Source organism: Spinacia oleracea, chromosome 2 (assembly GCF_020520425.1).
Source record: "Spinacia oleracea cultivar Varoflay chromosome 2, BTI_SOV_V1, whole genome shotgun sequence".
Taxonomy (NCBI): Eukaryota; Viridiplantae; Streptophyta; class Magnoliopsida; order Caryophyllales; family Amaranthaceae; genus Spinacia; species Spinacia oleracea.
The window spans coordinates 24056122-24128210 of NC_079488.1; the positions used below are offsets into that span (position 1 = coordinate 24056122).

The 72089-nt window shown below is 39.6% G+C and overlaps 1 protein-coding gene and 2 long non-coding RNA genes across 9 annotated transcripts in view; 2 read left to right on the plus strand and 1 right to left on the minus strand.

The window, feature by feature from the left end:
- The first annotated feature begins 25019 nt into the window (after positions 1 to 25019).
- On the plus strand, positions 25020 to 25505 carry LOC110789035 (uncharacterized). The gene is made up of 3 exons (XR_008926973.1): positions 25020 to 25214; positions 25300 to 25365; positions 25451 to 25505. It is a non-coding gene; the product is annotated as an uncharacterized lncRNA (long non-coding RNA).
- Positions 25506 to 25594: 89 nt separating this feature from the next.
- LOC110789036 (uncharacterized) lies at positions 25595 to 30943 on the plus strand. The gene is made up of 4 exons (XR_008926974.1): positions 25595 to 25662; positions 26161 to 26269; positions 26419 to 26518; positions 30865 to 30943. It is a non-coding gene; the product is annotated as an uncharacterized lncRNA (long non-coding RNA).
- Positions 30944 to 59583: 28640 nt separating this feature from the next.
- Positions 59584 to 72089, minus strand: part of LOC110789043 (pentatricopeptide repeat-containing protein At4g30700) — a 14188-nt gene continuing 1682 nt past the window's right edge. Inside the window, exons 1-5 of one of the 7 annotated variants that reach the window (XR_008927579.1) lie at positions 66185 to 67481; positions 63698 to 65783; positions 62082 to 63503; positions 59804 to 60178; positions 59584 to 59718 (exon numbers count right to left, since the gene is read on the minus strand). Coding sequence is in view for 6 of the 7 variants with exons in the window: in XM_056836587.1 (XP_056692565.1) it covers positions 71242 to 72089 (848 nt within the window). In the remaining variant the exon portion in view is untranslated. Of the gene's footprint in view, positions 59719 to 59803; positions 60179 to 62081; positions 63504 to 63697; positions 65784 to 66184; positions 67482 to 69169; positions 69278 to 71188 lie in introns of those variants that run through there. The other 6 variants (XM_056836587.1, XM_056836583.1, XM_056836585.1 and 3 more) reach the window with 6 other exon arrangements.

Sequence of the window (72089 nt, forward strand, 5' to 3'; positions counted from 1 at the left end):
GCTTTGCGGGCTTCTTTAGAGCGCATCGTGACTGCTTCGGGACCTGGTTTCGGTGACTGGCAATGGCGCCTTTCCACCTTGCCTTATTCTTATCCAGGATTGGGTGTTTATTCAGCTGGTGATGTTCGGCATTATGCTTTTCTTGCATCCCGTTTGCAGTCTTCTGGTTTGCAGGATTCGCTTCTTCGGCTTTCAGGTGTTGATGGTCCGGGACCGGCCTTTGACGATGCTCTTGGTCTTTTCAATAGGACCGTGGAGACCGACCTTATGCGTAGCCCTAGTGAGATCGCTGCCCCCAGACTCATGAAGAAATTGGCAGACATATATTTCACGAAGGTTACTGCTGATGCGGATTCCGCCTTCTCCTTATCTTCGCGTCTTGTTGCCCTATGGAAATCACAGCAGGGGGATCACTCCTCGGCTTGGTTGCGGGCAGTCCCCATCTCGGGGTTAGGCCAGACTATGAACGGTAAGACTTATCGTTCGGTTCTTTGCTATCGGTTGGGTATTCCGTTGTTCTCTTATTCGACGCCGTGTTCTGCTTGCTCTCGGGTTTTCGACGGGGACATTTATGGGGATCATGCCGTGTCTTGTGCTGGGATTGTGGGTATCAAACATCGGCATAATGTTGTTCGTGATACCCTTTTGGATATTTGCTATCGGTCGGGGATTTCTGCTCGCAAGGAGGTTGATGTTGGGCTGACTAGTGAGAGTGATGGAGCTCTTCGTCCTGCAGATATACTGCTTTACTCATGGGATGGTGGTCTGGATGTGTGTGTTGACTTGACTGGGTCTTCCCCTATGACGCAATCTGGGTTGTCAGGCTTCGTTCCGGGTCGGGTTGTGGCGGTTGCAGCGCAGCGGAAGCAGAATAAGTATGGGGCACGTTGTAGGGCTTTGGGTTACGGTTTCTTCCCTTTTTCCTTCTCTTCTTTTGGGGAATTAGAGAAAGGGGCTGTTTCTTTGCTGAAGCGGGTCCAGGCGTACTCCAGGGCTCAAGACATTGGGGCACGGGCAGCTGCCCACATTTTCAGCAGGATCGGGTTCGCCATAGCTAGAGGAGTGGGGGCCCAGATTGTATCTCGGCTCCCCTCCAACTTCTTGTAGTTCATTTGATCTTTGTAGCTTGTTAAGCTTGTAACGTTTTATTATTATTATTATTATTATTATTATTATTATTATTATTATTATTGTTGTTGTTTTTATTATTATTATTATTATTATTATTATTATTATTATTATTATTATTATTATTATTATTATTATTATTATTATTATTATTATTGTTTTTATTATTGTTATTATTATTATTATTATTATTATTATTATTATTATTATTATTATTATTATTATTATTATTATTATTATTATTATTATTATTATTATTATTATTATTATTATTATTATTATTATTATTATTATTATTATTATTATTATAAAAAACGATTACATAAAGTTGGATGGGAGCCTAACAACCAACTGTGCCCCGACACCCTTATTCAAAGCAAAACCTAACCGTTAAAAAAGAAAAGATCGAATATTAGCATTGACCGCGTTACTCTGAGCAGCCCGTGTGACCCTAGACATAAACTCGAGGGCATCACTCCCCAGATCTCCAAAAGTTGAGAAAGCAAAAGCCATAAAACTATACCCGTTATCTACGCACTTCGCTTCATACTTCTTCTTCTTCCTGGCAACAATATTAGAAACAGCGGCTCCAGGGACAAAAGCCTCGACACCAGGCCCGGTGAAAGGAGAGACACAAGTGACATCCAAGCATACATTTTTCCCTCTGTCCCAAGAATAAACAAGAAGGTCCGCGGGTCGGAGATGTTTTTCCTTCCTCGGAAAGAAATCCTAAAGGCACCTCCTTTTGCACAACAACCCCAACCTGAGTACAAATATCCCCAACACTTCCCGAACTAAGTTGTGGCGGAATTTAAGGCCAATATCTTGCCACAATGCACAGCATGATCTCCGAAGCGGTCCATGATTTTGGAAGAGCAACAAGGACAAGTAAAATCAGCAAGAAACATAGAAATCGCAAGGCGGTAGCATAGAACACACCTGAATTGGCTTGGGTGCATCGTCTGCCCTAACCCCTCAACTGGAAGTGCTCTCAAGAAGTCCATAGAGTGTGTCGCTTGGTTGCTAATGAGTATAGCCTTTTATTTTTTATATCATTGTTATCATTACTATTATTTTATTACTATTATTATTTTAATAAAAAAAAGAATGTTGTTGTCGGTGCAATTCATTTAAGGCATAAAAAATATTAACAAAACATTCAAATTCGTCATGTCCAAATTAAAACCATTAAGTCCAGATCATAAACGATATAATCAGATCATGTTCATATCAAAACTGATATTTACATATTAGAACCTGTATATATCCAGACCAACCGGTATGATCACATAATATCCAGATCATAACTGATCTGTGCAGATCATGTTCAGATCATGTTCGAATATGCAAGGATCTTGTCTAGATCAGAATCGATCTTTACAAATCATGTATGATCCTTACAGAACCAATATGTTCAGATTAGAACCGTATTTATACAGATCATGTCCTTATCAAATTCGATATATCCATATTAGAATTGGTCTAGATATCGACTATGTACATATTATGTTCAGATCAAAATTGATCTGCAGAGATCATGTCCATATCATAATTGTAGACACCTAATTCGTGTCTCCCCTTTGGGATGTTGACGATACCATTATCCTTGTTAGGCGATTGGAGTAACTCCAGGCGGAAATCCCAATTGCTAAGAATACCTCCGAAATCCAAAGTCCAAAATCCAATCCCCGAAGCCGTTCCCCTCCCGGAACTCGGTACAAAATACAACTTCCAAAATCCAATTTCAAAATCCAAGTTCAATCTCAACTAGTGGACCATCCCATTGGTCTTACTAGGCCTTTTCCACTCAAAATCATATAAGGCAAGTCAAATTCGGACACCGACCCACAAAACCGAGCATGCCGGGCCCCGCCCCGTAAAACCGGAAATCAAAAACCCGAGAAAGGTTTTTTTTTAGACGCAAATTCAAGCCTTAACCTCCAATCAAACACTACGTGCCAAACATCGTACTATTCGTACGAAGGTACACCCATACAAGACAAATCAAGGACGACATCTTTCCGTCCTTTTTGGCGGCATTCAGCCCACGTCAGCAGCGCCCAGCGCTGGCCTGGCGCCAGGCGCTGGCGTGTGCTGGCGTTTTGCACCATTTCCCTCCTATAAATACCCCTCATTTCCTTCGAAAAAGAGAGGCACAACACATACAACGTCGTAATTTCGACATTACTCCTCACAATACAAACTTCAAAACTTTTCAAAACACATACAAAAATTCCAAAATTCAAGAGCAATTGGGAGTTCGTGCCTAAGCCTAACTAGGTAAATCTGAATCCCATTTCAATCAATTATGCTATTTTGATTTCAAAAGATTAGCAAGTTGGTGTTTTTTTTGTCATAAAAAACACCACTTGCAACAATCATACATGTTTTTTTCAAAAATACAAACTTTTTCAAAATACAAAATACAAATTTTCAAGATTCAAGGATGTTCAAAGTTGTTTGCATTCATCTCTTTGGACTAGAATCACCTTCAAGTGTGGAGTAATCAAAGATGACACCTTTTAGCATTTAAAGGTTTAATCTTTTGAGATTCAAAACTCCATTTTTCAATGTACAAGTTCAAGTCTTCAAATTTCAATATACAAGTTCAAGTTTTCGAATTTCAATCATTTCAAGTTCAAGATTCAATCTTTTCAAGTTCAAACCTTTCAATATTCAAAATTTTGATTTCAAGTTCAATATGCAAAATATAGGAAATTTGGGTTGAGCAACCTCTCCCAAGTTGAGATTTTTGGCTTTGAATTCGTGTCGGGCGCACGAACAATTCATGTGCTTGGCATTCGAATCTCATGTGCCCAAGTACAAATTTCAATTATGCATCTTTCAATATCGCAATTTCAATATCGCACTTTCAATATCGCACTTTCAATACCGCAATTTCAATACCGCAATTTCAATATCGCAATTTCAATTACGCACTTTCAATTCCGCACCCTTACTTGCCTAGTCCATTTCTAGGCAATGTGGACCTACTCCCTAGTCCTTTTCTAGGGGGTCTTGTATTTACTAATTCCGCACTTTATTTAGTATTGTGATGTTGCTTTATGTGCTTTATTGCTTTCATCACCAACATGCTAAATACAACAAAATACAAAGGGTACATCACGCTTAACGAAGATATTTTTGGACAAACCGGCCTTAGGTTTAAATCAATCTTTAAAGCAAAGTGACCACCGTACAATTAGAAATTCTATTTTGTTCTAATTTGCAAACCCACATAGTCTAATCTTAGGGTTTATTTTCGAAACAATGTTGTGCCAACGTACTTGAATATTTCTAAAGCTCGCCGAATAAGCATTTTCGTTCCCGAGCCCGGATCTCACCCATCCGTTTCAAGGATTCAAGGCCTTATCCAAAAATAGAGTCATTTTGCGGTCTTCCCAAACGAGACCTAAAGTAAGTTGGGTGGCGACTCCTTCGAGGTGCAAAAACAATTCAACGGTTCTCTAAACGAACCGCCGCGTGCCAAACCCCCCATTGTAGGAAACGGGGAAAAACCCCCCTACATTAATTGGCAACTCCACTGGGGAATTTTCTAATTTCAATTTCGAAAATGAGAGCAGATTTTGAGCAACCAGCCACTGATCTGCCGAAGTACTGGATGCCAGCATTGGCTCCAGGCGCAGCCCCTGCGCCCAACGCCACTGCCTGCACCCAGGACAGTGGCTGACAGTGGCTTGTTGCCCACTTTTGCTCAACTTTTCGTGTTGGGAGTTAGTCTATTTTTGCATCTGGAAGGACGCTCCCAAGCCTCGTGAACGAGTGCCGAAAAACGGGCTTTACAAATACAAATTCAAGTACGATTTTAATTTCAATTTCTAGGCATTTCATGCATTTTTCGAAAACCATATTGTGCAAAATGAATTTCTACCCTTGCCCAAACGGATGTGTTCTACATTCGGGCTAGCCCCGGGGGCAACGAAATGGTGACTCTCCATACGGTTCCCGACCAAAGTGTGTGACCATTTCCGCGCCTACCGAAACTTGGCATTTGCTTGACATTCCCGATGGAGGCCGTGTGCCGACACACACTTCCCTTAGGCGGAACGTGAAAGCTTGTCGCCTAATCCGTCTCTTGGCCGAGTACCTTTTTGACACCCAAAGTCGACCACTTGCATCATACAAAACTTAGACCGACCTTAGGTTGAGAACTTTGCATGTCGCATTCATATTCATGATTAGTGTGACAACGTGCTACTTGTGCATTGTGTGGGCGTCTTTGCACGCGTGAATGGCTAACCTCGAGTTCTAGCTTACCAAAACCAATAAGCCTCCAACTAGGAAACCAAACCCCTAGGAGCATCATTCAATCCTCATGAATCTAAATCGCCGATTTTAGGGTCTTTAGGAGTGTCACTCCATTTGATTCAAAACCCTTAAACACGCCTCACGCACAAATGACAAATTCAAGTTCAATCCAACGGCGTCATAATGCCGGATTTTCGAGTCCAAATTCCAAGCTACAAATTCAAAATTAATCCAACGGCGTCATAATGCCGGATTTTCCATTTCAAAATTCCAACTTTCAAATTCAAAATTCGATCCAGCGGCGTCATATTGCCGGATTTTCATGTCCAAGCCACAAATTCAAAATTCAATCCAACGGCGTCGTAATGCCGGATTTTCCATTTCGAATTCTAATTTTCAAGTTCAAAATTTAATCCAACGGCGTCATAATGCCGGATTTTCGAGTCAAAAATCCAAGTTCCAAGTTCAAAATGCAATCCAACGGCGTCGTAATGCCGGACTTTCTATTTTCAAAACCTCAAGTTTCCAAGTCAAAATGCAATCCAACGGCGTCATAATGCCGGATTTTCTAGTCCAAATTCCGAGTTTGAAAGTTCAAACCAAATTTTCTAGTCCAAAACCTCAATTTTCAAAGTCCAAATCCAACGGCGTCATAATGCCGGATTTCCTAGTCTTCAAGCTTCAAGTTCAAATTCAAACTTTCTAGTCCAAAACTTCAAATACAACCCAACGGCGCCATAATGCCGGATTTTCTAGTCCAAATTTCGAGTTTCAAGTTCCAAGTCAAGACTCAATCCAATGGCGCCTAAATGCCGGATTTTCTAGTCCAAACTTCAAACTTAAAACTTCAAAGTCAAAAACCACAAATCCAACGGCGTCATGCTGAATTTCCTATTTCAAACATTCAAGTCTTCAAACATCGAAGTGAAGTTGCCAATTCCAAACCTCAAAGTTCAAATGCCAAATTTCATGACCGGCGTAATGCCAACTTTTCAACCCCAACTTTCAAACCTCAAATTCCATGTCAATATTTCGAATTTTAAATCCTTTGCTCAAATTTTCAGAATTCCAAATACATGCCATCGTAATGCCGATTTTCCATTCCGCATTTCAAACCTCAAGCTCGAAGTTCAAAAATTCCAAACCTTCAAATTTCAAAGCCTACACTCCAAGTCCACGGCGGCATAATGTCGGACTTTCAAGTTCCCAAATTCAATGTCTCAAATCCACGGCGACATAATGCCGGATTTTCCAAATACAAAGCTTCATGTTCTACATACAAAATGCATCCCTTTCCATTTCCAAATTCAAACTTCGAGTCAAACTCCAATTTCAATCGGGTTGAAAATCCCCTGAAATAATACAAGTTCAAATCCACGGGTTGAAAATCCCCTGAAATAATACAAGTTCCAATTCGACGGGTTGAAACTCCCCAGAAATAATACAAGTTCAAGATTCCATCTACACGTTGAAAATCCCCTGAAATAATACAAATTCCAATGGGTTGAAATTCCCTTCAAATACTCCAAGTCCAATGGGTTGAAACTCCCCCAAAATATTGACGGGTTGAGATTCCTTTCAAATAATACAAAATCAATCTCTTTCAATCGGGTTGAAATTCCCTTCAAATATTCCAAGTCCAATGGGTCGAAATTCCATTAAAAATTCAATTTCCTAGAACAAGTCCAATTTCCAAATCCTAGAGCGGGTTGAAATCCCCTTCAAATAAGTCCAATTTCCAATAGGTCGGAATATTCCTTTTCGATTTCCTAAATTCTAGTACAAAGAGTCAACTTTCACAAAAGAATGAAGGCTCCTCTGAAACATTTCCAACGGGTTGCAAATCCCGAACACAAGTACAAAATCCAAATCCCGAATCTTCGGAGTGGCACTTAGAATCAAGTCTAGGTCTCATTCATTGCATGCATATCATATCATGTGTCGGGAAGTCCAAGTTCTAACATTGTCTGGTGTGTCCTAACTAGGAGTCCAAAGATCCTGTAGGTTCGCCGAAGAGGAGAAAGGTTGAAAAGAAATCCATCAGCCCTAGCTTCCCTCATAGCCGGCATCGAACGAGCAATCAACTCACCTTCTACAAATCAAGCTTCAAATCCCTTTCAAGAATCGATTCAAGTGGCAAAATGTTCAAGATTACTGTGGGTGAAGGATCTATGATGAGCGAGTCCGAGTCTGAGGATAAGTCTGGATTTGAGTCTAGCAATGAGTCTAAGTGTCTAGAACTAGAGTCTTGCATCAATCAAGAGCCTCTAAAGGCCGAGCTTCAAGTCAAAACAGTCATGTAATGATTGCAGATTTTAATAACACTTCAATTTCTACTTACTCTTGGAGTCCTAATTCAAAACACAATCCTAATCCAAACAACTTTGCTTTACAAGAAACTGACTTTGAATTTCTAAAAGCTATCGAAAATCATGAAAATAGGACGCCCATAATTGAGGATACAGAAAAAATCAACCTTTCTAACAGCGGTGACTCAAAACTAGTTCAGATTGGTTTAACTCTTTCTCAAGCAGAGCGGGACGATCTTATCAAGCTACTTTCAGAGTATGTGGATGTCTTCGCATGGTCCTATCATGATATGCCAGGGGTTGATCCAAGCATGCATACAATTCCCCTTATTCCAGGTTCAAAACCCATTAAGCAGAAACTCCGTCGCATGAAACCGGATGTTTCCCTCAAAATTCAAGAAGAGGTCTCTAAGCAGCTAGAGGCCGGGTTTAATCGAGAGTCCAAGTTTCCAGATCTTCCAAGGTATTGGGTTCCAAGCAAGTGTCCCAGATCATTCAAGAAAACATTATATGCATATATGGTGTTCCTCACAAGTCCATCAGGGATCAAGGAACCCATTTCCAAGGAGAATGTGAAGACCCATTCGACAAGTACAAGATTCAAAATTCAAGTTCTATAATCCCTGACCGAGCAAGGTTGTGCCAAGCAAGGCATCTACAATTCCAAAGTACAAAATTCAAGTTCTATAATCTCTGACCGAGCAAGGTTGTGCCATGCAAGGCATCTACAATTCCAAAGTACAAAATTCAAGTTATATAATCTCTAACCGAGCAAGGTTGTGCCGAGCAATGCATCTACAATTCAAAAGTACAAAATTCAAGTTACAAACTCCAAAGGTCCAAGTTCTAGAAACATCTACAAGCCTCAACAGTTCAAACTTCAAAAGGGGGGTATCGTACAATCTTCAATACAACAATCCCAACGGACCTATGCTCCGGGAAATTCAACATCATCACTCTTCGCCTTATCGCCAACAAACCAATGGGGCCGTCGAAGCAGCCAACAAGAATGTCAAGACCATCAGCATGAAAATGACTACCAATCACAAGGACTGGCCCCAAAAGCTGTATTTCGCATTGTGGGGATATATATCGAACTTCAATTCGCACTTCAACTGGTGCAACTCCGTTCTCATTGGTCTATGGAATGGAAGTAGTACAACCTATCGAACTGGAGATACCTTCTCTAAGGATAGTCCTAGACAGCAAAATCCCAGAAGCTGCATGGGTACAAGCAAGATATGACGAGCTGGTCATGCTCGATGAGACGTCGCTTCAAGCCGCTCACCATGTACAAGTCTATCAGCGCCGAGTGGCCAGACATTTCAACAAAAGGGTCAGAACCCGAAACATCAAGGAAGGCGAGCTTGTCCTGAAAGCCCTTCGCAAAAGCACCATGGACCCAAGGGGAAAATTCAAACCCAACTGGGCAGGCCCATACATCGTCAAGAAGATCCTCTCCGGGGGAGCAGTTGAACTAACAGACATCGACGGAACAGAATTCAGATCTCTTACCAACCTCGATCAAGTCAAGAAGTTCTATGTCTAAGTTCCATGTTCAAATTCAAGAATCCAAATTCAGGTCTTGTAAGGTAGTCAGAACTACGTCCGGCTTGATTCCCTAATGGGACACGTAGGCAACCTCATTTCGAGGCCCGGCCACTTTAATACAAAAAAAATTCAAAATTTCCTCAATTAAGGGCATCCTAAAAATCAAATCAAATCAAATTTCAAAAATTGTTGTTGTCTTTATTCCAAATGTGCCAATTCAAAGCAAAGCATGTTCAAGCGGAATTTAACACAATAACTTTTTTGGCCCTAAGGCCTTCAAAGCTAATTCAAATACAAAGTCAAGATGAAGTGAAGCAAAGTTCAAAAGCCTTTTCATTTCCTAAACACATTTTCAAACACATGTTCTAAACACATTTTCCAAACACATTCTAAACAAAATTCCTTCAAATACAATTTCAAACACATTTAGCCTACAAAGATCTAGGGTCGGGCGACTATGCTCTTGAGTCTTGGCACCTTGAGTACTATCCCCTGGCTCCCCCCGCAATCAATCATCAATCTTCCCCTTGCCCAAGCAGCGGGAGGAGGAACTTGCAAGCCTTCCAAGACGGGAGGACGAAGAACCTCCATTCCGAACGGTCAAGCACCGGATGGGTCACACTCCCGTCACCTTCCTCATAGTCGGTTGATGCAGGACGTCTAGCTCTAGAACCTCGGACTCTAGCTGGTCCGGAGAGAGAAATGTCCCTCTGGCTTTGGCCTCTCATCCATACAATATACCCCGCAGACAAAGCAACTGGCTCAGGTGGGAACTGGATACTCAAGAATGATTTGGCGATCCAATACCGCCTCCAAACTTCAAGTCGATTTGCATTTAGAGCAACAGGTCTCGGGTTCTCTTCCTTGCAATCCGGGATCTCCTGTTTCAAGCCATATTGGGCTTGGCACCCTCAAAGCAGTAGAACCAGGGGCATGTTTCATAGCAGCAATTCCCCACCAGGGAACTACCCACCTTATACAAGATTCGATCCCAGAGAGTGCGCATCTCCACTCATCCAATGAAAGCCAGCCATACACCATGGGCCGCACGGTGAATCCTTTTCTATTGTAGCTCGCCATGTTCTCCGGTGGTGCCACCAACATGAGCCACTACATAAGCCAATCCTTGGGGAGTATACAAGAAGCACATTTCAAAATTCAACATTCAAAATTCAAATACAAGTACAAGTTCAACAATACAAAGAAGGCTCCAGATCCTTACTTGGAGTAATACCGGACTTCCCGACGGCAATGAAGAGGGGTCCGACTTCAGCATGTCAAGGCCCATCAATGTTCGCCAATCACGAGCGTCATTGGGTCCCGACCATTAGCCAACTGCTCTACAATCTCAATTAGGGAGGCATCGCCATTGCCAAACTCTTGCTTCGAAAAGAGAAAGTGAGCAAATATACAAAAACTCAAGGCTCTCAAGCGGAAAACTTTGGGAACATCAAGCCCAACAAAGTAGGTGACAAAGAGGGACAAATCCACCCCTCTGCCATATACAACAGCACTCAAAAGTGGGGGCTTCAAGCCCAAATACCTTTCAAAATTCGAGAAAAAGTGTTCTTCAACACTAGGCATGCATGGCTCCAGCATCAAGGGCCACCCCAATATGGCACTAAATTCCTTAGGGAGGGGACATACCTCATTATTTCCGAAGCGGAAGACATGATGATTTGGGTCCTAAGCCTCTAGAGCAGCAAGAATCAAGTGCAAATCCAATTTCACGAATCGGAAAGAGACGAGCACCCCAAGATGCATGCCATCAAGCTCCCTTTTCTCCAACTTGCCTAGCGAACCAAGCCACGAGTTCAAGGCACTTTCAAAAGACACATCCATATTTCTTTTCTTTTCGAGAGGAAGCAGTATGCAGTAATAGCAGGGAAGGATTGATGAAAGAAATGATCCAACAAGCTCCCTATTTATACAAGAGTCGGCTTGCACGACAACTCACAGGCGCCAAGCCTGCGCCAGGCGCAGGGGCCTGCATCTAAGGACGAGGCCACCGTCCCCTTTTATGACTCCAAGTACACACTCTTTAGTGTTTCGGACAGCAGAGTACAATCTCCATTATTCAAGATTCCAAAGCCGCAAGCCGCGCAATTTTAAGCAGTCCGGATCAACGCTTCGGGCAGATTTCGGATCAATTTTTTTTTCTTTATTTCAAAATTCAAGCATTCTAGTCCTAGATCGGCGTTCTAAGTCGAGTCTGCATATGCATTAGCAAGAGTTGAATATACTTTGAATTGCGCTTTTCCTAACCAAAAAACCTGAGTCAAAGTGGGGGCTTATAGTGGGTACATACACCCGAAAAAATGGGCAAATTTTTTCAAAATTTTTCGCAAAATTGTCATGCATGCATATAGCTACAAATTTTCAAGGCACACACTACGCATACAATTTCAAGCATTCAAATATGAAAATCCCAGCCTTCAAAAATTTACAAACCAATTCATGTTCAAAACCATACAAATTCAAGTTTCAAGCCATACAAACACAATACAACTAGCCTATACAAAATCAACCCAGGCAAGCTGGAACTCGCTACCATGCAGGGTCAGTCTGAGTCCATCATCAGCAGTGATATCAACCACAGGCCCCTTGTCCCTGTTACGCCTCCTAAAGCGCTCCAGCTCCTGATCCAGCTCCGTCCCCGGGGTACTAGGATCCTGCTCCGAGATACGAAGTGTCCCAGTGGAGGGATAAACTCCCTGCTGAGGGGAGGAATACTGATACGGTGGCGGCATCGACATATACGGATACGACCCATACATCTGAGCCGGGCGCATCCTATCCATCTCCGCGTAGCAAGCCCATGAACCTGCACCCCAAGGCTGAGGACCACTTCCTCCGAAGTAATAGCTGGAAGGAGGAACAAAGGGCCGCGAACCGCTAGCACCTCCGAATGAATGCCTGGTGCGGTCAACATGTACAAAAGGGGAAGCTCCCCACTCAGCATCAGAATGCCTCTGATGAGCACCAGCACCGGACCCCTGTCCCAGCTCCAAGCTCGATCCCTCCAGTCTCGAGGACGTCTCCGCCTAAGGCTCCCTGTCAACAGAGCCTCTACGGTCCCGACGGCGCTCCTATACAAGATACAATTTCAAGATCAATTTTCCAGCTGGAATTTCCAGTATACAACTTTCAAAATCAAGTGAGGCACCTCTCTATTCCGGCCAGAAAGCTTCCGAGTCAGCTTGGCGCACTGCCTCTTCCAAGAATCAAGCAAGAGCATCCAGCGACGCACTCTCTGTTAGGTTATGATACATATGACAGTTCATAAATCATGCGGAAAAACCATAAAGCCAGGAAAGCATATTATTTACACATAATCATTTAGCATAGAATAGACGCATGCATGTTGTAGCGTGCCTTCCCTAGCTGCGCCCGAACCGAACAAGAACAAGTCTTTAGGACTCCAAATGTCGTCCCTCCGTAGATAGTCCATAGTACGTCCGGATCCGCCTCAAGTTAGACCAACTAGAATCGCCCTTATTGTTACTAGGAATTTCGGCTATGTGTTTGCAAGTGTATGGCTGATTTTTCTTTCAAAAACTTACCCTTTGAATACTTCAATCGTACCTGCAAATAATGACCCTAGGCCCTTATTTATAGAGGTATGGAAAAGGAACTGGAATCCTATTAGGATACTAATTAGTTAAACTAGAATCCTAGTAGGACTTTAACTAATTAATTTTATCCTTTTAGGATTAGGAATTTAATCATCAAACAAATCCTATACAATTTAGGTTTCGTATGTGAACACAAACTCTACACGAGCATGACCCACGAGCGTGCAGGCCATGCCCGCGCACAGCCCACACGGCTGCTCGGCCCACGCGAGCCGCAAGCCCACGCGAGCAGCAGGACAGCTCGCAGCCCATTGCTGCGCGACGGTTGGTCAACGTCAAAGCACCCAGTTCTCAAACAAGTAATCTCAAATCACTCAGGTATTGAGGATTTAGTGTCTAATAATTTTAATGAAATTTACTTATGACAGATTTTCATCTCTTACAGTAAAGTTTCATAGGTCTTGTCTGATACTAGTCTTCCCAAAGTAAGTATCTATGTAAATTATTATGACATTGCCATGTCCACATAGTTCAAGAAACAGAACTACTAGTCATCTTGCATTCTAATCGTCTAACGTTTTCTATGCGTCCAATTTTATAGAAAACTCCGACTAGGGACCATTTTCAACCTTTGACATTCAAGTTCACTTGATAGACATTTCTTAGTCACAGGACTGGTCCTGACAGTCTATCTTGAATATATCGTCAAATTGAAGGGACTCATCATTTAATAAACCACAAATTAAATGGAAAAATGAATTCTCTTCATTTATTGTGAATGATTAACCAATAATGTTTTACAAAGATTTAAACTCTAAAACTTTAAAACATTAAACAAGGATATCAAAGCCATTCTCCAATATGCTTCATTCCCATAGCTGCAGTGTGCGAGTTGTGCTTCGCCTGCGGCAGAGGTTTAGTCAATGGATCTGATATGTTGTCATCAGTTCCAATCTTGCTTATCTCGACTTCTTTTCTTTCAACGAACTCTCGTAGAAGGTGAAATCTACGAAGTACATGCTTGACTCTCTGGTGGTGTCTAGGCTCCTTTGCCTGTGCAATAGCTCCGTTATTATCACAATACAGGGCTATTGGTCCTTTAATGGAGGGGACTACACCAAGTTCACCTATGAACTTCCTTAGCCATATAGCTTCCTTTGCTGCTTCATGTGCAGCAATGTACTCCGCTTCAGTTGTGAATCCGCAATGGTGCTTTGCTTAGCACTTTTCCAGCTTACTGCACCTCCATTGAGGCAGAAGACAAACCCAGACTGTGATCTGAAATCATTTTTGTCGGTTTGGAAACTTGCGTCCGTATAGCCTTTAACAATTAATTCATCATCTCCACCATAGACCAGGAAGTCATCTTTGTGCCTTTTCAGGTACTTCAGAATATTCTTGGCAGCAGTCCAATGCGCCTCTCCTGGATCTGACTGGTATCTGCTCGTAGCACTGAGTGCGTACGCAACATCCGGGCGTGTACATATCATAGCATACATTATTGAACCAATCAATGATGCATATGGAATCCCATTCATTCGTCTACGCTCATCAAGTGTTTTTGGGCACTGAGTCTTGCTTAGAGTTATTCCATGAGACATGGGTAGGTAGCCTCGCTTGGAGTCTGCCATCTTGAACCTATCAAGCACCTTATTGATATAAGTGCTTTGAGTAAGTCCAGTCATCTTTTTAGATCTATCTCTGTAAATCTTGATGCCCAATATGTACTGTGCTTCTCCTAGATCCTTCATCGAAAAACATTTCCCAAGCCAAATCTTGACAGAGTTCAACATAGGAATGTCATTTCCGATAATTAATATGTCGTCGACATATAATACTAGGAAAGCAATTTTGCTCCCACTGACCTTCTTGTATACACAAGATTCGTCTGCGTTCTTGATGAAACCAAAATCACTGACTGCTTCATCAAAACGTATATTCCATCTCCTGGATGCCTGCTTCAATCCGTAGATTGATTTCTTTAGCTTGCATACCTTTTTAGCATTCTTTGGATCCTCAAAACCTTCAGGCTGTGTCATAAACAAAGTTTCTGTTAAAACGCCGTTTAAGAAAGCAGTTTTGACATCCATCTGCCATATTTCGTAATCGTAATGTGCAGCGATTGCTAACATTATCCGAATAGACTTTTGCATTGCAACTGGTGAAAAAGTTTCATCGTAATCCACACCGTGGACTTGCCTGTAACCTTTTGCAACCAATCTAGCTTTGAAAACTTCAAGTTTCCCATCCTTGTCCTTTTTCAGTTTGAAAACCCATTTGCTTCCAATGGCTTGGTAGCCATCCGGCAAATCGACCAAATCCCATACTTGGTTTTCAGACATGGAGTCTAATTCAGATTGCATGGCTTCTTGCCATTGCTTGGAGCTAGGGCTCGTCATAGCTTGTTTGTAAGTCGCAGGTTCATCACTTTCAAGTAATAGAACGTCATAGCTCTCGTTCGTCAAAATACCTAAGTACCTTTCCGGTTGAGATCTATATCTTTGCGATCTACGCGGGGTAACATTTCTAGATTGACCATGATTCTCACCAGATTCTTCTAAAGATCTCTGAGTTTCATCCTGAATGTCATCTTGAGCATTCTCTAGAGTTTGTTGTTCGACTCGAATTTCTTCGAGGTCTACTTTTCTCCCACTTGTCATTTTGGAAATGTGATCTTTCTCCAAAAAGACACCATCTCGAGCAACAAACACCTTGTTCTCAGATGTATTGTAGAAGTAATACCCCTTTATTTCCTTTGGATAGCCCACAAGGATACATTTGTCAGATTTTGGATGAAGTTTGTCTGAAATTAATCGTTTGACGTATACTTCACATCCCCAAATCTTAAGAAAAGACACTTTTGGAGGCTTTCCAAACCATAACTCATATGGAGTCTTTTCGACAGCTTTAGACGGAGCTCTATTTATAGTGAGTGCAGCTGTATTTAGTGCATGTCCCCAAAATTCTAATGGAAGTTCGGCCTGACCCATCATTGACCTGACCATGTCTAGCAAGGTTCTGTTCCTCCGTTCCGACACACCGTTCCATTGTGGTGTTCCAGGAGGAGTCAATTCTGATAGAATTCCACATTCTTTCAGATGGTCATCAAATTCATAGCTCAGATATTCACCGCCTCTATCAGACCGCAGTGCCTTGATCTTCTTGCCTAATTGATTCTCTACTTCACTCTGAAATTCCTTGAATTTGTCAAAGGATTCAGACTTATGCTTCATTAAGTAGACATAACCATATCTACTGAAGTCATCAGTGAAAGTGATAAAGTAGCTGAAACCACCTCTAGCATTTGTACTCATTGGTCCACATACATCTGTATGGATTAAACCCAATAGTTCATTTGCTCTTTCTCCAACTTTAGAGAAAGGTTGCTTTGTCATTTTGCCAAGTAAACACGATTCGCATTTACCATAATCCTCTAAGTCAAATGGTTCTAGAATTCCTTCCTTTTGAAGTCTTTCTAAGCGTTTCAAGTTTATATGGCCTAATCGACAATGCCACAGATAGGTGAGATCTGAATCATCCTTTTTGGCCTTTTTGGTATTTATGTTATAAACTTGTTTGTCGTGATCTAATAAATAAAGTCCATTGACTAATCTAGCAGATCCATAAAACATCTCTTTAAAATAAAACGAACAACTATTGTCTTTTATTAAAAAAAGAAAATCCCTTAGCATCTAAGCAAGAAACTGAAATGATGTTTTTAGTAAGACTTGGAACATGGAAACATTCTTCCAGTTCCAAAACTAGCCCAGAGGGCAACGACAAATAATAAGTTCCTACAGCTAATGCAGCAATCCGTGCTCCATTTCCCACTCGTAGGTCGACTTCACCCTTGCTTAACTTTCTACTTCTTCTTAGTCCCTGTGGATTGGAACATAAGTGTGAGCCACAACCTGTATCTAATACCCAAGAAGTTGAATTAGCAAGTATACAGTCTATAACGAAAATACCTGAAGATGGAACGACTGTTCCGTTCTTCTGATCTTCCTTTAGCTTCAAGCAATCTCTCTTCCAATGCCCCTTTTTCTTGCAGTAGAAGCATTCAGATTCAGAAGTGGGTTGACTGACCTTCCTCTTTACAGATTTGGCGCCAGTTTGCTTAGTTGGGATGGCCTTGTTGCCACCTTTCTTAGCATTCCTCTTCTTTCCAGATTTCTTGAACTTGCCCCCACGCACCATAAGCACATCTTGCTTATCACTTTTGAGCGTCTTTTCAGCGGTTTTCAGCATACCGTGAAGCTCAGTGAGCGTTTTGTCCAGACTATTCATATTGTAGTTCAGTTTGAACTGATCATACCCGCTATGAAGAGAATGGAGGATGGTGTCTACAACCATTTCTTGAGAGAATTGCTGATCCAGCCGACTCATATTCTCAATGAGTCCAATCATTTTGAGAACATGTGGACTTACGGGCTCGCCTTTCTTAAGCTTGGTCTCAAGAATTTGCCTATGAGTCTCGAATCTTTCGACTCGAGCCAGATCTTGGAACATGTTCTTCAACTCACTGATGATTGTGAAAGCATCTGAGTTGATGAACGTTTTCTGCAGATCTGCACTCATGGTGGCGAGCATTAGACATTTCACATCCTTGTTGGCATCAATCAATCGATTGAGGGCTGCCTGAGTGACCCCGTCGCCTGCGGCTTCGGGCATCGCCTCTTCCAGGACATACTCCTTTTCTTCCTGCATAAGAACTATTTGCAAGTTCCTTTGCCAGTCAAGGAAGTTTTTCCCGTTCAACTTCTCCTTTTCGAGAATTGATCAAATGTTGAATGAATTGTTGTTTTCCATAGTTAAAACTACAATTGAAAAGAATAAACAAATAAATAACCATTCACAGTTTCTCTTAACAAACTTTAAATTCTAGCACACATGCATAATTCACTGTTCATTAAGCATTTTATTCAAGTTATGTGTTCCGGCAGGTGTGAATAAAATGATTCTAAGATCCTAAAATCATTGAAGAACTAAGCACAGTTTGTCAACTTAATCCTAAAACATCTTAGGTAAGCAAAAGCCTTTTGCTAATAGTCTAGAAACTATTCTTGGTTGATAGGTACGTCTAAGAACTTATTAGGTAAACCTATCGATTTTGCCACGACATAAAAGGACTCCTTACTTATATCGTTGAGTTTCACCAAAACTAACATGTACTCACAATTATTTGTGTACCTTGCCCCTTTAGGACCAATAAGTAACACCTCGCTGAGCGAAAACTATTACTAGATTGATGTAAAGGATATCCAAGCAAGTGTATATTTTGGCATGGCACCTTTTAACTCAATTTTTAAGTTTGGAACTTAAGGCTCTTACTATGTTGGTTAGATTTTAAGTGAACTAAAATCCTTAATCATGCAACATAATCAAGCTTTGATCTCATGCATTTTAAGACATATTTAAAAGCAATAAATAACTTAAAACATGCATAAGATAAATGTGATCTAGTATGGCCCGACTTCATCTTGAAGCTTTAACTTCAAAGTCCGTCTTGAAAATCTCCGTGGGAGGCACCATTTTCTTCAAATAGAATAAGCTATAATCAAAACTAATTACAACTATTTGATGGTACGCAGACCATATTTGAATTGAAAAACAACTTTGGTACTTTAGACCAATTACATTCAAATTAATGGTACGCAGACCGTATTTTCTATCCTATTTGGGCCATACTAGTCACTTCATAACCTGCAAAACAGTACATATACAATATATACCATTCACCCATTCATTATCATGAATGGCCTACATAGCTGGTTAGTAAAACACATTATGCATCACATAAACATTTGCAGCAATTAATCAAGGGCACCAATAATCTACAAATTATTCAGTCCTTATTAATTCTAATCAAGTTGTTTTAACCTTAAGGATTTGTAGACCTAATCAAGAGTATATGACTAAAAGGGCTCCCACTTAAACCAATAAATTCATATGCTTTACTAATTTTAAACATAAAAATGTATTTCTAGTCTAACCGGAAACATACAAATTTAATTAAAATTTAAAGCTCATATAAATTTATAATTGAATCCATAAATTTAATTTAATTTCAGTCGTATTTAAATTAATTCATGATTTTAATTTTTGGTAAAATAATTAGAATAAATAAAATTTATTAAAATTACAATATTCAAAATTAAAATCCAAGAAGATAATTTAAATTATTAATTTTAAAATTAATTAAAATTACGTAAACTGAAATTTCAAATTAAAATTTCAAAACGATCTAATCGCATCGCAACAACCCCACGCAACGCACGCCCATGGGCCACACGCACACAGCCATCGCTGGCCATGTGCGCGCAGCCCATGCGCTGCGTCGCATCGCTGCTGCTCCCCATCGCAAGGTGCGCGCCAACGCTCGTCGCAACAAGCATGCTGCTGACCATCGCTGGGCGCAGCGCTCGTCGCACGTCGCAACAAGCACGCTGCTCGCCATCGCTGGGCGCAGCGCTCGTCGCACGCACACTAGCGCTCGCTGCGCGCGAGGCTCCGCACGCTTGCGCGAGGCAGTGCGCGCTGTGGCGCAGCACGCTTGCTGCCCACACGCGACTGCTCGTGCCTTGCTCTCGCCCTTGCCCATGCGCCCATTGCTCACAGCCCACGACACAAGGCAGGGCTGCTGCCTTGTGCTCGTGCACCATGCCCTTGCTCGCTGCATTCGTACCGCATGGGCGACGAGCTCCCTTGCTCGTCGTCGCATGCCCGCACTATACAACACCCCTTAAGGGTAACACGTAGCGTCCATTGCTTTGTGCGTGCAGTTTATATGAGCGAATCGCATAAAAAAATTAAAATTTTATTTTCAAAATTAATGACAAATTAATAAATCATATTAATTTCATAATTTTAGGGCGAAAAATCGAAAATTTATTATTTAATTGATTTCCGATTAACATCGATTCAAGTCTAGGTCATAAAAATTTAAAATTTAACATAAATTTACAATTTTTATGGTGGTTTTTAATCATAGGTATCTAATTAAATTATAACTAATTATGAAAATCAAATTAATTCTAAATTATTCCAATTTTCAACAAATTAATCATAATTACAAATTAGATTGCATAATTAACAAGGCTAGGCATTCAAACTTGTTAAACATATACAGTAGGTCAATCAAAAATTCAAGATTTATCAACAAGAATCGCAAATATTTAATTTAACATCTTAAATTTACGAAATTTTGCATTCGAAAAACTAAAACCTCCGAAAAGTCATAGTTAGGCTTCGAATTTGAGAATTCTGGGTTCGGCCGAAAAATATTATTTTTGTCAAAATTTTAGAATGCCTTTTACATGCGGAATTGACACAAAAATCACTTGATTTGGATGAGTAACGAAGAAACTGCCGAAAAACTGCCGAAAAACTACGTACGTATAATTAAATAAACGCAATTTGCAATTAATTAACAATTACGAAAATTAATCACCCCTTTTAATTCTTGCAAATTTGTAATATTTAACCATGTTCATGCAATTTAGATTATGAAAATAATAAGAGGCTCGTGATACCACTGTTAGGTTATGATACATATGACAGTTCATAAATCATGCGGAAAAACCATAAAGCCAGGAAAGCATATTATTTACACATAATCATTTAGCATAGAATAGACGCATACATGTTGTAGCGTGCCTTCCCTAGCTGCGCCCGAACCGAACAAGAACAAGTCTTTAGGACTCCAAATGTCGTCCCTCCGTAGATAGTCCACAATACGTCCGGATCCGCCTCAAGTTAGACCAACTAGAATCGCCCTTAAGGTTACTAGGAATTTCGGCTATGTGTTTGCAAGTGTATGGCTGATTTTTCTTTCAAAAACTTACCCTTTGAATACTTCAATCGTACCTGCAAATAATGACCCTAGGCCCTTATTTATAAAGGTATGGAAAAGGAACTGGAATCCTATTAGGATACTAATTAGTTAAACTAGAATCCTAGTAGGACTCTAACTAATTAATTTTATCCTTTTAGGATTAGGAATTTAATCATCAAACAAATCCTATACAATTTAGGTTTCGTATGTGAACACAAACTCTACACGAGCATGACCCACGAGCGTGCAGGCCATGCCCGCGCACAGCCCACACGGCTGCTCGGCCCACGCGAGCCGCAAGCCCACGCGAGCAGCAGCACAGCTCGCAGCCCATTGCTGCGGGCGCTGCGCGCGCTGCCATGGCCTGCTGGGCCTGGCCTTGCGCTGGGCCTGGCGTGGCCTTGGTTGTTCGTGTGGCGCGCTTGGCTTGCTGGGCGATGGCCTGGCTTCGTGCTGGGCCCTCGTCCGGCAGGCCTCGTCCGATGCTTATTCGTACGATACGCTTCCGATTAAATTCCCGGTTCCGGAATTCATTTCCGATACGAACAATATTTAATATTTCCGATTCCGGAATTAATTTCCGTTTCGAACAAATATTTAATATTTCCGTTTCCGGAATTATTTTCCGATTCCGATAATATTTCCGATTCTGACAATATTTACGTTTCCGGCAATATTTCCGATTCCGGCAATATTTCCATTTCCGATAATATTTTCCGATACGTACCATGTTTCCGTTTCCGGCAACATCTACGACTTGGATAATATTTATATTTCCGATACGATCCATATTTCCGTTTCCGGCAATATCATCGTTTCCGGAGTATTCATTTCTTGCTTGTGACGATCTCAGCTCCCACTGAAACCAAGATCCGTCGATTCCGAATATCCATAGATAGAGTATTTAATGCCATTAAATACTTGATCCGTTTACGTACTATTTGTGTGACCCTACGGGTTCAGTCAAGAGTAAGCTGTGGATTAATATCATTAATTCCACTTGAACTGAAGCGGCCTCTAGCTAGGCATTCAGCTCACTTGATCTCACTGAATTATTAACTTGTTAATTAATACTGAACCGCACTTATTAGACTTAACATAGAATGCATACTTGGACCAAGGGCATTATTTCCTTCACTCTCGCCCGAGGCGCCTGCATACAAAATTCAAGATCAATTTCTAAATACAAGTTACAAACGGTTTCAAAAATGCAACAGCACTTACAGGGGCGTAATGCTCAGGTACAGCATCATATGATTTCCCCTGCGGAGGAGAAGCCCAAGGAATGGTCTCCACCACCTCTTCCTCGTCCGAGTTCTCATAGCGGAGGATCCTATCAGCATGAGAAATGTCCTCTGGATCAACCTCCTCCTCCTACATACAATCATACAATCATATAATCATTAAATCAATACAAAAATGCAAAAATACAAGAATATAAGAATACAAGAATACAAGATTCAAAAGCTCACCGGCAGTACGAAGCGTACGGGTGGAGCCAGCCTCCTCAGGAAGTCGTCATAGCTCCCCTTCCTATGTACAAACTCCCTCCAAGAACGGCAAACAGCCTCGCCCCTAGCCTCCGCATATAGCCGGGCCAACTCTTCATCCAACGCCAGCATGGACTCCGGCGGATCCTTGGGGACAAGTCTATCCCTTGAATTGTGTTGAAAGGACACTCGCTCCCCCAGATACCACATATGGCGGTACAACCCGGGAAGAAAAACCCGCCGCCCAGACAGGAATTGGGCACGAGCAGCCGAGACAGGTACAACTGCATTGGCAAAAGGACGCCATACCACCTACAAAGCAGACAACTCAGGCCACAGTACAAATACAAATACAAGAAAGCAAAACAGTACAAAAGATTACCCTATCAGCAGGCAAAACTCTCCAAGCTCTGCGAGAAGCCGCCAGGGACGCACCTACGCGCACCGCTCCTATCCAAGAGGCAGCATACGGGTAAGCCGCATCTCTAGTACGCTCTGGCGCCAAAGTCGGAAAGTGCTCATAGATCCAAATCTTTAAAGGAACAAACAAAACATCAGTCAAGTTCAAGATACAAGCATACAAAAACAAAGTACAAAATACCAGGAGTCTCGAATACCTCCAGCACGCTCCACAGAGCAACCATGCTCGGGTCACTCCCCAGTGCAATCCGGGAGGCCCGCCCCATTTCATACAAGAGGTGGCTATAGGCCAAACCACCCCAGTTATAACTCGGAACAACTCTCAAGTCCCTCAGAGCGGACAAGAAGCTAATATGCACCCGACTGTTCCTACTCGGGGCAATCACTCTGCTAACCAAGACAAGGAGGAAGAGCCTAACCCTCTGCTCCGCAAATACACCTTCCCCATAGATAGTATCCACAAGCACCGTCACAGAAGCGTGGGAGTCGTCATCTGACAAATCAACAACAGGGCCGAGCAAGTCCCTGGCAGCGGTCGAGCGCCACGTCAGCTCAGAATCGAAGGTCACATTCCTCTCGGAAAAAGGAAGACCTGTAATCATAGCAAACTCAAAAGGGGTAACAGTGATCTCCCCCCATGCCATGTGGAAAGTGTTGGTGGTATCCCACCACAGCTCTAACAAAGCCCACAAACGGTTCTTAATCCCCGTTCTCCTCGAGGAACCTCCCATGGTGCGCAAGAAATCGGCCAGTCCCATCTGCGACCAAATCCCAATAGCCTCTTCATCAACACGGAGAGCCTTAAAGGCCCTCTGAACCTCCACCAAGGACCAGTAAGTACGGAACGACTTTCCGTCGGCCTACAGGTGAACGAGTTAGCTCAAGACCTAAACAAGTACGAAGTACAAACTCAAAACACAGTACAAGACTCACCATGCCAGCGCGAGGCCGCTGAGACAAGTGCCAATCCGGCCGAAACACCAGGTCGGAAGGAGTCCAACCAGCACCAGGGAAAGCAGGCGCATCTCGGGGAACCATACCCCCACCTGGCGCATTCATTGCAGCCGCTTCATCATCCGAAGCATCTTCCTCAGCAGCTCGAACCACAGACGACTCAGCGAGCTTTCTCCGAGTGTGACGAGGCATACTAAATCAAGTAGCATACAAAGAGTCAAAATTTTAAACTGGGGGCTATCCTATACCAGCCTAAACAAAGTCAAAAAAAAATTCAAAACAAAATCCCCAGTGGACCTCTAATTCAAGGTACAAGTTCTACACCAACGCCTAGGCTACCCACGCCGAAGCAGGTATTCAAATTTCTACACCAGCGCCTAGGCTATCCACGCCAAAGCAGGTATTCAAGTTCTACATTAACGCCTAGGCTATCCGTGCCGAAGCAGATACAAGTTCAAAAATTCAAAAGTACAAGTTCCAACAGTTCAAGTTCAAGTGGCTATCAAACAGTTTTCTACAAGATTCAAGAAACTTAAGCATACCAGCATGATTTCAAAGTACGAGAAAATCAAAACTACGTGCAATCCTAGAGTTATTTCATAAGCAAAAACATGAAAAACTTACATGGACAAGGCAAGAACAAGACCAAGGGTCAACGCGGGTCAAACCTTTTAAAGGGTTATCACAGCTTACATTTTTATTGTTCGCTGCGAAATAGTTTATTGCAGCGTACAAAATTAAAGCCCGCAGCAATATACAGACTCTGTTGCAGCGTACATGCTATTGTACCCTGCAACAGGTCCTGATCCGTGTTTCAAAATACATTAGCTCATTTCTCAAAATTTGCTGCGGGCTCCGTGTTTCAAAATACTGCAATTCAAAATACTCCAAAATATCTCAAAATTTTAGAACTCATTTCCTCGCGCTCAACTCTAACTCTCCAAACATCTCCCAATTTTTTGCCGTCGCCGTCGAACTCCAACCCTTGTTCGGCCCTGCGTCGCCGTCGAAATCCGCCCTTGCTCGGCCCTGCGTCGCTGTCCTCTCCGGTGGATGTCTGTTCTCGCCTCATCTCCCCCGTCGCTGTCCTCTCCGATGGGTGGCTTTTCAATTGTTGAAAACTCGGTCAGCTTGGTCGGCCGGGGTTCAGCGTCCCCCCGTCGCGTCCTGGTTCCGGTGCTTGCTCGGCCATTACTCTCCTCGCCACAACCAGTAAGTAATTATCTTCCTAGCTGTATTTTCGTTTTCAGATTAGGGTTTTGTTCAATTTATATATTTTTTTTTTGATTTTTTTTTGGCTGTTGTTCAATTCGTTTTTAGCAATTCACATGATAAGGTTTACACTTTCCAGCATAAAAAAATTATCATGTGAATTGCTAAAAACGAATTGAACTTTGTGGTGAGCTAAAACTGATTAATTGTGCTTAATAATTTCTAGTAGCAGTAATTGAACTATTTTGGTCGCTGATCTCAAAAGAGGTTAAGGCTAATCATGTGAACTAAAACAAATGTTGAACTATTTTGATAAGGTTTACAAAGCCAGCAGTGGCCTCAAGATTGCTGTTGAACTTTGTGGTGAGCTAAAACTGATTAATTGTGCATAATAATTTCTAGTAGCAGTAATTGAACTATTTTGGTCGCTGATCTCAAAAGAGGTTAAGGCTAATCACCCAAAGATTATCAGGTGAATTTCCTGGTTATATGATTCAAACTACATCCTTTCTAGGTCATTAATTCTCAAGCATCGATCCCTTGTTTCTTAATTTCAGCTTGCTGGGGTTGTTGCGGTTGAAGTCACAGGAGGGCCAACCATCGACTTTGTTCCAGGAAGAATGGTTTGTGCTTCCTATACATTCATGATTGTTATATTCTTGTTCGTTATTGTATAACAATAGTACCTGATTATCGATGTTATACCAGGATTGCGCAGATTCTCCTGATGAAGGACGCCTTCCTGATGCAAATCAAGGTACGTACGTATTCTACCCTCTCATCAGTAATATGGCAGTTTAGTAGTACATGTTATTAACAGCATAAAATGGGTTGCAGGTGGCGGACATTTGAGAGAAATCTTTTACAGAATGGGGCTTTCTGACAAGTATATTGTCGCACTTTCAGGAGGCCACACTCTGGTAAACTACATACCTTAGCTTGGACAAGATTACAACAATGCTAGGACTAACCTAAACTAGTCATACATGACTTGTGTGCTACCTTCGCCGAGTATAGTCGTCGTATACTCTAGAGCTGCTGAAATTTTGCCCCATTCACAGTGGAACAATTACATGAGATGAACTTTGAAGGATTTTAAAAGATATATACTTCATATATAATGTGAGATTTAGATTTCAAGTAGACCTTAAATCGCCCTGTGATTAGATTTTTACGCAATTTTTGCCCCTCCTGTTTAATTTTTTGCTTTTATAGTTTGATTATCCCATATTTACATGATTTTATTGTCAACTACAGTGTTAGATTTTTGAGAACAAGATGTATTGATAGTTGTCGTAATTTATAAAAATACTAGTTATTCTTTGACATCTCTTTATGTCAGCATTTCCATGCAATTATAAGCATTGTATTCCTTTTCACTTTGTTGCTTGATATTTTAAGTCTGTGAATTGGTACAGGTATATTTATCACCATTTGATGGGACATGAAGTCGAGATGCAGGTGGTTTGAAATACTTTGCCTCGTCGATTTGGCGCTCCAGGTCTTCCAGAGTTGAATGCATCTCAGGTATTATATTCTTGTGTTTAACATTGTTCTTGTAGGGTACTAACTTATGCGGTATACTACTCTTAATAATAACCTTCTCTATTACATCCATTGTGTATATTATGTGGTTTGTTAATTGTTTCAAATTTACTTTGGATTTTGATTTCTAGCTACAATAATCGGGCAATTATGGAGGCTGCTCAAGTACTGCTTTATTTCGGAGTTGAACAAATCATCTATGTTTCTGAAATGACGCACTGCTAAATAAAGGTTTTTATTCTTAACTATACCACTTCAAAGCACTATTTCTTTTCAGAGTTTCTGATTCAAGCACATTCTAGCTCTTATTCTCAAACACCTAATACAGCTTAAGATTCAGAAATGTTTCACGGTAATACATCTGAGCTTAATAGAAGTATCAACATAAATTAAGAGATTATGTTCTGAAATAGATAGTTGCTCTTATGTTCTGATCCTGCGTCCGTACTGCTCATAAGCGCTATTTATAGAAGAACAAAAAAGTGAAAAACAATATGAAGCTATTAAAGTGAAGTACATAACTGAAACATATGAGCTAATTAATCTTATACTTCAGGCCACCTAAGAACCTAAGGACTTTCGTTCCCAATTTTGAACTAAATAACCTAAGGACTCATTTCAAACTTATTACATGATTAATATGCTTAGTTTTAAGTTTTCAATACTCGTTCCAATCGATTTATGCACATTTAAGGATCATTGGATCGTTATAGGTCATATTTAGGCTAAAATGACATTTTCGCTCCCAACTTTGAACTAACGAACTTAAGAACTCATTTCAAACTTACTACATGATTCATATGATTAGTTTTAACTTTCCAAGACTCAATCCAATCTATTTATGCACATTTGAGACTTGTTTGGCCATTATAGGTCATATTTAGGCTAAAATGACATTTTCGCTCACAACTTTGAACTAACGAACCTAAGGACTCACTTCCAACTTATTACATGATTAATATGATTATTGTAAGTTTTCAAGACTCAATCCAATCGATTTATGCACATTTGAGACTTGTTTGGTCGTCATATTTAGGCTAAAATGAGGCATTTTCGCTCCCAACTTTGAACTAACGAACCTAAGAACTCATTTTAAACTTACTACATGATTTATATGATTAGTTTTAACTTTCCAAGACTCAATCCAATCTATTTATGCACATTTGAGACTTGTTTGACCATTATAGGTCATATTTAGGCTAATATGACATTTTCGCTCCCAACTTTGAACTAACGAACCTAAAAACTCATTTCAAACTTACTACATGATTCATTTGATTATTTTTAACTTTTCAAGACTCAATCCAATCTATTTTTGCACATTCGAGACTTGTTTGGCCGTTATTGGTCATATTTAAGCTAAAATGACATTTTCGCTCACAACTTTGTACTAACGAACTTAAGAACTCATTTCAAACTTATTACATGATTCATAAGATTAGTTTTAAGTTTCCAAGACTCAATCCAATCTATTTATGCACATTTGAGACTTGTTTGGTCGTTATAGGTCATATTTATGCTAAAATAAAGCATATTCGCTCCCAATTTTGAACTAAATAACCTAAGGACTCATTTCAAACGTATTACATGATCAATATGCTTAATTTTAAGTTTTCAATACTCGTTCAAATCGATTTATGCACATTTAAGGATCATTGGATCGTTATAGGTCATATTTAGGCTAAAATGACATTTTCGCCAGAAGATGCTAATAAATATGACTTTTGAATGTGCTGTTACAAACTTAGCAAAAAATTATGATTAACAGATGTCATTATGATTCGGCTATTTGATGGTTTGATATCTATAAGCTGAATCCTAATGAAATGCATAGCCTTTATGCCCTAAGGTACCTAGGTGATTTCAGTAGTTCACACTCTCACAGCCTTCATTAGCTCCAAGCTTTATTACTGCTACTCTTGATAAGTCACTCAGTCCAAACTTAAGATGATTAGTGATCTCTCAAATTTGCAGTCATATAAACTCCTTTACCTTATCAAAGAGTACTCCATCAATGTGGAGGGTGATACTTTGAGCTTAACCTTTTCTCCCTCGTCCAATTACCTCTCCCTTGTATATTTATTGCAGACATTCTTGAGTCTTGATTGTTTAGGAATGTAGGAAGTTAATCAGGGTTTGTCTTTTAGGATACCTCTCCCAAACCTATCTTGTAGAGGTGTATTATAGATGAGTGAGTCATAAATCTTTCTTGTTTCTCATTCTGGGTCTGTTATTGGAAGACATTTTTGCGAGCTACTGAAATGTTTGCTGGCTCGGTCATTTTTAACAGCTATCTTAACCTTTAAAAGTTGCTTCAAAGCACTGCCCAACGACCTTCAGTAGAGTTGTGGCACGATCAAAACTTAGTTTAGGTTTCTTTTGGAAAACGCTATCTTAGTTTTAAAAGGAACAAGGCACACCAAGATGCAAAGGGATGCACTGATCTGTACTGATTTGTGCTGCTGCATTGATCAGTTCTGCTGCTGCTGCACAGATCGGTGATGCTGCTGCGGCTGCACTGATCGGTGCTGCTGATGCCGCACTGATCTGCTGCCTACATGCTGATCTGCTGCTGCTGCACTAGTGCTGATCTGCTACACGTACTGATCTCCTACAAGGGAATTGAAATGTGATAAAATGATAGTCAATACAATAAAATAAAAGGGAATGCAAGTTGTTTATTTAAGATGTAACGAATTTGAAATTGATTGAAGAAAAGTCTTATCAATATAATATTAAATATTGCATAAATTTATCAATGTGATTAGTATATGAACTGATGGAATGGAAATGAGCTAGCAATATTTGTTTGTGATGTCTTAATTGACATGTGTATTTGGAATTAATGATTGGCACGTACTGTACAACTTTGTACCTTATTGCACAATGTTTTGCAACATTATTGTTGATACATTAATGTTAGTTATATTAGTATAACTTGTATTTGGTAAGATTTAGTACATTTTGATATGTTGTAATTTAATTATATAGGGCTGCTCCTCCCAAATTTAAAATCTAACATTGGAAGTTCAGAAAAACTATATATATATAAACTAATGGAATACTACGTAAATTGTTAGGCACTAACTTAATTGACTTAAATGACATTTCCGCTCCCAACTTTGAACTAAAAAACCTAAGGACTCATTTGATTCTTATTACATGACTAATATGCATAGTTTTAACTTTCTAAAACTCATTGGAATCTATTTATTCACATTTAAGGGTCATTGGGTCGTTATAGGTCATATTTAGGCTAAAATGACATTTCTGCTCCCAACTTTGAACTAAAGAACCTAAGGACTCATTTGATTCTTATTACATGACTAATATACATAGTTTTAACTTTCTAAAACTCATTCGAATCTATTTATGCACATTTAAGGGTCATTGGGTCGTTACAGGTCATATTTAGAGCTAAAATGACATTTCCGCTCCCAACTTTAAACTAAAGAACATAAGGACTCATTTGATTCTTATTAATTACATGATTAACATGCATAGCTTTAACTTTCTAAAACTTATTCGAATCTATTTATGCACATTTCAAGATCATTGGGTCGTTATAGGTCATATTTAGGCTAAAATGACATTTCCGCTCCCAACTTTGAACTAAAGAACCTAAGGAATCGTTTGATTCTTATTACATGACTAATATGCATAGTTTTAACTTTCTAAAATTAATTCGAATCTATTTATGCACATTTAAGGGTCATTGGGTCGTTATAGGTCATATTTAGAGCTAAAATGACATTTCCGCTCCCAACTTTGAACTAAAGAACATAAGGACTCATTTGATTCTTATTACATGATTAATATGCATAGTTTTAACTCTCTAAAACTCATTGAAATCTATTTATGCACATTTAAGACTCACTGGATCGTTATAGGTCATATTTAGAGCTAAAATGATATTTCCGCTCCCAACTTTGAACTAAAGAACCTAAGGATACATTTGATTCTTATTACATGACTAAAATGCCTAGATTTAACTTTCTAAAACTCATTTGAATCTATTTATGCACATTTAAGGCTCATTGGGTCGTTATAGGTCATATTTAGGCTAAAATGACATTTATACTCCCAACTTTGAACTAAAGAATATAAGGACTCATTTGATTCTTATGACATGACTAATATGCATAGTTTTAACTTTCTAAAACTTATTTGAATCTATTTATGCACATTTAAAGATCATTGGGTCGTTATAGACTTATAGGTCATATTTAGGCTAAAATGACATTTCCGCTCCCAATTTTGAACTAAAGAACCTAAGGATACATTTGATTCTTATTACATGACTAATATGCATAGTTTTAACTTTCTAAAACTCATTCGAACCTATTTATGCACATTTAAGGCTCGTTGGGTCGTTATAGGTCATATTTAGAGCTAAAATGACATTTCCGCTCCCAACTTTGGGTCGTTATAGGTAATCAATTAATTTTTCTTACTCTTAATTGATTCGTATTCTAGACTATTAGTACATTGTCATTAGTTTCTTGAATGTTAAAATGTGACATTTCATTTGCATTTAATCGATCTAATGCTCCCATCAAAATTTTGTTTTTGTAAAGGTCTATTCTCCGAAGACTGCGCCTTATGCTAGTGAGGGAAATGATGTGGTTCGTGAGCAATGGGCTAAGTTTTATACCAGCATGTATTTATTATTGATGAGGGTGCTTGATCGAGTTGGTTTAGATGTTATAGAACAATTTTTTATGTTGAAATGTATGCTTACGTTGAAATTGGAACGTACATATATTTATTTAAATGTATATATATGGTACGTGCACTTTGGTTTTGGGATATATATACAAAACACCAGTTATTGTTTTTATATTTGTTATACAGGTTGCGATATTCTATTATTGTTGTGACAGGTTTCTATATTTGGTGCAAGGCACTCTAGGTATCCCTAAACAAAACTAAAATAAAACTAAAATTTTCCCGCCAAAAGTGCTTTTTTGCAGCGTACATATATATATGTACGCTGCAACAAGGGTGAAAAATTTTGCAAAATTTCAGACTTGTTGCAGCGTACAAATAGATGTACCCTGCAACAAGTGGGGTCTTTTGCAGCGTACATGAATTTGTACGCTGCAAAAGACCCATATTTTTGCCACAATTTTGCGACTTGTTGCAGCGTACATGCAAATGTACGCTGCAAAAAAGTACTTTTCGCAGCGTACATTGTACGCTGCAACAAGTCAATACTTGTTGCAGGCCCCCCAGTTGCAGCATACGATGTACGCTGCAACAGGGGTCTAAAAGCCCGCTGCAACAAGGGTTTTTTCTACTAGTGACGTCCTTTGCTGCTACGGTTTTCCGCACCAAGCATCAAACGTCGCATCAAACCATCCATCGAAAATACGGGTATACACCTGTAGCTCCAAGTGCAAACAGATGAACATTTCAAGAATATAAAGTCCAAAAAAATACAACGACTCAGACGTCCAACTCCCAACGGAACCAAGCTCCGGGAAAGTCAGTCGAAATTCAAAATTTTAAGGGCCAATAAAAAGCTTTTATCCCCAGCAAAGCACATCCCAACGGATTAACCCCGGTTGTCAAAGTTCAAAATTCAAAATTCAAAAATTCAAATTTTCGATGCCAAGCTCCGTCCTGAACTGAAGGCGGAAAAGTACAAGTACAAATCGGAGTCATCACCAACCGCACCGAGGTAGACTCTATCCTTTCTCTAACGCATGTTTTGTGCAGGTACCGGCGTACAAAGAGTGGTCTCGATTGCAGAACATCTTGACCATTCTCCGTCCCTTTCGAAATACATTGACTTGCGGTTTCCTAACCGAACGCGCAGTCAAAGTGGGGGCTTCTGTAGACACCTAATTCGTGTCTCCCCTTTTGGATGATGACGATACCATTATCCTTGTTAGGCGATTGGAATAACTCCAGGCGGAAATCCCAATTGCTAAGAATACCTCCGAAATCCAAAGTCCAAAATCCAATCCCCGAGGCCGTTCCCCTCCAGGAACTCGGTACAAAATACAACTTCCAAAATCCAATTTCAAAATCCAAGTTCAATCTCAACTAGTGGACCATCCCATTGGTCTTACTAGGCCTTTTCCACTCAAAATCATATAAGGCAACTCATATTCGGGCGCCGACCCACAAAACCGAGCATGCCGGGCCCCGCCCCGTAAAACCGGAATTCAAAAACCCGAGAAAGGTTTGTTTTTTAGACGCAAATTCAAGCCTTAACCTCCAAGCAAACACTACGTGCCAAACATCGTACTATTCGTACGAAGGTACACCCATACAAGACAAATCAAGGACGGCATCTTTCCGTCCTTTTTGGCGGCATTCAGCCCACGTCAGCAGCGCCCAGCGCTGGCGTGTGCTGGCGTTTTGCACCATTTCCCTCCTATAAATACCCCTCATTTACTTCGAAAAAGAGAGAGCACAACACATACAACTTCGTAATTTCGACATTACTCCTTATAATACAAACTTCAAAACTCTTCAAAACACATACAAAAATTCCAAAATTCAAGAGCAATTGGGAGTTCGTGCCTAAGCCTAACTAGGTAAATCCGAATCCCATTTCAATCAATTATGCTATTTTAATTTCAAAAGATTAGCAAGTTGGTGTTTTTTTTGTCATAAAAAACACCACTTGCAACAATCATACATGTTTTTTTCAAAAATACAAACTTTTTCAAAATACAAAATACAAATTTTCAAGATTCAAGGATGTTCAAAGTTGTTTGCATTCATCTCTTTGGACTAGAATCACCTTCATGTGTGGAGTAATCAAAGATGACACCTTTTAGCATTTAAAGGTTTAATATTTTGAGATTCAAAACTCCATTTTTCAATATACAAGTTCAAGTCTTCAAATTTCAATATACAAGTTCAAGTTTTCGAATTTCAATCATTTCAAGTTCAAGATTCAATCTTTTCAAGTTCAAACCTTTAAATATTCAAGATTTCAATTTCAAGTTCAATATGAAAAATCTAGGACATTTGGGTTGAGCAACCTCTCCCAAGTTGAGATTTTTGGCTTTGAATTCGTGTCGGGCGCACTTATTTTTAAGGAGCCGCTAGGCGTTCGAATCTCATGTGCCCAAGTACAAATTTCAATTATGCATCTTTCAATATCGCAATTTCAATATCGCACTTTCAATACCGCAATTTCAATACCGCAATTTCAATATCGCACTTTCAATTCCGCACCTTTACTTGCCTATATAGTCCATTTCTAGGCAATGTGGACCTACTCCCTAGTCCTTTTCTAGGGGGTCTTGTATTTACTAATTCCGCACTTTATTTAGTATTGTGATGTTGCTTTATGTGCTTTATTGCTTTCATCCCCAACATGCTAAATACAACAAAATACAAAGGTTACATCACGCTTAACGAAGATATTTTTGGACAAACCGGCCTTAGGTTCCTTAAATCAATCTTTAAAGCAAAGTGACCACCGTACAATTAGAAATTCTATTTTGTTCTAATTTGCAAACCCACATAGTCTAATCTTAGGGTTTATTTTTGAAACAATATTGTGCCAACGTACTTGAATATTTCTAAAGCTCGCCGAATAAGCATTTTCGTTCCCGAGCCCGGATCTCACCCATCCGTTTCAAGGATTCAAGGCCTTATCCATAAATAGAGTCATTTTGCGGTCTTCCCAAATGAGACCTAAAGTAAGTTTGGTGGCGACTCCTTCGAGGTGCAAAAACAATTCAACGGTTCTCTAAACGAACCGCCGCGTGCCAAACCCCCCATTGTAGGAAACGGGGAAAAACCCCCCTACAATAATTGATTTGTACATATCATTCCCAGATCAGAACTGGTATGTAAAGATCATGAACAGATCAAAACTGTTCTGTATAGATTATGTCCAGATTAGAACTGATCTGTACAAATCATGCCAGGTCAGAATTGATATATATAGATCATGTCCAGATTAGAATTGATATACAAAGATCATGTCCAGATCAGAACCGTTCCGTCTAGATCAGAATCGATCTGTCCAGATGAGAATCGATCTGTACAGATTAGAACCAATACGTGTAGATCAGGACCCTTATATTCAGATCGATCTATCAAGGTCATGTCAACATCTGTACTAATTTGTCAAGATCAAGTCCATATCAAAACTCATATGTCCAGATCATGTCCAAATTTGAATCGATATATTTCTATCAGAACCGATCTTTCCAGGTCATATCCAGATCAAAACTGATATGTCCAGATCATAACCCATCTATCTAGATCATGTATAACAGTATAGGTCTATCTAATATAAGGAATAGTTAAATTACGAGCAAAGTCAAATATATAATAACAATATTATAAATTAGTGTAACATTTATTTTACACGTAAGTCTTTTAATATTAACAAATGTAGATTTTTGTTTAAACTTAATTCTGAAAAATCAGATCAGATACGATCAAATCAGATTAGACCCGATCACAAAAAATAAGTTCAGACCAGACCAGATCAAGAGAAATAAAGTGAACTAAACAGGGACTAAGTCGATTACTATCCGCAAAATGCAAGTCTAAACAATAAATAGGGGATCGGGAAATGTCTAGTTACATTACTTAATTATCAAGGATTCTCGCCATCTTTGCGACACAATCCGCTATCTTGTTCCATCCTTTGACTTGACATGTGCTTAAATTTAACTTCTCGAAAACACAGGTGCAAGGTGCAACTCCCTACATTGAGAAATGAGATCCGCATACATATCCCCTCTCGAAAACACAGGTGCAAGGTGCATACATATCCCCTCGGTGGTACACACTTTCATAAGAAAATTACCAAAATACTCCTCTTCATAAAAATTGCCGAAATACCCTCCGCGATAACCATCTGATGAGCTAAGTTAAGAATCTAGGGGCCCAAATCCCAACCTCGAGAAAGCCAAATTTTATATCCCTACAATTGCTCATATTTACTAATAATGTCCTCCTTCATTACTATAAATATGACGACCTACTTAATCATTACTCAGGTGTTATTTTATTCTTGAACACATACTCTTCCAGCTTTCTTGTTCTACAAAAAACTTACTTGAGCGTCGGGAGGAAGTAAAAACTCAATGTTGTGATACTTTTGCAAAAACATAACAGCAACAAAGAGACAAAATAGAGAAAAGACAAAACTTGTTGCTGTCATATTATTTTGGACTGATTATGAATATGAACAAATGGAGTAATGGTACAAAAATGAAAAAATGGATTTTTTTTTGAAAAAATGGTACTGTTTTTAAAGAAAATGACACTTTTTTTTAAAAAAAAAAATGGTACTTTATATCACTTTCTCTCTCTACTTTTTCTGTCATTTTCCTCTATTTCATTTTTTTTTTGCAAATAAAGTTATTTTATTACCAAAAGGGAAAGAATAAAACTAGCCAAACTAGTGAAGTGTTAGGCGCAAACCACTAGAACACAAGAATCACAAAGAACAAAAGCTTAGAACAACATCAAACACCTAGCTCATAACAACAATTTCTGGCTATCAGTAGCCCTGCAACCTACTCTAAACTGAAGATCTAACACAATATCAGCAGGCCTTCTACAATTCTTGATATAAACCATTTCATTCCTCTGAAGCCAGATATTGTAAATGCATTCAGCAAAGTACATCAGCAACAATTTGCACATATCACCAGTTTGTTAATACAAATTTACTAAAATACCCCTGTAATGTGTTTCCTAACCCAATATTGTCTGCCGGTACGCCGCTCCCGAGCGTTAGAGAGGGTTTTCCTTTGATCCTTTTATATGGCATGGTTATGTGACTTAATTCGTTTGTTCCTTGTGGAAAATGACCCTACTTAACCTATCACATATTCACATTCATATTATAGGTAGAGTTAGGTGGAGTATCAATTAGACTAGGTTGGCGACGACCTTGTCATTTTGATCCCAGAACAATTAACTTTACACGGACGCATTTGCATTTTGCAGTATTGCATTATTGAAAATTTACAGGTTCATATAGGGAAAACTAGTATAATACCCGTGTAATACACGGTTTACAATATAAATATTAAACTTTCATGAAACATAGCCAATCAACCAAAATAGAGCTTGTAGATAGTCTTCTAATTAAAATTGATGATGAATAAATCTTTTATTGTCCCATTTCATATCTTATTTTATTGAAAAATAATAATAAAACAAATAAGGGTACCGTAGATAAATTTTTTTTAATTCTCTTTTATCACCCGTGCCAAACATAAATTTATTGTCGTATACCCTTTATTTCGATAGTCATACCCACCTAGTACTCGCCCCACCATTTACCACGTTACTCGATCATTTAACACTTACGCACATCATGTACTTTATTCAGTTATAGATGACTTTTACACGCTTTCACAACTTCTTAAACCGAAATGGTCGGGGAAAGAAAATGTTCTTTTTTTAGGATACTCCCGAGAATAGATCTAGTGGAGGCGAGGTGGGGCTTGTAGCTCAATGCTATGATTAGAGCACTTGGGTACGAACCACGGTGTCAGAGGTTCAAATCCCTACTTGCCCACAACCGACCGCAAAGGGAAAGACCTTTCCTCTTTGGGAGTAGAAAATCATGATCGGGATTGTCCCTCCACACCTATAACCACCTACAAAACTCATCTTCATCTCCGCCACCCACAATATGTACGTTATCCATCTGAAAAATAAAATTAATTGCCGCCCCATCACCCACCCGTTTATCCAAACCCGCCTCAAACTTACCTAGCTTATACCTGATTTTTTTTTTATTTTTTTTAGGAGAGTTTTTAATTTTAAACTCGTTTTTATAGATTATTTTGACAATTTGGTTGTCTTATTGGAGTAATTGAATAATTTTTTTTATGTAGGTTAATAGTGCAAATTGATATTCGGGATCAATTAGATGAAGGAATGCGAGGCGGTAGGGTGCAACCAAAAATTCATTCTTGCGTTGTGATTTTTTGATTGGATACATTTTCTATCCGCATCACCCATTCCTCCATCCCTGCCCACTTAGGGCAGTTGGCGTATGGGTCTCCAAAAAAACCCGCTTAAATTTGAAAATTACCACCTTAAATTTCAAAATTACCACCTTAAATGTGTTTCAACTTTTAAAATTATCACCCATTAACAGAAAATTTTACGATTTTCATTAAGTAGTGGTAATTTTGAAAGTTTAGATAAATATAAGGTGGTAATTTTGAAATAAAACTAGTTCTTGTGCCCGTTCTACGAACGGGTTTTTATTTGTTGTTTATCGTATTGGGATGTTTATTGGTATTGGACGGTTCCAATTTGTTAGAGTGCATCTGTAGTAGTTAGTGTTGTTTTTTGTTTCCTCTTTTTGTTTCTGATGATTTTATGGGCAGTCTTGGTAATAGTGTGAAATACAATTAAAAAATCCTTGCAAAAATTTAGACAAAAGAGCATGCTCCAGAAATAGAAAGAGTATTGAGCATTTACCAGAATATTTCCTTTCATTTAGCATACCCCACTCAGAATTGTAACATGTAAACTTTAAATCTATGAAACCCTGTCCAGTGCAAGTGTAGTACAAATACTTGAATTCTAGGAGCCCAAAAAACTAAAACAATAGAGTTTTTGGGTTTTTTTTACTTTTGTGTGATCTTCATCAACCGGAGCAACCAACTCCAGTGCATGTCTCTCCAGCCACATTAGAGGTCTTCCTAATTAGATTAACAAAACATTCCTCTTTAGTAATGTAAATTAAAAAGACTTAACAAAGGTCCCTGGACTGAAATATTGAAGCGTCTTCTTATTGTGTTTTCCTACGCATTGATTTCTCCTTTTCTTAAGTATATGTTTTCTTAACAATCGAGCATGTCTAGAATTTTTGTTGCCATCATCCATTTTCAATCTGCAAAAGTTGTGCATAAAATACATTTAGCATGGAGTACTACTACAAAGTATTTGACAATGAAATGGATAGAAGTTAAAATGGACATGAATTTTGATATGTATACGATAAGTAGAGATAGACAAATGTAAGATTCAATTGAGCAAAGATAAGATTGTAATTTCTATTATTCATTTGGATTGCAAACATAAATTTGGAAAAATTTCAAAATAGATAATCCAACTAATACAGTTTGACTTAGTAGATAGTTTTGTACTTCTTGACTGCTTGTTTTGCTGCATCTTTAGAGGCTTGTGCAATGTCTTTGTGTTGTTTACTATAAACCTTGATTGGTAAATCTTCCTTGTTAATTGTAAGCTTCACAACAACCTTGAACTTATGTTTTTTGGCTTTGTAGTATTGTGTACAGGTTTCTAGGAAGACCATACAATTGAACAACTTGACTGTAGGGGGTTTTTTTTTTCCGTTCCTACAAGGGGAGTTTGGCACGCGGCGGTTCTTTTAGAGAACAGTTGAATTGTTTATTGCACCTCGAAGGAGTCGCCACCAAACTTTATTTTAGGTCCCGTTTGGGAAGACCGCAAAATGACTCTATTTTTGGATAAGGCCTTGAATCCTTGAAACGGATGGGTGAGATCCGGGCTCGGGAACGAAAATGCTGATTCGGCGAGCTTTAGAAATATTCAAGTATGTTAGCACAACATTATTTCGAAAATAAACCCTAAGATTAGACTATGTGGGTTTGAAATTTAGAGCAAAATAGAATTTCTAATTGTACGGTGGTCACTTTGCTTTAAAGATTGATTTAAGGAACCTAAGGCCGGTTTGTCCAAAAATATCTTCGTTAAGCGTGATGTAACCTTTGTATTTTGTTGTATTTAGAATGTTGGTGATGAAAGCTATAAAGCACATAAAGAAACATCACAATACTAAATAAAGTGCGGAATTAGTAAATACAAGACCCCCTAGAAAAGGACTAGGGAGTAGGCCCACATTGCCTAGAAATGGACTAGGCAAATAAAGGTGCGGAATTGAAAGTGCAAAAATATTAAAATTGCGGTATTGAAAGTGCGATATTGAAAGTGCGATATTGAAAGTGCGATATTGAAATTGCGATATTGGAAGGTGCATAATTGAAATTGCTACTTGGGCACATGAGATTCAAACGCCAAGCGGCTCCTTAAAAATAAGTGCGCCCGGCACGAATTCAAAGCCAAAAATCTCAACTTGGGAGAGGTTGCTCAACCCAAATATCCTAGATTTTGCATGTTAAACTTGAAATTGAAAACTTGAATATTGAAATGCTTGAACTTGAAATGATTGAAATTTGAACTTGAAATGATCCTAGTTTAGAGAGGTAGTTATGAACAACCCTAAACATGGTGGGATCTTGAAATTTGAAAACTTGAACTTGTATATTGAAAAATGGAGTCTTGAATCTCAAAAGACTAAACCTTTAAATGCTAAAAAGGGGTCATCTTTGATTACTCCACACTTTAAGGTGATTCTAGTTCAAAGAGATGAATGCAAGCAACTTTGAACATCCTTGAATCTTGAAAGTTTGTATTTTGTATTTTGAAAAAGTTTGTATTTTTGAAAAAGCATGTATGATTGTTGCAAGTGGTGTTTTTATGGCAAAAAACACCAACTTGCTAATCATTTGAAATCAAAATAGCATGATTGATTGAAATGGGATTCGGATTTACCTAGTTAGGCTTAGGCACGAGCTCCCAATTGCTTTTGAATTTAGGAAATTTGTATGTGTTTTTGAGGAGTATTTGAGTTTGTATTGTGAGGAGTAATGTCGAAATTACGACGTTGTATGTGTTGTTCTCCCCTTTTTTCGATGGAAATGAGGGGTATTCATAGGAGGGAATGGTGCAAAACGCCAGCACACGCCAGCGCCTGGCGCCAGGCCAGCGCTGTGCGCTGCTGACGTGGCCTGAATGCCGCCAAAAAGGACGGAAAGATGCCGTCCTTGATTTGTCTTGTATGGGTGTACCTTCGTACGAATAGTATGATGTTTGGCGTGTAGTGTTTTCTTGGAGGTTAAGACTTGAATTTGCGTCTAAAAACAAGCCTTTCTCGGGTTTTTGAATTCCGGTTTTACGGAACGGGGCCCGACATGCTCGGTTTTGTGGGCCGGCGCCCGAATTTGACTTGCCTTATATGATTTTGAGTGGAAAAGGCCTAGTAAGACCAATGGGATGGTCCACTAATTGAGATTGAACTTGGATTTTAAAATTGGATTTTGGAAGTTGTATTTTGTACCGAGTTCCGGGAGGGGAACGGTCTCGTGGATTGGATTTTGGAGGTGTTCTTAGCAATTGGGATTTCCGCCTGGAGTTACTCCAATCGCCTAACAAGGATAATGGTATCGTTATCATCCCAAAGGGGAGACACAAATTAGGTGTCTACAGAAGCCCCCACTTTGACTGAGCGTTCGGTTAGGAAAGCCACCTCTTGTATGAAATGGGGTGGGCCTCCCGGACTGCACTGGGGAGTGACCCGAGCATGGCTACTCTGTGGAGCGTGTGGAGGTATTCGAGACTCCTTGTACTTTGTACTTTGTATTTGTATGCTTGTATCTTGAATTTGACTGATGTTTTGTTTGTTCCTTGAAAGATTTGGATCTATGAGCACTTTCCGACTTTGGCGCCGGAGCGTACTAGAGATGCGGCTTACCCGTATGCTGCCTCTTGGATAGGAGCGGTGCGTGTTGGTGCGTCTCTGGCGGCTTCTCGCAGAGCTTGAAGAGTTTTACATGCTGATAGGGTAATATTCTTGTACTGTTTTGCTTTCTTGTATTTGTATTTGTACTGTTGCCTGAGTTGTCTGCTTTGTAGGTGGTATGGCGTCCTTTTTCCAACGCGGTTGTACCTGCTCGTGCCCATTTCCTGTCTGGGCGGAGGGTTTTGCTTCCAAGGGTGTACCGCCATATGTGGTATCTGGGGGAGCGGGTGTCCCCTCAGCACAATTCGGGGGAGAGACTCATCCCCAAGGACCCACCAGGGTCCATGCTGGCGTTGGATGAAGAGTTGGCCCGGCTCTATGTGAAGGCTAGGGGCGATGCTGTTTGCCGCTCTTGGAGGGATTTTGTACACAGGAAGGGGAGCTATGATGACTGTCGGTGAGCTTTTGAACCTTGTATTCTTGTATTCTTGTATTCATTGGATGATTGTATGATTGTATGATTGTATGTAGGAGGAGGAGGTTGATCCTGAGGACATTCCTCATGCTGATAGGATCCTCCGCTATGAGAATTCGGACGGGGAAGAGGTGGTGGAGACCATTCCTTGGGCTTCTCCTTCGCACCGAAAATCATATGATGTTGTGCCCGAGCATTACGCCCCTGTAAGTACTGTTGCATTTTTGAAACTGTTTGTAACTTTGCATGGGAAAATTGAACTTGAACTTTGTATGCAGGCGCCTCAGGTGAGAGTGCGTCGCTGGATGCTCTTGCTTGATTCTTGGAAGAGGCAGTGCGCCAAGCTGACCCGGAAGCTTTCTGGCCGGAACAGAGAGGTACCTCACTTGATCTTGAAACTTGTATACTGGAAATTCCAACTGGAAAATTGATTTTTGAAATTGTATCTTGTATAGGAGCGCCGTCGGGACCGTAGAGACTCTGTTGACAAGGAGCCTCAGGCGGAGACGTCCTCGAGACAGGAGAGACCGAGCTTGGAGCTGGGACAGGGGTCCGGTGCTGGTGCTCATCAGAGGCATTCTGATGTTGAGTGGGGAGCTTCCCCTTTTGTACATGTTGATCCCACCAGGCATTCATTTGGAGGTGCTAGCGGTTCACGGCCCTTTGTTCCTCCTTCCGGCTACTACTTCGGAGGAAGTGGTCCGCAGCCTTGGGGTGCAGGTTCATGGGCTTGCTACGCGGAGATGGAGAGGATGCGCCAGGCTCAGATGTTTGGGTCGTACCCGTATATGCCGATGCCGCCGCCTTATCAGTATTCCTCTCCTCAGCAGGGAGTTCATCCCTCCACTGGCACACTTCGTATCTCGGAGGAGGATCCTAGTACCCCTGGGACGGAGCTGGATCGGGAGCTGGAGCGCCTTAGGAGGCGTAATAGGGACAAGGGGCCTGTGGTTGACGTCACCGCTGATGATGACTCAGACTGACCCTGCATGGTAGCGAGTTCCAGCTTGCCTGTGTTGATTTTGTATAGGCTGGATTGTATTGTGTTTGTATGGCTTGAAACTTAATTTTTCATATGGTTTGTATGGTTTTGAACTTTGAATTGGTTTGTAAAATTTGAAGATTGGCTTTTGTATGTTTGAATGCTTGAAATTGTATGCGTTGTGTGTGCCTTGAAATTTTGTAGCTATATGCATGCATGACAATTTTGCGAAAAAATTTGAAAAAATTTGCCCATTTTTTCGGGTGTATGTACCCACTATAAGCCCCCACTTTGACTTAGGTTTTTTGGTTAGGAAAAGCGCAAGTCAAAGTATATTCAACTCTTGCTTATACACATGCAGACTCGACTTAGGACGCCGATCTAGGACTAGAATGCTTGAATTTTGAAAGAAAAAATTGATCCGAAATCTGCCCGAAGCGTTGATCCGGACTGCTTAAAATTGCGCGGCTTGCGGCTTTGGAATCTTGAATAATGGAGGTTGTACTCTGCTATCCGAAACACTAAAGAGTGTGTACTCGGAGTCATAAGAGAGGACGATGGCCTTGTCCTTTGATGCAGGCTCCCTGCGCTCGGCGCGAGCTTGGCGCCTGGCGCCTGTGAGCTGTCGTGCAAGCCAATTCTTGTATAAATAGGGAGCATTTCAGATCATTTCTTGTATCAATCCTTCGCTGCTATCATTGCATACTGCTTCCTCACGAAGAGAAAATATGGTTGTGTCCTTTGAAAGTGCCTTGAACTCGTGGCTTGGTTCGCTAGGCAAGTTGGAGAAAATGGAGCTTGATGGCATGCATCTTGGGGTGCTCGTCTCTTTCCGGTTTGTAAAATTGGACTTGCACTTCATTCTTGCTGCTCTGGAGGCTTGGGACCCGAATCATCATGTCTTCCGCTTTGGAAATAATGAGGTATGTCCCCTCCCTGAGGAATTTAGTGCCATATTGGGGTGGCCCATGATGCTGGAGCCATGCATGCCTAGTGTTGAAGAACACTTTTTCGTGAGCTTTGAAAGGTATTTGGGCTTGAAGCCCCCACTTTGGAGTGCTGTTGTATACGGCAGAGGGGTGGATTTGTCCCTCTTTGTCACCTACTTTGCTGGGCTTGATGTTCCCAAAGTTTTCCGCTTGAGAGCCTTGAGTTTTTGTATATTTGCTCGCTTCCTCTTTTCGAAGCAGGGGTTTGGCAATGGCGATGCCTCCCTAATTGAGATTGTAGAGCAGTTTGCTAATGGTCGGGACCCAATGCCGCTCGTGATTGGCGAAACATTGATGGGCCTTGATATGCTGAAGTCGGACCCCTCTTCATTGCCGTCGGGAAGTCCGGTATTACTCCAACTAAGGATCTGGAGCCTTCTTTGTATTGTTGAACTTGTACTTGTATTTGAATTTTGAATGTTGAATTTTGAAATGTGCTTCTTGTATACTCCCCAAGGTTTGGCTTATGGAGAGGCTCATGTTGGTGGCACCACCGGAGAACATGGCGAGCTACAATAGAAGAGGATTCACCGTGCGGCCCATGGTGTATGGCCGGCTTTCATTGGATGAGTGGAGATGCGCACTCTCTGGGATTGAATCTTGTATAAGGTGGGTAGTTCCTTGGTGGAGAACTGCTGCTATGAGACATGCCCCTGGCTCTACTGCTTTGAGGGTGCCAAGCCTCACAATGCTGGTCTTCTACTCGCCTGCTCGAGTGATGAGACAATATGGCTTGAAACAGGAGATCCCGGACTGCAAGGAAGAGAACCCGAGACCTGTTGCGCTGAATGCAAATCGACTTGAAGTTTGGAGGCGGTATTGGATCGCCAAACCATTCTTGAATATCCAGTTCCCACCTGAGCCAGTTACTCTATCTGCGGGGTACATTGTATGGATGAGAGGCCTAGGCCAGAGGGACATTTCTTTCTCAGTACCAGCTAGAGTCCGAGGTTCTAGAGCTAGACGCTCTGCATCAACTGAATATGAAGAAGGTGACGGGAGTGTGGCCCATCCGGTGCTTGACCGTTCGGAATCCAAAGGAGGTTTGTCGTCCTCCCGTCTTGGAAGGCTTGCAAGTTCCTACTCCCGCCGCTTGGGTAAGGGGAAGATTGATGATTGATTGCGGGAGGAGCCAGGGGATAGTACTCAAGGTGCCAAGACTCGAGAGCATAGTCGCCCGACCCTAGCTATTTGTAGGCTACATGTGTTTGAAATTGTATTGGAAGGAATTGTGTTTAGAATGTGTTTGGAAGATGTGTTTAGAAAGATGTGTTTGGAAAATGTGTTTAGGAAGTGAAAAGGCTTTTGAACTTTGCTTCACTTGATCCTGACTTTGTATTTGAATTAGCTTTGAAGGCCTTAGGGCCCAAATAAAGAGTTATTGTGTTAAATTCCGCTTGAACATGCTTTGCTTTGAATTGGCACATTTGGAATAACAACAATTGAACTTTGAAATTTGATTTGATTTGATTTTTAGGATGCCCTTATAATTGAGGAAATTTTGAATTTTTTTGTATTTAAGTTGCCGGGCCTCGAAATGAGGTTGCCTACGTGTCCCGTTAGGGAATCAGGCCAGACGTAGTTCTGACTACCTTACAAGACCTGAATTTGGATTCTTGAACTTGAACATGGAACTTAGACATAGAACTTCTTGAGTTGATCGAGGTTGGTAAGAGATCTGAATTATGTTACGTCGATGTCTGTTAATTCAACTGCTCCCCCGGAGAGGATCTTCTTGACGATGTATGGGCCTGCCCAGTTGGGTTTGAATTTTCCCCTTGGGTCCATGATGCTTTTGCGAAGGGCTTTCAGGACAAGCTCGCCTTCCTTGATGTTTCGGGTTTTGACCCTTTTGTTGAAATGTCTGGCCACTCGGCGCTGATAGATTTGTACATGGTGAGCCGCTTGAAGCCGTCGCTCATCGAGCATGACTAGCTCGTCATACCTTGCTTGTACCCATGCAACTTCTAGGATTTTGCTTTCTAGGACTATCCTTAGAGAAGGCATCTCTAGTTCGATAGGTTGTACTGCTTGCATTCCATAGACCAATGAGAACGGAGTTGCACCAGCTGAAGTGCGAATTGAAGTTCGATATCCCCACAATGCGAAATGCAGCTTTTGGGGCCAGTCCTTGTAATTGGTAGTTATTTTCATGATGATGGTCTTGACATTCTTGTTGGCTGCTTCGACTGCCCCATTGGTTTGTGGGCGATAAGGTGAAGAGCGATGATGTTGAATCTTGTATTCGGTGAATAGATCTTCACACTCTCCTTGAAAGTGGGTTCCCTGGTTGCTAATGAACTCGTGAGGAACGCCATATCTGCATATGATGTCTTCTTGTATGAACTGGGCCACTTGCTTGGAACCCAATACTTTGAATGATCTGGCCTCGACCCATTTGGTGAAATAGTCGATGGCGACCAGTATGAACTCATGACCCCCGGTGCCTGTTGGGGTGACTTTGCCGATGACGTCGATACCCCCAGCACAGAATGGCCACTGTGATGATTGAGAGTATAGTAGTGATGGAGGAATGTGCTTCAGATTCGCACACTTTTGGCATGTGGGACATTTCTTGACAAAGAAGTAGCAATCCCGTTTGAGGGTAGTCCAGTAGTATCGTGCCCTGACGATCTTGGGAGCTAGCATTTTCCCATTCATGTGGGTGCCACAGACTCCTGCATGTATGTTGTCCATGACTCTTTGAGCTTCGTGCTTGTCAACACATCGGAGGTTAGGACCGTTAAGGGACCTTTTGTATAGAATGTCGCCTTCTATGACGAAATTGGCTGATTGTAGTCGTAGAGCCCTTCGATTCTTGCTTGAAAAGTGTGGGGGATACTCCGAACTTTGTAGATACCTTTGGATGTCTGTAAACCAAGGTTCATCTTCGTCTTTCTCGACGTTGTCAATAGCATGGACATATGCTGCTTCTTGACGGGTTTCAATTGCAAGTGGCATTTCAGCCATGCCGCTTGGAATGTTGATCATTGAGGCCAGTTTTGCCAGTGCATCGGCGAATTGATTCTCCTCTCTCGGGAGGTATGTATAGCGGAGCTCTTCTATTTGTTCGGACAACTGCTCAAGGTAAGACTGGTATGGAGCCAGACTCTCGCTCCTTACTTTCCATTTGCCGGAAATTTGATTGATGATTAGGGAGGAATCCCCGTACACTCGAAGTTTCTGGACACCTAGGGCTAAGGCGGCTTCTAAGCCCATGATGCATGCTTCATATTCTGCCGCATTGTTTGTGACGTTGAATTGCAGTTTTGCTGATATAGGAATGTGCGTGCCGCCTGGGGCTACTAGAATTACTCCAACACCACATTCTGATTGGAGGCACCATCAAAATGCATTGACCAACTGTCATCACTGGTCATTAAGATTTGCTCGTCGGGTAAGTCGTAATCTTCCTCTTCTGCCTCGACAGGACAGTCGGCTAGGAAATATGAGACTGCTGAACCCTTGATAGATTTCTTTGGAATGTATTTGAGGTCGAATTCTGCTAGCATGACCAACCATCTGGACAAACGTCCGTTGAGTGCTGGTTTCTCGAATAGATATTTGAGAGGATCGGCTTTGCTGATCACATGTATTGTATGGGAGAGCATGTAGTGCCGCAGTTTCTTTGTGGCCCAAACCAAGGCGATGCTGAATTTCTCGAGCTGAGTGTATTTGGTCTCGTACTCGATCAGTTTTTTGCTTATGTAGTATACGGCATTCTCCTTGCCTTCAATTTCTTGAGCAAGCATAGCCCCCACTGCTGAATCTGTTGTTGTGAGGTAGAGCCTGAGGGGAATCCCTGGCATTGCTGGTTTTGGTATTGGTGGGTTGGAAAGGTAGCTTTTGATTGTTTCGTATGCATGCTGACAATCATCATCCCACACTTTGGGCTCGCTTTTTCGGAGCTTTCGAAACACTGGTTCACAGATCATTGTGAGTCTTGAAATGAACCTGCTGATATATTGTAGTCTGCCGAGAAAACCTCGAATTTCTTTTCATTCGTTGGTGGTTGCATCTCGAGAATTGCCTTGATTTTTGAAGGGTCAGCCTCTATGCCTCGAGAGCTGATAACATATCCGAGCAACTTGCCTGACGTTACCCCGAATGCGCACTTTTGAGGATTGAGCCTCATATTGTATTGTCTGAGCCTGTTGAAAAACTTTCGAAGTACTGAGGTATGCTCGTGCCGTTCTCTGGATTTGACAATCATGTCGTCGACATATACCTCAATTTCCCCGTGAATCATATCGCTCATGATAGCTGTTGTTGTTCTTTGGTAGGTTGCCCTTGCGTTCTTTAGTCCGAACGGCATAACTGTATAGCAATATGTACCCCACTGAGTGATGAAGGTTGTTTTCTCCATGTCTTCCTCTGCCATGGGAATCTGATTGTAGCCTGCGTACCCGTCCATAAAAGAAAGTAAGGCATGATTTGCGGTGTTATCGACCAGGATGTCGATGTGAGGCAATGGAAAACCGTCTTTAGGGCTGGCCCTGTTAAGATCCCTGTAGTCCACACACATTCGTACTTTGTCGTCTTTCTTTGGAACTGGGACGACATTTGCGATCCATTCTGGATATTTTGCTTCTCGAATAAACCCGGCCTCTAACTGCTTGGAGACCTCTTCTTGAATTTTGAGGGAAACATCCTGTTTCATGCGACGAAGCTTCTGCTTGATGGGCTTTGACCCTGGAATAAGGGGAATTGTATGCTGACCGATGCTTGGATCAACCCCTGGCATATCATGATAGGACCATGCGAAGACGTCTACATACTCTGAAAGTAGCTCGATAAGATCGTCCCGCTCTGATGGAGAAAGAGTTAAACCAATCTGAACTAGTTTTGAATCACTGCTGTTAGAAAGGTTGATTTTTTCTGTTTCCTCAATTATGGGCGTCCTGTTTCCATGATTTTCGATAGCTTTTAGAAATTCAAAGTCAGTTTCTTGTGAAGCAAAGTTGTGTGGATTAGGATTTGATTTTGAATTAGGACTCGGAGAGTAAGTAGAAATTGAAGTGTTATTGAAATCAGCAATCATTACATCGACTGTTTTCACTTGTAGCTCGGCCTTTAGAGGCACTTTATTGATGCAAGACTCTAGTTCTAGACACTTAGACTCATTGCTAGACTCAGATCCAGACTCATCCTCCGACTCGGACTCGCTCATCATAGATCCTTCGCCCACAGTAATCTTGAACATTTTGCCATTTGAATTGATTCTTGAAAGGGACTTGAAGCTTGATTTGTAGGAGATGAACTGGCTGCTCGTTCGATGCCGGCTATGCAGGAGGCTAGGGCTGATGAAGTTCTTTTCAACCTCTCTCCTCTTCGGCGAACCCACAGGATCTTCGGACTCCTAGTTAGGACACACCAGACAATTTTAGAACTTGGACTTCCCGACACATGATATGATATGCATGCAATGAATGAGACCTAGACTTGACTCTAAGTGTCACTCCGAAGATTCGGGATTTTGGATTTTGTACTTGTATTCGGGATTTGCAACCCGTTGGAAATGTTTGAGAGGAGCCTTCATTCTTTTGTGAAAGTTGACTCTTTGTACTAGAATTTAGGAAATCGAAAAGGAATATTTCGACCTATTGGAAATTGGACTTATTTGAAGGGGATTTCAACCCGCTCTAGGATTTGGAAATTGGACTTGTACTAGGAAATTGAATTTTCAAGGGAATTTCGACCCATTGGACTTGGAATATTTGAAGGGAATTTCAACCCGATTGAAAGAGAACTGGTTTTGTATTATTTAAAAGGGAATTTCAACCCGTCAATATTTTAGTTGAGTTTCAACCCATTGGACTTGGAATATTTGAAAGGAATTTCAACCCAATTGAAAGGGATTGATTTTGTATTATTTAAAGGGAATTTCAACCCGTCAATATTTTAGGGGAGTTTCAACCCATTGGAATTGGAGTATTTGAAGGGAATTTCAACCCATTGGAATTTTGTATTATTTCAGGGGATTTTCAACCCGTCAATATTTTAGGGGAATCTCAACCCATTGGAATTGGAGTATTTGAAGGGAATTTCAACCCATTGGAATTTGTATTATTTCAGGGGATTTTCAACCCGTAGATGGAATCTTGAACTTGTATTATTTCTGGGGATTTTCAACCCGTTGGAAGGAATCTTGAACTTGTATTATTTCTGGGGATTTTCAACCCGATTGAACAATTGGACTTGTATTATTTCTGGGGATTTTCAACCCGTTGGAAGTATTTTGACTTTTGTATTGGGAAGGCGAGGATTTTTTGTAACTTGAAGATGAGCTTGAAGTTTGAATTTGACTTGAAGTTTGAATTTTGAAATGGAAAAAGACGCACTTTGTATGTAGAACATGAGGCTTTGTATTTTGAAAACTCCGGCATTATGCCGCCATGGAGTTGAGGGATTGAATTTGGAAATTTGAAAGTTCGGCCTTATGCCGCCGTGGACTTGGAATTTTGAAGTATAGGATTTGAGGTTCGAAAGGTTGAACATAGAACTTGAGGTTTGAGTTGAAAATTTGGCATTGTGCCGGCAATGAGTTTGGATATTTGAACTTGAGGTTTTGAGATTGGAGTTAGCAACTTGAGTTTGAGGTTTGAAGACTTGAACGTTTGAAATAGGGAATCCGGCATGACGCCGTTGGATTTGATCTTGAAATTTGGCTAGAGAATCCGGCATTATGAAGCCGTTGGATTTGGGTTTTGAATTGAAACTTTGAAACTCGAAACTTGAACTAGAAAATTCGGCATTATGACGCCGTTGGATTTGGACTTGACAATTGAGGTTTTGGACTAGGAAATTGGGTTTTGGACGGGAAGCTTTAAATTTGGAATTGAAGACCCGGCATTATGACGCCGTTAGATTGAGTCTTGACTTGAAACTCGAAATTTGAACTAGAAAATCCGGCATTATGACGCCGTTGGATTTGGACTTGAAAATTGAGGTTTTGGACTAGAAAATTTGGATTGAACTTGAAACTCGGAATTTGGACTAGAAAATCCGGCATTATGACGTCGTTGGATTTGGACTTCACTTGGAAACTTGAGGTTTTGAAAATAGAAAATCCGGCATTATGACGCCATTGGATTGTATTTTGAACATGGAACTTGGAATTTTGACTCGAAAATCCGGCATTATGACGCCGTTGGATTGAATTTTGATCTTGGAACTTGGACTTGAAAATCCGGCATTATGACGCCGTTGGATTGATTTTGAATTTGTAGCTTGGAATTTGGACTCGAAAATCCGGCATTATGACGCCGTTGGATTTAACTTGATTTTGTAGCTTGGAATTTGGACTTGAAAATCCGGCATTATGACGCTGTTGGATTGAAATTGAATTTATCATTTGTGCGTGAGGCGTGTTTAAGGGTTTTGAATCAAATGGAGTGACACTCCTAAAGACCCTAAAATCGGCGTTTTAGATGCATGAGGTTTGAATGATGCTCCTAGGGGTTTGGTTTCCTAGTTGGAGGCTAATTGGTTTTGGCAAGCTAGAACTCGAGGTTAGCCATTCACGCATGCAAAGACGCCCACACAATGCACAAGTAGCACGTTGTCACACTAATCATGAATATGAATGCGACATGCAAAGTTCTCAACCTAAGGTCGGTCTAAGTTTTGTATGATGCAAGTGGTCGGCTTTGGGTGTCAAAAAGGTACTCGGCTAAGAGACGGATCCGGCGACAAGCATTCACATCCGCCTAAGGGAAGTGTGTGTCGGCAGACGACCTCCATACTTGACATCGGGAATGTCAAGCAAATACCAAGTTTCGGTAGGCGCGGAAATGGTCACACACTTTGGCCGGGAACCGTATGGAGAGTCACCATTTCGTTGCCCCCGGGGCTAGCCCGAATGTAGAACACATCCGTTTGGGCAAAGTTAGAAATTCATTTTGCACAATATGGTTTTCGAAAAATGCATGAAATGCCTAGAAATTGAAATTGAAATCGTACTTGAATTTGTATTTGTAAAGCCCGTTTTTTGACACTCGTTCACGAGGCTTGGGAGCGTCCTTCCAGATGCAAAAACAGACTAACTCCCAACACGAAAAGTTGAGCAAAAGTGGGCGACAAGCCACTGTGAGCCACTGTCCTGGATGCAGGCAGTGGCGTTGGGCGCAGGGGCTGGCATCCAGTACTTCGGCAAATCAGTGGCTGGTTGCTCGAAATCTGCTCTCATTTTCGAAATTGAAATTAGAAAAAAATCCCCAGTGGAGTCGCCAGAATTGTAGGGGGTTTTTTTTTTCCGTTCCTACAAGAGGGGTTTGGCACGCGGCGGTTCCTTTAGAGAACCGTTGAATTGTTTTTTGCACCTCGAAGGAGTCGCCACCAAACTTTATTTTAGGTCCCGTTTGGGAAGACCGCAAAATGACTCTATTTTTGGATAAGGCCTTGAATCCTTGAAACGGATGGGTGAGATCCGGGCTCGGGAACGAAAATGCTTATTCGGCGAGCTTTAGAAATATTCAAGTACGTTGGCACAACATTATTTCGAAAATAAACCCTAAGATTAGACTATGTGGGTTTGAAATTTAGAGCAAAATAGAATTTCTAATTGTACGGTGGTCACTTTGCTTTAAAGATTGATTTAAGGAACCTAAGGCCGGTTTGTCCAATAAAAACTTCGTTAAGCGTGATGTAACCTTTGTATTTTGTTGTATTTAGCATGTTGGTGATGAAAGCGATAAAGCAACATCACAATACTAAATAAAGTGCGGAATTAGTAAATACAAGACCTCCTAGAAAAGGACTAGGGAGTAGGTCCACATTGCCTAGAAATGGACTAGGCAAGTAAAGGTGCGGAATTGAAAGTGCGAAATTGAAATTGCGATATTGAAATTGCGGTATTGAAAGTGCGATATTGAAATTGCGATATTAAAAGTGCGATATTGAAATTGCGATATTGAAAGGTGCATAATTGAAATTGCTACTTGGGCACATGAGATTCGAAAGCCAAGCGGCTCCTTAAAAATAAGTGCGCCCGACACGAATTCAAAGCCAAAAATCTCAACTTGGGAGAGGTTGCTCAACCCAAATATCCTAGATTTTGCATGTTAAACTTGAAATTGGAAACTTGAATATTGAAATGTTTGAACTTGAAATGATTGAAATTTGAACTTGAAATGATCCTAGTTTAGAGAGGTAGTTATGAATAACCCTAAACATGGTGGGATCTTGAAATTTGAAAACTTGAACTTGTATATTGAAAAATGGAGTCTTGAATCTCAAAAGACTAAACCTTTAAATGCTAAAAAGGTGTCATCTTTGATTACTCCACACTTGAAGGTGATTCTAGTTCAAAGAGATGAATGCAAGCAACTTTGAACATCCTTGAATCTTGAAAGTTTGTATTTTGTATTTTGAAAAAGTTTGTACTTTTGAAAAAGCATGTATGATTGTTGCAAGTGGTGTTTTTATGGCAAAAAACACCAACTTGCTAATCATTTGAAATCAAAATAGCATGATTGATTGAAATGGAATTCGGATTTACCTAGTTAGGCTTAGGCACGAGCTCCCAATTGCTTTTGAATTTAGGAAATTCGTATGTGTTTTTGAGGAGTATTTGAGTTTGTATTGTGAGGAGTAATGTCGAAATTACGACGTTGTATGTGTTGTTCTCCCCTTTTTTCGATGGAAATGAGGGGTATTTATAGGAGGGAATGGTGCAAAACGCCAGCACACGCCAGCGCCTGGCGCCAGGCCAGCGTTGTGCGCTGCTGACGTGGCCTGAATGCCGCCAAAAAGGACGGAAAGATGCCGTCCTTGATTTTTCTTGTATGGGTGTACCTTCGTACGAATAGTACGATGTTTGGCATGTAGTGTTTTCTTGGAGGTTAAGACTTGAATTTGCGTCTAAAAACAAGCCTTTCTCGGGTTTTTGAATTCCGGTTTTACGGGACGGGGCCCTGCATGCTCGGTTTTGTGGGTCGGCGCCCGAATTTGACTTGCCTTATATGATTTTGAGTGGAAAAGGCCTAGTAAGACCAATGGGATGGTCCACTAATTGAGATTGAAATTGGATTTTGAAATTGGATTTTGGAAGTTGTATTTTGTACAGAGTTCCGGGAGGGGAACGGTCTCGGGGATTGGATTTTGGACCTTGGATTTTGGAGGTGTTCTTAGCAATTAGGATTTCCGCCTGGAGTTACTCCAATCGCCTAACAAGGATAATGGTATCGTTATCATCCCAAAGGGGAGACACAAATTAGGTGTCTACATTGACCAAGCAACCCTGTGAAATTAATGGTGAAGAGTTTCTTGCCATTCTTCTTTTTTTTTTTAATTTTTTTTTGGAAAATTAAGTTAATGTTTAGTCCCTTAATGGATCTGCATCTGTGACAAAATTCTCAAATTATCAAAAACCAAATCATACTAAATGCATAGGAGTAGAGAATTTTTTTCTTTGTATATTCTAGGAGACAAATATACACTTACGATAATGAGCAAACAATATATAATCACATCAATTTGAAACCTGAAAAGTGGAAATCTATACATACTAAAAAAATACAACAATTCAAAATTGGAAATTAAACCAATATGCAGCTGTATGAATTTTCCGAATTAAAATTGGAAATTAAACAACTTTCTGCCAATATTTTGAATTCAAAATTGGAAATTAAACTCACAAATTCAAAAAACGGGAACATACCTCTATGTGGCTCTTGGTCGTATCATTACTCATGGAAAACCTAATACCGTTAAATAGAGACAGGATTGGATTAAGAGATGAGAGATGGAATGTCAATGATTGTTTGTGCAAACAACCCGTAACCGACACGATTTAAGGAGTTGCTAATGTCTTTGGGGAAATTAATTTGTAATTAAAGTTAGGGGGAAGATGGTGGGATCGAATTGAAGGTGATTTTGGAGTTTGATTCTGGTTCGAGGTCGAATTAAAGATGTTGCTAGTGTTTTGCAATGGTGGGATCGAATTGAAGCTGGAATTGAAGCCTGGAATTCAAGCAGATATAAATTCAATGCTCGTAAATTGCAAGGTAGACCTCGTCAATTTGGAATTGATGATGAATAATGGCGAGGGCATGAACCGGTCCAAATTGATGACAGTAATGGAGATTGTAGAGGATGAAAGGGGCGCGGTAAACGTATCTCCAAGTTGGGCTGGGTTTTGGCTATTTTATTTTTTTGATTTCTTTTTCCCTACTAAATCCTGTGTGTTTGGATTCATAGGATGAGCCACGTGGAGTTGTGTTTATTTTTTGGAAGGTAGCCACGTGGTTTTGTAGTGATAGTGGTTGTGTTTTTTAAATATTAGGTATTGATTTTATAAGGGGGTAAGTTTGAAAAATCGGACTTTATAAAAAAATCCTACCTAAAATCATTGGTTATTTTTGTTGGTGGGTTTGATATGTGCGAGGTTACGACCAATGTTATCAAAATCGCGATTCTATTTTAAATAAGAAGGGCATGTCAGAATCCAACCGTAAAATCTTAAAGCTTTACGAATTTGCGGAAGTGAGATTCTTTGATAAAATTTGTAAATTATTTACCCATTTTTCAATAAACAACACTTATTATTAATCTGCTTAAATTAAAACATTATATATTCACGTGTACTAACCTTTTTACTACATTTTTAGGAGGAAAAAACATTTATGACTTATCAGGTTATCGTTTTTGAATTAGATCGTTGTATTGTAAGATTGTAAAATTGTAGATTTGAATCGGTCACGCATTTTAAGGTCGTGAAATTATAAGATCCTTGGATTTAAATGACGATTTTAACTACGTACCATGGTTACTCCCTTTAAAAAGTACCGTTATAAGGTACTCCCTTCGTTCTTAAATACTTGCAACATTTTGACTTTTGCACTATCCGCACATTAATTCAATCAAGTTTTCTTACTAATATATAAAAATCAAATGTTATTGTAATATGGAGTAATATGTTGTTGGATTAGTTACTTTTCAAATATCAATTTTTTCAATTTTTTTACTATATAATTGCATATAATTACGGTTAACCTAGTGTCTTGACAAATGTGCTAGTCAAACTTGTATAAGTATTCAAGAACAAATAGAGTACTCATTTGAGGATACCGTATAGATCTACTTCAATACAATCGAGCAACCCATAGTTGGTTATATCTTGCTGTTCGTACAACTCACATGCTTTGCTCAAGGTTGTAGAAATAACTTTCGAGTTGATGTGCTAGAATCTGTCCTTGAAGTTACATGTAAAACCATTTTTAAGAACACCAATGTCTATTTCTTAGAGGGTGATGAAAATTTTGATGTAAATTTCTACCTTAATTATATGAAGAAAATATTTAATGGATTGAATTTTAAGCAATTTGATAGAGATATCTCTCCTAATGTCCTTTCCTCGGACAAGAAAAACTACCCTATCAACTCAGGTAAATCTCAAATTCATTGTAGTATATTAGTTTGAGTTTTTACACGTATGTTGTAATGCAGAATTCTAACTCGTCTCGGTTCATTCACACCCACAATGCCGATCACGAAGGAGTGCAAAGGGATAACGAGTGAGTTGTGTAATACTACCTCCTTTTCAGAAAGTTCTTTACGCTTTGGAAAATGTGTCCAAAGTATGAAAACTTTGACCGTAAATTCCCACTATTATATACATCAAAATATTACATGTAAGATCTTGTTAGATTGGTCTCGTTATTCATTTTAAGAATATTAAATTTTTATAAACTTTTTCCATACAAAATTGGATATATTAACGGTCAAACATTGCACCGGAGTCCGTGCAAATAGTAAGTGTAAAGATCTTTTTGAAACGGAGGAAGTACTTACAAAGTTACAATGCTTTTTAAAGACGAGTTAGAATTAGGGATGGCAATCACATCCGAATCCGAATCGAGTCCGACTCGATCCGAAAGAAAAAATCCGATCCGAATTCGAGAAAAAAGTCCGAATCCAAATCCGATAAAAAACATCCGAATCCGAATGGATATGGATCGGATATGGAGTCTGCAGAGACTCCGGCCCGAATCCGAATCCGACCCGAGTCCGAATCCCAGTGCAAATCCGACTTGAAATTATTTCAAAGTGTATTATTTTTCGTACATAACTTTTATTTTTTAAACGAAGTTCCCAATTTAATCTAATATTTGTTAAAACACATATATTTGTAATTTATTAATTTATTAGAAACTCATTAGATTTTGGTAAATGAGAAATAGGATTTCTAAATCGGTAACTTTTGATATGAATGCAAGTTTGGAGTCCGAATTTTAAATGGATCGGAAATGGAGTTTACTACATCCGACTCAAGTCCAATCCATTGCCATTCCTGGTTACAATATGACATAGGGTATAAAGCCTCGGAGGTGACTTGTTACATGTAGGGGTGAATATGGTTCGGTTTGGCACTAAACCCAAACCAAATTGTAAAATGTGGTTTGAGAATTTTACAAACTAAACCGGACCATATAAGTCCCAAAATTGGACCAAATCAAATCGTATTAATACAGTTTGGTGTGCGCTTTATACTTTTTATTGATAACTTTGAAAGTATCTTTTAGCATATGTCAAAAAAAAACAAAAAAAAACAAAAAAAAAGATAACTTTGAAAGTTCAATTTTCATTAAAAGGTACGAGAGAAAATGAGAAACTAAAACCTACTCCCTCCGTCTCTTTTTGTTCTTTACGTTTTTTTTTGGGTATTTTAAAATGTTGTTTGCATTTTCTTTTATATTATCACATACAGAGTAAATGATTTAGTATTCTATCAAAATTTGTGTCCAATTATTATTTTAACCAATTAAATTCATTGTGTCATTTAATCTCTCACACTTTTTTATTGGAACATTAAAATTTTCTCATTTCCCAATATCAGAATTTTGATAAAAGTGAAAACATTATAAATAAACGTAATTTTTCTTGTTTAATTAAAAAATTGAGAAATCTCGATGCAAATTAGGTAATCGTTAAAACGCGTGAAAAATACCAAACGTAAAGAACAAAAAAGAGACGGAGGGAGTACATAATAGTTGTTATTCTAAATAATTTCCCAGAATTTCAAAAGAAAGTAAATATATCTAATAATTATGATAAATTATGCAATAAAAGTTTAAATTATACTTCGTATGTTATATTTCAATATGTTTTGGTTTGGTTTACGGGTACACCATATTGTTAGGGAGTTGTTAAATGACGCCCTTCAATTCCACAAAAACGCCCTAAAATACCTTTTTTTTTCTTCTAAACTACCCTTATTATTTTACCACTTTTTTTTTTTACATTATTCTCGCTTTTTCTTCCTTTTACCATCTTTCTCCTTCCTCCCCAACTAATCATCCACCATACATCCTGGAGCACACCACCAAGTCACCAAGTAATATGAGAACGACTTGAAAACTCGTTGGAGCGAACTCGAGCGACTATTACCAAGTGCTCTGAAATGACCGACAACAACCTAAAACAATTTAAAAAATTAAGTAAATTTTCTCCAAAAATCTTGTATTTTTTTTTCCGGTGAGAAAGGTCGGACTAGATCTAGTTGAGTGTCTACCATGGGCTAGTCCAAATTTAATTCAGTCTGATCCATGGGGAAGACTCAGTTAGATGTAGTCTCCCCCAGGGTTTAGACTCAATATTATATAGTCACCCCCAAGGAGCAAACTCAATTAGATGCAGTCTCATCCTCAGTCAGATCTACTCACTCTAAAATGGCGTCGTTGTCAAGTAGAAGTTGTGATACGCTTGTGGAGTTGTGGTAAGTTCTGGGATTAGAGGAAAGATAGATGTATGTGAGTGGTGACATGGTCGTTCGATGGATGTGTGTTGGGCGGTGGGCCGGTGGCCAAGGTGTTGTGACTTGTGAGTGTGGCCGACGAGCGGGCGGGGGTTGGTTGTCGAAATTTATGGTGAGAGGTCGTAGGGGGAGGAGAGAGAAAGAGTGGTGGATGGGTTGGAAGCTAAGGTGTTGCACTGGACTACGACTGGGCAGCTGGAGTTGTTGCCGGAATTCATGGTGAGAGGTGAGAGGAAGAGGAGAGAGAGGAAGCTGAATGGGTAAACTAAGGAGGGGAATAAGTAAGGGTATAATTGGAAAGAAAAAACATTTTAGGGCGTTTTTGTGTAATCACAGAGCGTGATATAGCAATCCACTATTGTTAATACAATGGTTTGATTCGGTTTTTTTTTTCAAACAAACCACGTAAACCGTATTTAGCTAAAATTAATAACCAAACCGTAAACCAAATTAAACAGTAAAAATACGGTTTGGTTTACAATTTGGTCTGGTTTAAACACGTCCGACGTCTCATTCACAAAATTGGGTGAGGTCGACTGCTGAACTTGCACTCGAGATCATATAAATAAATACAAGTAGTTTTATGTAACTAAACTTTGTGTTGCCGTGGCAAATACTCCTCCCACCCTTCCCAAACTCACTTGACAGTCGACACCGTATAGATCTACTTCAATACAATCGAGCAACCCTTAATTGGTTATATTTTGAATAAAATAGAGTATAGAAATGCAAAGTTAGTTGAGTTAGACAGTTGATAATATAGGTAGAGGTAACTTTACTTCAAGGCAATGAGCAAAGGGGACTTGACAACAAACTACTACACCAAATAGTATACCATATCATGTTACACCATTAGGTGAGAGACTAAGCTTTATGTCCTAATTAAACTAACGTCTCTTCTTTCTTCATTCATAAATTAGAAAGCCTCTCTTTACCTCACAACCCCTCAACTCACTCTCATTACTTCTTCACCCCTCCGCCCGCCGTCCTCTCTATGGAAGCAAGCGCCGGCCTTGTTGCCGGTTCTCATAACCGGAATGAACTCGTTGTCATCCATGGTCATGAAGAGGTAACTACACTTGCTTTTACATGCTTATAACGTTATCCAAATCATTTTGAAACATTACATGTCGATCATCCAACATGCATAACATTTTGTACGCGCATATATTTAACAACACTTTTGTCAATTAGGATAACTAAGGCCTTGTTCTTTTCACCTGATATGGTCTGATTTTTCTAGTTTAATTTTTGGTCTGATCTTGTCTGGTTTGGTCTAAATGTTTCCTGTCAGCACCTTTTTCTTTTTCTGGTATGGTCTGGTCTGATAAGCAATAAAAATAAGAATAAGGTGAAGAGAACAAAGCCTAAAGGTGAAACAAAGAGAGTGTTTACTCTATATATTGAAACTACAAAGAGAGTGTTTATGCTAGCTATGACGCGATCTTGATCTGTTATGGATGATTTGTGTATATGCAGCACAAACCATTAAAAGATCTGAGTGGACAAGTATGTGAGATATGTGGAGATGAGATCGGACTTACAGTTGATGGAGACTTGTTTGTTGCTTGCAACGAGTGTGGTTTCCCGGTGTGTCGTCCTTGCTACGAGTATGAAAGAAGGGAAGGCAGCCAAAACTGTCCTCAGTGCAAGACCAGATACAAGAGACTCAAAGGTACTCACTCAGATAACTGAAATTCAGAATTCTGAAGACAGAAGAAAAACTCTAGTAAAAACCCAAAAAAAAAAAACTGCAGCTGAAATGTTTTTAAGAAATGTAATGGTTTTTACGTGTATATAGGGAGTCCAAGGGTGGAGGGAGATGACGATGAGGAGGACATTGATGATATTGAACACGAGTTCAACATAGATGATGAGCATAACAAAAATAACCAGGTTGCAGAGGCATTGCTTCAAGGGAAAATGAGCTATGGACGAGGCCACGATGATGAAGAAAATGCTCATTTCCCACCTGTTATAGCTGGTCTTCGTTCTCGACATGTGAGTTCAATATTACAACCTTTTATGCAAGTTTCTTTTGTGTTATCAGCAATGATCTGATCTGATCTAATGTCAATGTGTATATGCAGGTTAGTGGAGAGTTTCCTATCTCTGCCCATGGTGCAGATCAGACGCCTTCGCTGCATAAGCGTGTGCATCCATATCCTACATCCGAGCCAGGTAGTTTTTTTAAAAAACTAATGTCTGAGCTCACTTGCATAAAGTCTAAATGAAAACATAGTAAACAACTTAACACACAGTTCTCCCTAGGGGTGTTAACGAGCCGAACCTGCTCACGAACTAGTCGATGCTTGACTCGGACAAAGCTCGGCTCGAGCTGGCTCGACTTGAGTTCAGGTTCGGCTCGAGATCTTATCGAGCCAAGCCCGAGCTATCAGTGATTCGACTCGAAAACTCATGAACAAGCTCGATTCTTTTTAATACATGTAATTTTTATATGAAATAGAATAATTTTGTTTGCATAAGTTAATTTTTAACAGAAATTTATTTTTAACACACTGTATAAAACATGGAAAATTTGATAGTTTTTGTTTCTTTTGTTTTTTTGGTAAGCAAGTAAGAATTTTATAGCAATCCAAACACCCAACCAAGAGTTAACTGGCGCCACAAACCATCTAGGATGGACCACAGAAATAGCCAGAGAACAAAAAAACCGCAAGGCTAACTAGCCTAAGAACCAAACTTAATGCAGCAAAAAACCAGGAAAAACCTTAGTGACATATGCTGTCAAACCAAGATTTATCCTAAGCACTAATCTAGAATTTACAACTGTAATTCTATATCTAATATCCCTCTATACATTTTTTACAAGGTTATGTACACCCTTCAAATACTGATCCCAAAAAACAGCATTCCTGTTTTTCCTGTAATTCTATATCTAATATCCCTCAGCACTAAACCTTAGTTTATGTTTCTTAATTAAACATTTGATAATCAAACCTCGAGTGAGCCTATCGATTCTCAACCGAACCTATCGAGCCTCAACTGAACCTATTGAGCTTCAAGCCGAACCGAGCCCGGTTTTAATGTTTTGAGCTCGAGCTCAATTTCCCCGGCTTGACGAGCTTTGAGCTCAAGCCTGAGCTCACAAGCTTCGAGCTTGAGCCGAGCCTGTAACGGCTCGGTCTCAGCTCGACTCATTAACACACCTAGTTCTCCCGGTCTCGTGTTTTCAATGATCTAAACTCATTTATACCTGCCAGATCTGTGGCAAGTTTAACAAATACGAGTATAAATTTTGTATCTTACAAAATACTTCGTACCTGTCAAGAGTTGTTCTGAATAGACAAGAAGGAAATCAGTTTATATTCAGCAATTCAAGAATAACCCAGTTCAAAACATATTGATTACTCGCTAACATTTCTAAACATATTATCACTTGCAAACATTTCTAAATACTCCCCCTGTCTGGAAACAATTAGCCTTTAACAGGCTCAAATATCTGGAAACAATTAGTCGTGTATACTGTATACTATTTTGGATGTCCGGGAAAAGTTGTCACACTTTCTAGTAAAGTAATTGGAATTCCCATAATATTCCCATTTAGTATGAACAAGGTATAAGAGGGAGCCTAAGTATATGAGCAGTACTGATGTAATGTGGTTTGAAGCTTTGTAATTTTTAATAGTCTTTTAGTGTTTTTTGGTCCCTGTTTGGTTGTAAAACGTTTCTCAGATTGTGTCTATTTGGGCTTGGCCTCGTAGACATAATCCAGTTTTGCGCTTTCTTGATTAATTCAATTATTACTTTTAGCAAAAAAAAAAAAAAAAAAAGGTATAAGAGGGATACGATTATTACAAATGTTAAGTAAATTCAAGTTCAATCCTCAAATATGATGGGTTAGGGAAAAAAACGGCTATCTAGAGAGAGTAATAGTTGAGACCTATATGCAACAGCAAGAATATGTATAACAACAATAAGCTCGAACAGCAACAGAGACAACTAGACAAGATACTTCAACCTTCAAGAAACAATAATCAGATGCAAATGCAACCAGAAAACATTATTCAGTACAAGTTTATAAATTCATGTTTGAAGATTGCCTTACCATGTATTTGTGTTAAACTGTAACTGGATACAGGAAGCGCGAGATGGGAGGACAGAAAAGATGGAGGATGGAATGAATGGAAACTGCAGCAGGGGAATCTGGGGCCTGATCACGATGATTATACTGACCTAGAAAATGCCATGTAAAAAAAACTGTTTTCCGTCTTTTCTTCCTTTCTCCCGCTCACCAGAATTTACTGCAAAATAGTACAATGTAGTAGTTCTTGAGTAGTAACTTTTGTTTCACTGATGTGTGAAAACTTATGTAGGGTTGATGAAGCAAGGCAACCACTCTCCCGGAAAGTACCCATTGCATCCAGCAAGATCAATCCCTATCGCATGTTGATTGTTCTTAGGCTTTTTGTTCTGGCTGTGTTCATCCGGTATCGTATCCTGAACCCTGTCCATGATGCCATTGGGCTATGGCTGACATCTGTGATCTGTGAGATATGGTTTGCCATCTCGTGGATCCTTGATCAGTTCCCTAAATGGTTCCCCATTGATCGAGAAACATACCTGGATCGCCTCTCTCTCAGGTAAGCACCATGCCAATAGCACCAGATAAAATTTCAAATTCACAGACACGAATACATGATAATGCATAGATGCATGATTAGAAGTTCAAAGAGTCCATAACTAAACCAAGAGGGGAAAACCCAAAAAATATTATGGAACTAATGAAGTAGGCAATATAGAAAAATGTCTGACTCACAACAATGTCATGCAGATATGAGAAAGAAGGAGAACCGAATATGCTGGCACCCATTGATGTGTTTGTCAGTACAGTAGATCCGATGAAAGAGCCTCCTCTATCAACAGCCAACACAGTTCTATCCATACTAGCAATGGATTACCCAGTTGAGAAGATCTCATGCTACATTTCTGATGATGGAGCTTCGATGCTCTGCTTTGAAGCACTTTCAGAAACTGCAGAATTTGCTAGACAATGGGTTCCTTTCTGCAAGAAATTTTCAATAGAACCAAGAGCCCCAGAGTTTTATTTTTCCCAGAAAATTGATTATCTTAAGGACAAGGTCCAACCAACATTCGTGAAGGAGCGCCGTTCAATGAAGGTGCTAATACAAAACCTTAGGTTACAGACAAGTGTTCCTTACTGTATGACTTCTAAGATGAATGTTTTGATTGTTTCCTTACTTGACAGAGAGCATATGAAGAATTCAAGGTTCGGATAAATGCAATGGTGGCAAAAGCCTCAAAAGCTCCCCCAGAAGGTTGGATCATGCAGGATGGAACACCCTGGCCTGGAAATAATACAAAGGATCACCCTGGTATGATTCAAGTATTTCTCGGCCACAGTGGAGGATATGACACTGAAGGAAATGAACTTCCACGTTTGGTTTATGTCTCTCGTGAGAAGAGGCCCGGCTTCCAGCATCACAAGAAAGCTGGTGCAATGAATGCCCTGGTAAGTAAAAGAAGCAATTGGAAAATTAAGTCTAGGATGCAGGTTGTATACTTTGAATAGAAACATCAATCATAATGAAGTTTACACAACTGCTTAAAAACTTTTAAAACACCTAGTTCATGTGCAAAATTTCCTCAACAAAGGTAGGACTTCCACTGGAATACTGGTAAATTAATGGAGCATTAATGTACCTTCAAAATTGCAGGTGCGCGTCTCTGCAGTTCTGACGAATGCACCCTTCATGTTAAATTTGGACTGTGACCATTACTTAAACAACAGCAAGGCAGTCAGGGAATCAATGTGTTTCCTGATGGATCCACAAATTGGAAAGAAAGTTTGCTTTGTCCAATTTCCTCAAAGATTTGATGGCATAGACAAGAATGATCGATATGCCAACAGAAATACAGTGTTTTTCGATGTAAGCTCCTTGTCAGAGCCTGAAATTTTCAGCACCAGAGAAAGTTCATTGAAATTGTATTCTTATGGCTGGTGTTTTTTTTCTTTTCAGATTAACATGAAAGGGCTTGATGGAATTCAAGGTCCTGTCTATGTGGGCACAGGATGTGTCTTCAAAAGGCAAGCCTTGTATGGCTATGAACCACCTAAGCGTGCAAAACGGCCAAAGATGGTAAGCTGTGATTGCTGCCCATGTTTTGGTCGCCGCAAGAAGAACCAAAAGTCTAAACTTAGTGCACAAGGAGATGCTAACGTAGACCTTCAAGGTTTAGTACACACTCTCAGTAGCCACTACCTAACAAACGCTTTGATCCCCTATTTAACTTTCAACAGATCTAACAAATGTTTACCATGTACTGTAGGTTACGAGGATGATCAACAGCTCTTGATGTCCCAGATGAATTTTGAAAAGAAATTTGGACAGTCAGCAATTTTTGTGACTTCAACACTGATGCTTGATGGAGGTGTTCCTCCCTCATCAAGTCCAGCAGCACTGCTGAAGGAAGCCATACATGTCATTAGCTGTGGTTATGAAGATAAAACAGAATGGGGTATCGAGGTAATCTAAACATCAGAAACCTATGATAAACACACAATACACCATACTATTGTCCTGCAAACAACAGCAATCAGTAAAAACTTCACAGTTTTTAAATTCTTCCTTTTTGAATGTGCAGTTGGGATGGATTTATGGATCAATTACCGAGGATATCCTAACAGGATTCAAGATGCACTGCCGTGGTTGGAGGTCTATATATTGCATGCCAAAGAGACCTGCATTTAAAGGGACTGCTCCTATCAACCTCTCTGATCGGCTTAACCAGGTGCTTCGTTGGGCCCTTGGTTCTGTCGAGATCTTCTTTAGTCGGCACAGCCCTTTACTGTACGGGCACAAAGGAGGCAAATTGAAGTTTCTCGAGCGTTTTGCATACATCAACACTACTGTCTACCCATTTACCTCCTTACCGCTGCTTGCCTATTGTATACTCCCAGCCGTCTGCCTGCTGACTGGAAAGTTCATCATGCCAACGGTAATGCCAATTTCTCCCTTTACTAGAAGTTCAATAGAAGTACTAGAACATCACAGCCAAAAAAGGTTTTCCAATATTTTTCTGCATGCAACTTCACATGTAGTCCAAATTAATGCTTTTAAACTACAAAAAAATCCAGAAGAAGCTGCTAGTTCAGTTCAACTAATTCTATTAAGCAATTGTGGGTGATGCAGATAAGCACCTTTGCAAGTCTTTTCTACCTTGGACTCTTTCTGTCAATCTTCGCCACTGGTATCCTTGAGCTCAAATGGAGTGGAGTTAGCATAGAAGAATGGTGGAGAAATGAGCAATTTTGGGTCATCGGTGGAGTGTCAGCACATCTCTTTGCAGTCATACAGGGGCTTCTCAAGATTTTTGCCGGCATTGACACTAACTTTACCGTCACATCTAAGACAGTCGATGACGAGGATGAGTTTTCTGAGCTATATACCTTTAAGTGGACAACCCTTCTGATTCCTCCAACTACAATCTTAGTCATTAACTTAGTAGGTGTGGTTGCTGGAATCTCTGATGCCATAAATAACGGAACCGATTCATGGGGACCTCTCTTTGGAAAGCTTTTCTTTTCCTTTTGGGTCATTGTCCATCTTTATCCATTCCTTAAAGGTCTCATGGGGCGGCAGAACAGGACGCCGACCATTGTTATTATTTGGTCAGTTCTATTGGCCTCTATCTTCTCCTTACTCTGGGTGAGGATTGACCCATTTGTAATAAAAACAAAGGGTCCTGATACCAAGGCATGTGGACTCAATTGTTAAGGTTGTAGTTTCTGTAACAGCCATTGCACCAGGAAAGCAATGTCAATAGGGTAATATTTGGCATATATAGCACTGAAGGTTTTTGTCAGCAGAAAAGGAGTGTAAATTTTAATATTTTTTCTTCGAAGGGAGAGTATAAATTTTGCAATGATATAAAACTACATCACAAGTTCTTCCAAGAGTTCAACATGGTTGGTATTCTTGGTATTTGATCAACTCAATGATTTGCACATCATAAAATCTTCAATAGCATATAAAATAAATCCATGATCTAAATTACTTAAACCAAGAAACAGAAATAGGCAAATTGCAAACTGGGGCCAAAAAAGTCTAAACCCTAATTGACTAAATTAATTAGCAGAAAATTGTCCAATTCATTTCATAATAATTAGCAAAAATAAAATAAACTTACCAGGATGAGGTGGTAGAAGTCTAGGACTAGCTCCCCTTGACATGCAAAATACTGATGACCGGGATTCTGGACTTATTCCACCGCAATTTAGAAGGTGGACCATGGTGCACATAGAGCTACGTGCACCAAAAGAACACAGTATATAATTGAAAGAACATCTGGTTACGAGAAAAGAACATGAGTATTTTTTTTATTTAGGTTTTAATAAATAGTAAAATAATAAATTATTTTTATAATAAAAAAGTGAAATATTATATCGCATGTTCTTTTGCCGTAATGTCGTGTTCTTTTACTTATGCACACATGTTCTTTTGGTGCACGTAGCTCTATGTGCACCACGGTCCATAGTCCACGAATTGTTATTCCACCTGAACTTTCCTGGGGGGGCAATAAGTCAAAGTGCTACAAAAACCGGAAAATAAACCCTCAAATCCTCAAAAAAAAAAAAAAAAGATATGAAGCCTTACGAAAAAACATGTCAACAATACCATGTATCATAACAAACGAAAAACCCCATCTTAAACTGAAGCAAAGTGGAAACCTGGCAAGTGTACATGCTACTACATTCAGTGCAGAAGCCTTACGAAATATTTCAAAAAAGGTGCAAAGAAATACATTCAAAAAACAAAAATAGGATAAGTAGAAAAGGCTAACGAATGCATTTACACACTCACTTCTAGTATGAGAAGACGAGCAATGATATTCTTAAGGTGAAGTAAAAAGGATTAAATTCCTTTCAACTGTCTGAACATTTAGAGGTACAATACCACACTGACAGTTCATAAGGAATAGAGTTAGACTGGCATAGAGCTGTACAAATAGATTACTACCTCATGGATCAAAATAAGATATTTACCTAAGCATAAATATGCAAGAGAATTGGTATACAAGAAAAAGGTCTTTGTATGGTTCAAGATAGAAGAACACTGAATGCATTGATATAATTCATAATTCCTAACCTAGTAATGAAATGCAAGCAAAATAATCAACAACACATACGGTAAGCAGGTAATGTTACGTCCAATCATCATAACGACCCTTTTGATTAAGAGTAGGCCAGAGGCAATGCAAGCTTGAAAATCTTCTCCATACACATTGAAACGGTGCTATTCTCTAGGAAAAGTATACAACAACAACAACAACAACAACAAAGCCTTAGTCCCAAAATGATTTAGGGTCGGCTAACATGAATCGTCGTAGGAGATCGTCATTGTCACCAATCAAACCAGAAAGGAGCAGGAAGTAAAAAAGAAAAAAAACAAGGAAGAGAAAGTGAAATTAATGAAAGTAGGATAAGAGAAAAAAGAAAAAAAAAAAGTATATATATATATATATATATATATATATATATATATTATAGAAGAAATATTGTAAGAGATAATAAAAAATAAGTAAAATAAGTACATTTCCAAATAGCATTAAAAAATAAAAATAAAAATAAAAAAATTGAAAGAATTTTAAAAATAAAATAAAAATAAAGAGAATCAGACACATTGAAATTGTATAAGTCAAATAAAATCATCAATGTATATTCTCTCCCTCCACTCTGTCCTATCCAACGCCATATTTTCCTCAATCCCAAGAAAGCTCATATCGTGCTCAATCACCTTCCTCCAAGTTTTCTTAGGTCTTCCCCTACCCCTTGCAATTCTATCCCTTTGCCACCCTTCTATCCTCCTAACCGGAGCATCATGTGATCTTCTGCTTACGTGTCCAAACCATCTTAAACGATTTTCCATCATCTTAAACTCAATCGGTGCAACCCCTACTTTCTTCCTAATAATCTCATTCCTCAAACGATCCTTTCTTGTATGCCCACACATCCAACGTAACATGCGCATCTCTAGGAAAAGTATCTTTTCAAAAAATTAATTGACCGTGTTGCCCACATCTATTCAATTAATCAATTTGTATACTAACAGCTATAACGGAATTTTACCAAACATCTTTATAAGTTAAATGCTGCCAGATGACTTAAAAGTTGAAACCAACAGAAAATTGCAAACAACGTAACTCATATTACCAGCTGGTCAACTCAAGCCAACACTTGATTATTGCCAACTAAGGCCTAACACACCGGCCAGAAAATGATGGATTATTTGTTGTTCATGGTGTAAATGGCAAAGAGTTTAATATTGCAAGGAAAGTTGTAGTAATATCCATGGTAATGCTTTTCGACTTCTAAGTATATGATTCTCTTCACAAACTTTATACAGAGCTACATACTTGAAGGACAACTTGGGGGCAGAATCATTACTACAAACATTGGCTGTTTATTATACTTCTATACAAATACATCATGAATACAACCATTTAGTACAAGGGGATATTATTCTTGGTTAAATCATTTATAGATAAACGCAGTAGCTTAACTAGATTTACAGGCTAGAGGTCCATGAAGGTCAAATAGTTCTGTCATACTCTTATGGGGGAAAAACCGAGTGCTACATGAAAGAGAAATCCATCTGATATCTTCTTTTGAGGCTGGATGTGAATCGCTGGGTATTTACTCAATCCTTGTCATAACAGAAACCCATTCGATATTTTTTTTTGAGGCTGGATGTGGATCACTGGTATTACTCAATCCTTGCCATTAAAATGTTAGGTGCTTTAAAGGGTTGTTCAATTTGCGTCTTAGATAATTTAGTTCCATAAAAAGACCATGAATTGTTTAATCATTGACAAAGTTGTATCATCAAAAAACCAAAGCAGGAGGACCCACAGGAACAGAAACAGGACAGACACTTAATAACCTCAATGACAACAGATCATACACATATGCCAAACCAAGATGAAGAGAAATCATATGGGAACCTAATAATATATCTAGTAAATTTCAGCATTAATACATGCATTTGAGGAGAAGAGTTAACAGTTATAGCAAAAGAAAATTACTTTTAAAGAAAAGTGCATGTACAAAGATATTATCATAAAGATGTTGCAAATTATCGACAAAAGAAAATCGTTAATTTCTGCTATCATCACCTGCATGGCGGATGTTGAAGCTGATAAAGCCTCACACTCATTAAGCATGGCCCTCTCCTTTCCTGCCAAGTAAGAGAGCTCAGAAGCTAAGCCATTGATTCCTTCAACCTACATTATATGAGGAACAAAGCAGCTATTCAGCATTCCAGAAGGAAGGCAATCACCAGAGGTAGCCAGGTAAAGTTTTTAAAACAGGCAGAAAAACCTATTTAAACAGACTGCCTTCAGTTCACGAGAACATGCTTAGGCAGTGAAACAGAGAAACACACTTTACACAGGCATCTGTGTATGTATCAGCAACTTTCAAATATTACCAAGCAGTCATAAGTGATAAATTACAACTGTGTGGGTGGCATCCATAAATTATCAGAATGTAAAATTTTCAACAGATAAAAGTTCCAATTTAATAGTTTCTCCCATTTGGCACAAGATACATTCAACGGCGCAGTTGTGTTGAATCACAAAGCTTCTAAAGTGTACTCGAAGATTTTATCCATCGTCACATTTGATAATTACCTAATTGTGGGGACGGGGTAATGGGTTACTGATGGACCTAAGAGAATAAAAGCTTTTTAGAAACTTTTCCAGGAAGAAAAATCTCATTACTGTCAATTATCAGATCTGTTACATGTTGAAAAAGAAGGTTCAAGTCTTGGTGCATAATGGATCTGATACCTAATGTACATTAGTAGATAAGAAGAAAGTGACACTTCCATTGCTCCGCAAAAACAACAAAATCGTTATCCAGGTGGCTGGCAGGTAAGTAGGATAAACTGAGGTATGCAAGACAGAGAACAAAAAATCGGTTACTTAAATTGTTAGTAGACTAGAAGGCTGAACATAAGCTTTCCGGACAAGTTTCAAAGAAACTCCCTCAAGATATTTACTTTAAAATGGCAGGAGATAAATCTCATAAATCCTAACCCACAAACTGTAGTTTCCTTTATTTATTATCGAATTCAACAAATCCAATGAGTTAAATTGCTACAAAAAAACAGAAAATAAACCCTGAAATCCTCAAAAGATAAAAAAAAGTAATGAAGCAACATCAGAATTTCTGTCCAATACCATGTATAAAAACAAACGAAAGAACCAATCATAAACTGAAGCAAAGTGGAAACCTGGCAAGTGTACATGCTACTACATTCAGTAATTTTGCAACACTTTTCTTGAAAGTGCAGAAGCCTTACGAAATCTTCAAAAAAAAAGTGCAAAGATTAAAAAAAAACTGCAAAGATATACATCAATGAATGCATTTACACACTCACTTATAGTCTGAGAAGACGAGCAATGATGTCCTTAAAGTGAAGTCAAAAGGAATAAGTTCCTTTCAACTTTCTGAACATTTAGAGGTGTTACATCACAATACCACACTGACAGTTCATACGGAATGGAGTTAGACTAGCATAAATATGCTATAGAATCAGTATACAAGAAAATGTTCTTTATATGGTTCAAGATAAAAACACTGAATGCATTGATATTATTCATAGTTCCTAACTTAGTAATGAAATGCAAGCAAATTAATAAACACACATACGGTAAGCAGGTAATGTTAAGCCCAATCATCATAACGACCCTTTTGATTAAGAGTAGGCCAGAGGCAATGCAACTATGAAAGGCTTGAAAATATTCTTCATACACATTGAAATGGTGCTATTCTCTAGGAAAAGTATATTTTCAAAAATTAATTGACCGTGTAGCCCACATCTATTCAATTTGTATACTAACAGCTAAAACGGATTTTTACCAAACATCTTTATAAGTTAAATGCTGCCAGATGCTTAAAAGTTGAAACCAACAGAAAATTGCAAACAACGTAACTCATATTACCAGCTGGTCAACCAAGCCAACACTTGATTATTGCCAACTAAGGCCTAAAAATGATGCCCAGATTCTTTCAATCATACACAACTAGGTTAAATAAATCAAAGCAATATTATGACTGATAATTATTCTAGCTGCTACTGGAATGAATATGGTTTCATATTATGTTGTATAAACAATTTCTTCTCTGACCTGCGGCTAGGAGTATCTCACCTACTTAGCTCAATCCAAACAGCCACATAAATTTACCAATAGTCTCCACAAGAACAGGCGCCATCTTTGAAATGGTGGAACCTGTTAGCATCTCTAACAACAATAACTCTTTCAGTGACCTTGGAGATGAACTTAGTTGCAGTATGACAGTCTAAACAGACCCTGAGGTTCTTGAAGATCCTGATTTCAGTTCCTGGCTTTGTCGAAATAAGCCCAAAAGCTATAGCTAACTTCTCACTATGAACATTTACCATGAGCTCCTTCTCCTCCTCTTCAACATCATGCAATGCTGTTCGAGTTTCAGGCTGATATCCAGCCTCCTTTATTTTTGACATTAACTCTTCCAACTTCGCATATATTGCAACTGTTTGTGGGTGAGTGCGATCACTGCATGTGAAGACATATGGAGTGTCACCTAATTCTATTAAGGTGCACCCAGGAGTCTTTGCTAGCCCTCTGTTCTTGGCTACTTGTCGAACAGAAGCAGCGTGGGAATAATTGCGATCCGCTGAATGAATGTTGGAAAGTAATACATAGTATCCCACATTTTCAGGGTCTAACTTGAGCAAGTTCTCAGAAGCAATGCGTGCCAGGTCTGTATCCTTGTGAATCATGCATGCTCCAAGTAATGCTCCCCACTCAACAGAACTAGGTCTAACAGGCATATTCTCAATGAAGTTCAAAGCCTTATCTAGCTTCCCTGCTCGACCAAAGAGATCAACCATGCAGGCATAATGCTCAGCTACTGGCTCACAATGATGATCATGGACCATAGATTTAAAAATGGCATTTCCTTCACTAACTAGGCCAGCATGACTACAGGCATATAAAACACAAAGGAAAGTAACTCTACTGGGAGAAACTCCCGACTCAACCATCT